This window comes from Argiope bruennichi, chromosome X1 (genome assembly GCF_947563725.1).
Source record: "Argiope bruennichi chromosome X1, qqArgBrue1.1, whole genome shotgun sequence".
Lineage (NCBI taxonomy): Eukaryota > Metazoa > Arthropoda > Arachnida > Araneae > Araneidae > Argiope > Argiope bruennichi.
This window is the reverse complement of record NC_079162.1, coordinates 74,947,228-75,019,316: the sequence shown is the minus strand read 5'-3', so window position 1 is coordinate 75,019,316 and position 72,089 is coordinate 74,947,228. Positions and strand designations below refer to the sequence as shown.

The following is a 72,089-nucleotide window of genomic DNA, read 5'->3' as shown; positions in this document are numbered from 1 at the left end:
TTATAATTTTAGGGAGTAACGACTGTTATGAAAATATGAACAATTGAAAACATCATTGGGAATTAATATAATAAAGTGACAAATACTATTCAAATATTAGCGGAAACTGAATGTTAAAATATAAAAAAAAATTAATAACTTATTTGGTACAGAATCTTGAAAAAAAAAAAAAAAAAAAGGCAAGAGTTTGTCAAAACAAATGGGGAATATCACATTTTCTTGAAAGATTTAAAATATCATAATTAGTTTCTGACAGGCTAATCAAGTTAACATTTGTTGCTTTTTGATTATGTTTGAATCAGCAAGCAGAAATTGTTAAAAAATTTATTGCTAGTTGTTGATGTTTTTCCACTCAATTTATTTGTACAAAAGTGAGTGCTTATGATGTGCAAATTAATCCTTTATTTTATTCAAGGATATCAATTCTAAAATAAGTATGGTTCTCATCAATCTTTATATTATTTTTATACAGATTTGTAATGGCAAGATTGTGAAGTACATGTTGTCAAACTAACAATTAACTCATTCAAATTTAAAGAGTTGTTAAATTCATTGTTTACAAAAAGTTTTAGATATGAGATACAAATGAGCTACTTCACTTCCACAATAATAATATATTATATAAATTCATTGCATGAATATTAATTTTCTCGAAAAAAATTGTTGTTTTTCATATGAATTCTTCAATATTCATATACAATTTTCACTGACTTTTGTTTATAATTTGAATCTTCAGATTTGCAGTATATATTCTGAATGTATATATTCTTCTAATATGTATATATTCTGACATTTATAACTATAAATTTATATCTTTTTTAACAATTATATATATAAAAATTTAATATTTTGATAATTAATAAAAGCACATATTTCCATATTTGCTTTTTGATAGAAATAAAAGCATAGCACAGAATAAGTATTTTTTACTTTTATTCAGCTTTGAGGGAAAAAAATTATCTCGAAAACTACTGAATATGTAGACAGCTAATACATATTTAAATATTGACATCAAAAATAATATTACTATTTTTTTCAAATATAATATATTGTGGAAGTTTAAAACCTATTTGTTTAAAAATAAATGCTGAAAGTCAAATAACAATCTAAAAGAGAAGTTTGTAATATATGCTATAAACTTCATGCAAACAACTATATGGGATTGCCAGAGATATCATTGCTTTTCATTACAATTAAAATAACCTTTGAAAATTGAAATATTTTGTGTAAATGAAAATTATTTACTAATATGAAAGTCATAATACTTGTAAGCAAGATTTAATACACTACAATTCCTCCTCCTTTATTATATTAAAAATACAGGATACTAATACATTGCTCATTAAAATGCACTCTAACAAAATAAACACTTTAAACAAAAATGTTATAAACATTTTGTGAATTCCTTGCCAAAGGCAAGGGAGTTGCTTCGTTTTAACAATTCGTTCGTTTTATAATTCATTACAATATATATTCAAGAACATGGAAAAATCATAAATAAGAACAAAGATCAATATTATAATTTGCTGGTAATACCATTCAACTAATAAAATTTGTATGTTAACAAATAATAAATAATAAATGCCATATTTTGTAAAAAATGCTGAAGTCTGAAAAAAAAAATCTACCAAGTTTCAAATTTTTAACTAGTTTATAATTAATAAATGAAGAAAGTTATGTTTTTTTGTTTGTTTTTTTTACATGTTCAAATATTTGTCACATTTCTCAGAAATATAATTTACAGTTAATGATAGTACTAGAAATTCAAATTTTGTTAAATTCATTGTTTAGAAGAAACTTCAATGAACTCCTCACTTGCAAAATCAGTTTGCAACAGTTTGTTATTTGTATTATTTATGTATATACTCTATAATTATATTAAAAAATGTTTAAATATTTCCATATGTAAATGAACTCATTTAAGGTTAATATGCATCTTTTTCAAAAATTTAATTCAGATAGACCTTTTGCAAAAGTTTAATTCATTGGAAAACTATTCAAAACACAGCTAATATGCATATTCTCAATTCAAAAGACAGCAAATGCTCAAATGTTTAATTACATAATACAGTGGAAATTTAAAATATACTTGGTTAATAATGTATAGTTAGAGAAACAATCCTACGAAAAGCTTAATAATATCATGTAAGCAAATCAATGAGATTATCACTAGGCAATATCACCTTTGTTTTCACGAAACAGCACCACCCATCAGCTGATAATCATGTGATATATATGGACCAATGAAGATCCATTTCCAGTTGAAAAAGCTGCCTTGATGCTTAGTCGTAAAACTAACGTTCGTGTATACCAATGATCATTGGTTGATGATTTGTCACTGATCATGCGTTGAACGATTCATTGTTTAACAACCGGTTTGGTGAAAACGGCCGTTAGATATATATTCAATATTACACCTAATGTTTCTGAGTAATAAATGCATAAACAAATAATTACACAATTCAATATGACACACTTTCAACACTTTTGCTTATTACATTATCTCAATTTAGTATTATTTACAATGACAAAAATAATCTCCATGCTCTTTTACAACAAAGAATTGCAATAGAAAACACTTAAGCAATCATTGAATCATGTGAGCTAAAGTATCAGAACTTAATATTATTTTTTACTATTTTATACTGAGTATACTAATTTTTTTTTTACTGAGTATACAATTCCCTTTTTTGCCTGTGAATTTACTAACCATTGATCATCATGTTTAACTCTATCATTAATAGGAACTTTTACTCCCATTTCATGCTTTTCTTAAATAGTTTTATTGAAATTTGAATTTAATGGAACATTATTTACAACATTAGAAGAATATTTTAAAAACCTATCTGTTTCCACCTTTAAAAGTGTTGAAATTAGCTCATCTATGTGCCTATTGAATTTACGCTCAAAATATACAGTCTTTAACTGATTATGAAATGATTCACAATAATTATTTGTATTGGTATCACCATGTGGAAACTGTCTATAGCAGGTAGCCCATAATGCTTTTCTAGCAGAGTAATTTTTTAGAATATAATCAACAAAATTTTGGCATTCATTTAAATATTTACTAATGAAAATTGAAACTTTATTTTCAAAATCCTCTAGAGACTTTTCATTCATTATATTTAATAATTCATATGACATCTTCATACGGAGACATTTATCATGGACTTTAACAGTCAACTGCCTTTTCCAAGCACAGTATACATGCCACTGACACAATAGATGCTTGATATTGGGACCAAATACAGAATTAAAAGCATTAAAAGTAAAACCATCATCATCAGTCATGACTGTATTATTCACTTTCAAATTAGGAATTCGACAATGTAAACTAGAAAATAAAGCCCCTAATGTGGAAAAATCTAAATCATTTGTAATAAAATCTGCAACAGAATATCCTTGACCATACTCATTTTGCACATGCAATAAAAAAAGAAAAAAATCATAATGGTTTGTGCCATGGGTAGCATCAATGCAAAGGATTTTATAGGAGTGTTTTATAAAGCATGTCTTTTTGAGCTTCAGTTTGAAAACCTAATGCAAAAGAATTTTCACGATTTGGTAAGCTATCCAAATAAGAAGGTCCAAAGATAGTATCCAACTTTTGTAATTTGAAAATTAAAGTGGGATTATATTTTTCATTTTTTAATTTCTCCACAGTACAGAAAACAAACATGGCATCATTAATCGGCTTTACTGTATTACGTAGATGCCTTGAATAAGACTGTATAGTCTTCCGAGAAATAAAAACTTGTTTTGTTGAGCAGAAATTTCTTCTATCCCAACAGCCTGCATCACCACAAATTAAGTTTACTATTTTTGAAACAAGAAATGATAGCAATAAATCAGATTTAATTAAATTACATGTACTTTCTTTAAGTGGGTTTTTATCTTGTATTTTCTTACCCAGTATGAAGATTATGAACTGGATAATATGTTACTGTCACTAAATTTTTATGTTCACACACACAAATTCTAACCAGGCAATTCAAATGGAAAGATATTACTCCTTTTCTATTTTTACGATTAGCATGTCATTCTACTCTTGATTTAATCCTTGACAGATATGAAGGATAAAAAAATTGGCAAACATAATAATGAAATGTTTTATCACCCAAAACTTTTTTGCCTGTTGATTTCTGGAAAAAAGTACAAGTAGAAGAACTTTCAGCTTCTAACCAAATATTAAAATTCTTAAAAGAATCAAAAGAAAATGTTTTGACATTCTGAATTTGAAGTGCAGCACTATGATGTTTATTTAAATGTCATAGATTATAAAAGACTTGATTGCAATCAGATTCTACACACACAAAAAAGAAGAAAAAAAGAAAAAAAAATCATTTTTCTTGGTAAAATTGCAAGTTTTTTCATGAATTTTAAAAGCATTATTCCTGTAAAACTTACCACATTTAAACTTTTTGGGGATTTTTCATAATTATTACTCATAAATTGAGAACTATGTACATCTTGATTTATTCCTACATCTGCAATGGGGTTTATTATTGATTCCTTGTGAGAGTTATTAATGTCCAATACAATACAGTTACTTTTAACTGGTAAACATGATACAGTTTGAACCTCAGATTTACAGCAACGCTTTAAATGATAGTTAAAACAGGATTTAGAAGAGTAAGACTTTAAACATAATTTACAAACTCTAGGATACATATTTTTAACTTGGGAAGGACTTTTAAATTTTTTAATGGAAGGACTTAGGTTTTGCTACCGATTCTATCAGACATGCATTTGTTTCCAAAACCTTACTGTAATTTTTTCCAGATAGGGATAAGAAAACACGAGATTTGATACATTGATTTAAATGGTTTGAAAAAGAAGATTTAGAGGAATAGGACTTCATACATATTTCACATAATTTAGGATAACAGTCTTTAACAGGTTGCGGGCACTTAAATTTCTTCAGGCGATTTGAAAACGAGGACCGTATAGAATAAGTTTTCCCACAATAAACACAGTTTTTAGAATAGGAACAATTTTGAGGGCATCCACCATTTATTTCCTGCAATTAGTTGCCAAAACTGAAAATTTATTTGATGTGGGAATACTACTAAAAACATTTTCACTAAACTGATAGCATGGAATCACAGGAAGTACAAATTGAGTATTACCTTTAGAAGATAGCAGAGAAGAAATATCTTTCGTGACCAGAGCAGCTGACTGTTACATGGGTGCAGAAATTAGCCTTGTAGACTCTTGCTTTGGCCAAGCAGAAGAAACAAATGCTGTGGGAAAAGATGACAATAGAGGAAACTCTGAATCATCAAAAGAGAAACCAGAGTTGGAAGACCGAGTCTTTACAATCTGTGAAAATAAAACAAAAACCAATTATAAATTATCGACTTTAGGCTTGCATGAATTTTTAAACTCATTGTGGGAAAAAAAAAAAAAAATGTATTCATACAGAACTTTTTAGATGCTATATCAGCTGAAATGCATCCTGTTAAGGATTCAAGAAAACAACCTGCAAGCAGCTTATTACCCCATTTATTTAAATGCAAGCCATCTCTTGCAAGATAATTTTTCTAAGATGGCTGGTAAGAACTGCAATAGAGAAACATTTGATAATAACATAGGTTCTTTGAGTGCACAGTTTATGGCTCAAATCTTATAGTTTAGTGTCTGTAAATGATACTCTGATTCCTTACACTCCTTTCTGTGGAAATCAAAATCTCTTGGAGCAATACTCGAGAAAATTATTCTTGCACCTGGGTTATGAAGTAATACCTCAGTGGCCAAAGCTCTATAATTTTTAAGTATTACTTCAATATTATCCAAAGATGCATTATTTGTGCCAACATGCACCAAGACCCAGTTATAATTTTTGTTTACAGAAATATTACTAGCTAATCTTTCAATAGTTGCACCAGGATAGTAAACAATGTCCAAATGAAAGTCAAGCGATTCAATAGATATATACTTATTCAAGTATTTGATCATGGAATCGCCAATAAAGAGAGCCCTCATTGTAAAACAGTGAGATAAAATGGAATTCTTTCAAAAGCTAGTAATAGTAACAAAATTCTGTACAAACTACCAAAAAAGCACAAAGCAAAACAGAAAAAAAATTATAGGATTCAATACACAGAAGATGTTCCAAGATTTTTATTAGATACCACAAATAAATTTAAAACTATCAAGTTCAATATACCACTGAATAATGAGAAAATTGAAATAATATACAAATTAAATGTAAAAAACAAACAAACAATTTCCTAAGTTAGCACTAATCTGGAAATTAAAATTAAAATCTTTCAGATTATAGATAATAATAAGATCTAATTAATCTAAGGAAAAACAAATAGTAAAATTAAATATAAAAGTTTATAATATAAACTACAAGTACAAAGAAACTTTTTTTGTTTCCTAGCGAACCCTAATCAGCATGTTCAGTGATACTAATTCTAAATAAGACCAGTAAAGTTTAAAAAAAAAATTGAATAATGAAAGATAAATAAACAATACAGATTAATAATATATAAAAGAACAAAAAGAATTCTTATCTCCAGAGCAAATAAAAGGTGTAAGAGATTCAATACACACGTCTCACGTACAGAGGAGCAAGAAGAAAAAGGATTAGTCACTAAATATTGCTAGATATAGCCTGCACTAAATGACCAGTATGATGTCAACAATGAGTTACATCATATCCGATGATCTTTGGTTCATATCTGATAGAATCAGAGGTACACATCCGGTGGCAACGACTTACCCCCATAAGTAAAAACCGTTTTTCACAATAAATCAGGTTATATCACAATAATTCAGGTGACTTTTACAACATGTGAGCTAAAGTATCAGAACTTAATATTATTTTCAAAACAAGTATAATTGAGCGAGAACATCGATGGGTTAGGAACTGTTATTGGAAAAATATTCAACATTTATACACAAAATAACAGTTTCAACTCTGAATAATAAATATAATGTGCCTTTACAAGTAAGTTAAATTTTTCATTTTGCACAACAGAATCAGGCTATATTTACAGTTAAAAGGCAAAAATGTTATTGCAATGAGTTAATGGAAAATATTTAAAAATTACAACAATACTTTAAAAACTTATAATATATGCTGTAAAAATTAATAATTCTTATTTTTCGTTACAGATCTATGTAAGGATTTTATCTTATTTGATTTTATCTTTTTTTATTTAAGCAGTTAAACATTTTTACTTTGAACAGAAATCCAGAATTTTATTATCTGTATATTATAAATTATAGTATGATTTTTTTAAAAGTAAGATTGATGCATAAAAATGTTAAAAAGTTTTGCACAATTTTACAAAATTTTGGTATTAGGTTTATTTAAAATTAATTTAATTATCTATCATGAATGTAAAGTTTGATATTTTTTAATTATATAAGTAATTCAGCATAAATTTCAGAGTTATATATCATCATTAAAAATTGATATACATGGAATGTTTATGTTGTAAAGCTGTTATATAAAAACAAATCATGAATTGCTATATATAAATAAAACATGAAGTGATATTTATTTATTCAAAACTTTTTAAAATATCATTTTGTAGTACTGTATACTTCAGCTATACATATTGCTTTCAGTATCATTTTTAATTTATCAATAGCAACTTTTATGAATTTCCATTATTTTGTAAACGTTAAATGAATGGCCTGGTGATGGGTTTACAGGATTTATTTTTGCACTATAAAAACTTTCCTGTATGACTTGTTTCCATGGTTACTTCTAATTATAATTTTTCTAATTATAATACCTCTAATTATATTTTTTTATAACCATTCACAAAATATTTTGATATGTGTTAAAGTAGGAAAAATTTAGTTAAAAACTTTTATGTGATAATAATATGCTTAGTTGTAAATTTTTTAATCAACATGTTCTGCTAAATTTAATTTTAATAAAGCTGAATTACAAACATATTTGTATTTGGATTAAAAAAGTGCAGATAGAAATAGTACTCACATAAACTAAATTTTCATAGCTGTTCTATGAAATCAGGCTATGATCATTTATTGTCTCTAAGAACATAATAATTGGGATCGGAATTTGATTCATAATTTTAAGTGTGCAAATATGTGTTTCAAAGTTTGTCAAAAAATATTAAAAGATAGTTTATCATCATGAAATTTAACAAATACATGTTTTATATATTTTTTTAATTGGATATTACTTTTTTAAAAGGAAGTAATTTCAATAGAGTTTAGTTAAAAAATACAAATACATGAGCAAAAGTTTTCAACAACAGAAAAAATTCCCTAAAATATTAATTAACAGTAACTTAAATTACAAATAAGAAAATAAATATTTCAAACACATTCATGAAGTAACAGGATTTTAAATATAATTGTTTTATCTGTGCAAATGCATTTGAAATAAAACGTCTTCATTTGAAAGAAATATAAATGAAAATGATATTAGAAAATTGATAGGAGAAAAAAAATTGTAATATAGTTTTTGCCAAAACAATTTACTGTCATAAAAGTTGGCTTAATTTACAAACAAGTTTTCTTTTCCTCCAATATTTTAAATGTAGGTATCTAATACATTGTTAAGTGCACAAAACATTCTATTAAAATATTTTCAAAATATTCTAAGAATTTGTTGGTAGAACCAATAGAATCAGTTTTCTTAATAGTTTGGAAGACGTAAAATTTATCATGAAATAATGATTCATGAAAAACGTAGATCTTGAAAATGAACAAATATGAAACATCACTGTTTTAATAATGCTATAAAACAGAAAGTTTTAATGTTAACATATATATAAAATAAGTATGTTGTTCTATATACAAATACTAAAAATTGAACAAAGAAATTTATTTTCTTGATAATTATAGAAATGTTTCAAGCAATCACAATACATATCATTTTCTGTTTAGTTTTAATTATCATAATTCATTACTTATTTAGGAGTATATTTTTATTCTATTCAATCCAAAACAACAAATACCTTCAACAGGGAGTTAAGTAAAAAATAGGTCCAATATATAAAATTTTATACAAGTATTAGGAAAATTTTCATAAAATAAAAATGATTTTTTTTCTAGTACTCTTTGTTATAAAGATATGGTTGTTTACTATTCAGGAATCATGCATATATTTGATATAAAGATATCGACTCTAAAATAACCATAATTAGTATCACTCTTATCAGAACAATATATTTTCAAGTTAACAACTGTTTACTCATTAAAATAAATTTCAAAATTTTACAAAAGTTTTAGATATGAAATACCCTTCTCTTGCACAGTAAAATTCAGCAATATTATAATATTATTTAAATTGACATATTATTATTTGCTTTGTTTAAATAGATACTGGTTCTCATAAAATTTCTCCCATTTTCATGTACAGTTTTGATTGATTTTAAATGATAACTTTTACAGTTGCAATTTCTTATTTGGATATTCTCATAAAAAAGGGGCTCAAATTACTTTAAATTAACAAAATACATTTCTTTCAGAAATTAAATAGTCAGATAAAAATTTAATTTCATTAGGAAACTATTGATATTAATACAAAAAACATAATGTTGCGAAAATTTACAGCCTACCTGCTTACTAAATCAAGTCAGAGACACAATCCCCAAAAAAAATCTGATATAACAAATGCTTGTTGATAACGTACAAGTATTTCTATGGGATTGTCACTAGACATAGTGCAATTAATCCATTATAAATGGAAATTTTATTTCTTGTAAATAGAATCGATGAACGAAAAAAAAAACAGCTAGCGTATAATAACAAAAACATAAGGCGCCAACTTTCAGATGATAATCATGTGACATATTTGGACCAATGATCATCCACAACCGGATCGAAACTGGAGAAGCTGGCTACATCAGCGCCCCCTATTGGCTTGATCGTAAAATTAACGTTTGTGCCTACGGTACTAATACTAATTACTACTACTAATTTTTTGATATTTAGAATTTTCGCATCTCGCTTCTTTTGTAAATTTTCAGAGTATATAGAACATAAAAATTTAATTTATCACTGTGATAATCAGAAAAAGAAGATTTTTCTTTCACATTTTTCTATGAACTTTATGCTTCTGCTAATTTTAAAATGTTAAAATAATAAACGTGAAAAATAAACTATAGTTCTTCTTACACTGTGATTTTTTATGTGAACGGTGATTTTACACATTCATCACGAATCGATTATAGTCTGATAAGTATTCAAATATTTCTGTATCAATAGAAATTATTATTTTTTCATTAGTCATGTACCGAACTCGCTCAATTCTCGGTACCAGAATTGCATCCCGTTTCAAGAATCGAATTCGAAACTCAAATGAAATTATTACCCAAAATTGCTTTAATAATAATGCTTTTATTATTGAACATATAACAATTATTAATTTAATTAATTACTACTAATAATATAATTTTCATAATAATAATTACATTAATATTTCTGTTAATCAATTTCATTTATTAATATCAGAAAAAAAGGGGGATAATTGCTCTTCCCCTGCATTTTATCTGTGAGGTGTGTGAAAGAGCCCCCCCCCGTAAAAAGGGGTTGTGCCAGCAAGTGAGTGTGTGAGTGCTATCTTCATATGAGACAGAAGTCAGACTTCTGCTCTCAGGTGCTCAGGGGCCTTTACCCTCAGAAGTTACTGCACTCCCACCCCCTTCCATGGTAACCCGGACATGACATCATCATCAGAAAAAAAATCAACGTTTAATAAACAATTATGTTGAAGATATTATAATTAATGTTGACTCATCTGGTGAGACTGGAGTGGCGCCAATAAAAACGCGCCGCAAGAAAATGACTTTTAGTTTTTTTTTTCTTTTTTTAATTGCTTCCTCTCTATTTTATTATTATTATTATTCATGTTTCGAGTTGATTTTTGTATTCCATTCAGTTGCTGAAAAGGCCTGATTCTGTATAGCTTATAATTCGTCCCAGTCTTTAATATGTTAAAATCCAAAGCTGTAATTCTTACTCATCATCATTACATTAAATGCTTCAAATAGTTTTTGAGGCCTCCTTCTTTGCGTCCGTTTCAAATTAATGTTTGAAATGAGAGTAAATTTTAATTATTTATTAGTCGTTAGTTCTACAATCAATGTTCTGTACTTCATATTATGAAATTTTATGATACTTACTATAATTTTCAATATTTCGACGAAGACATTCGATACTTTTGGCTCTGAATGCAGCGTTACTATTAATTTGCTGGGTATACTTTATTCACTGAAGCGTACAGTGATGAAATTATGCTTCAAATTTCTTATCAAATTTCCATTTTCTACTAGTTCCATACTCTAAAAGATGTCTTATTCATTTTTAAGCATTTTTTTTAAAAAAAACCTTTAGCAATCATTGGCAATCAAATGTCAACATGCAAAAGTTTTAATCTGTTAATTACTCATTTGATAAAATTTAATTTTATTGATTTGTCTACCAATTCAAGAAGTTGCCATTAAAATTTAATCAAAATATAGAGCTTATCTCACTATGCCTTGTCGGTTCATACCAAAACCCACGTTACAAAACAGTCATCTCTGTAATAAAATGAACTGAATTGTATGGACCTCTATAGAACCCGGGAAGTCTTGCTCTGGTGTTATTCTAATAATAAACAAAATCACATCGTTTTAAAGATGTGTTTATATGTCCCCTTGATGTTAACAATGTGTTTGTGGTAAGTGAAGAATAAAAATGTGTTGAGGATTTTTTTTTTTTTTCAGATTCTAGAGAGTAAATATATTTTTCGATAGTAGTAAAACCATCAGGTAGATGCACCAGATCGCCTGTCGATTCAATTTAAAGATGATTATAACCATAGAGCTGAGATTATAACCTTTTACTTTGATATTTTATCTTTACATTTTGGCGTCCGAAGTGGGGCGAAAATTTTACGGCTGATATACAGGGTGGTTATAATTAAAGTTCCAATTTGAAATGGTCATAAAAGGAAAACTACTAGACCAAATGTTATCAAACTTTGGTCTAGGTATTGGGAATTTCTCTTCCACCCCACAAAAAAAAGTTCAAAAACTCCCTCCCACCAGGAGGGAAATGGCACTGTTTGTAATGTTAAAATAAGACATGAAGATATCGGTTTAAAATATGTTTAATCGTTTCTGAAACAAAACTGTTTGTGGAACTATGTAAAACCGCAATGTCTTGTAATTATCTTACGGCAGGAAGAAGCAAATAATTTATGCAGATGCGTTTTACACGCTATTTGGTTTTCCAGATAAAAGTGAGTCTGTTTGTCAGAATTCTCAATGTTAGGAATCGAAAATGTCTCTGACCATGCAAGACCATTCTTTTCTCGTTAAATGTTATTATGAGTGCGATAGCAATGATCTGTGTGCTTTTTGCAAAGATATTATTCAATAAGAGAAATACACAGAGGCATATGTTAAGAGCTGTTGTTGAGAATGCAGTAAGGCGATTTAGCTTGCTTTCAGAAAATGATGGATGACACATTGAACATGCTTTGTAAGACATTTCAGAAATAATTAAAATTAAAAATAATTCAATAATTAAAAATTTTAAAACAATGTTTTCATGTCCAATTTTGTTTAACAATACTGCATACAGCGCCATTTTCCCCCTGGTGGTGAAGCATTAACATCATTTGAAATATCGAAAGAAGCTATTTTAGTTTTTGCAAAATATTTAGAAATTATTTATTATTGTGAGATAAAATACATTTAAAACTATGTTTGCAATGAGAAATAAATTTCACAAAATTAAAAAAAAAAAAATGTTAACATTTTTTTTTTTTTTTTGCTTGTTTGCTGAGATCGCGAATCACTATCTACGGTTCTACTTGCATTCATGAATAGTAGAACTTTAATTCGATATTTCTAGTTGAACGCTTCATTTATAGACAATTACCGTTCATTAAACGATAATTATTTAAATATGCAATAAAATAATTGAGCTCTTTTTTAAAATATTAGTTTAAACTCTAAAAGTTTTCGATTAGGCGTATACTTGCTACAGGCATTATAGAAATTTTCAGCACCAAGCAAAGCATAGTTTTTTTTAACATTTTGATAAATAGGATGTGAATTATTTTATATCTGTTTTATTTAAGGAATACAAATGAATATTATATTTAGACAATAAATTACCCTTTTTTGGTACAGTTGAAGATAATTTAAATAATAAATACTACATATGCTTAATAAATCTTTTTTTCATAAATTGAAAGTACATTTTTTTACCTATGATACTGTGGTGCATATAAATGTTTATTTGTTCATGTATTTTATACAATTATTAAGTTAGAATTAATTGTATAAACTTTATTTCTCTACCTTTAAGTGCTTTAAATAAAAATCATAAATTTCAGCTTGACTTTTATTTGAAGTGATTTCTAGAAATAAAAATGTAGTCTGAAAATAACTGGTTAATTTAAATTATTATGGTGTCACACTGCATCTACATAAGTCAACTATAAATATAATTAAAAATTATTTCTACTATTAATAATGGCGAATGTATGTTTATACGTATGTTCGCACTCTACAACAGAGTCTATTAGACCTAGAGTTATCAAATTTGTCAAAATGTACTTTGAAGAGCTGAAATATGCATCTTGGAACGATTTTTTTTCTGAAATTTTAATTATTTAAACATTATGCAAATTTTTGGGGTTTTTCCATCATAATTGTCAAAACGTTACAGAACATAAAGGTATTTTACACTATCTGAAATTTCAAATAAATGATCTTTTCTATAATGCCAGTTTTGTTGACATGCCAATTTCGTCTTTTTTAACTCTTTACACTCGGAAAATTGGTGGAATGGAGATTAATGGCGAAAGTCCAGGCTCTCCCAACAAATGCTACTATTTCTAGTCACAATTCGATAAAAAATTATTCACTTAATATAAGGACTTCTTTATTTCTCCGAAAAATAAATATATGTAATTGTTTTAAACTGTATTTCCCAAAAAATAATTTACCTACATCTTCTTACCACTCTGTAGATATTTTTAACAATCAACATTGAAATATAAATAAATAAAACGTCAAAATGATAACCGTCTTGAATGGTGCTTGTGAAGAGACATCCGAGTGCAAAGGGTTAATAAATTTTTAAAAACATTTCATATTATGTTTTATTATTGACGTGAAACTTAAACCGTTTTCATTGTTGCTGCAAATATTTCCTCCTGAATTTTTCAACTATTATTGACAGAAATATGAAGATACAACTTGCTTTTCTATGTTGAATAGGCTTCTGTTTAAAGTATACTTATAACAAAATTTTGAAATTTTATAGTATTTACAAGTAAAGTTTACCATCATAAGTAAGCAATCAAGAAATTTTTTTGAAAAACTTTTTCTTTCACCTGCTTCCTTTTTTTATTCTAATAACTCGGAACTTCTTTTATTATTTATGTATATTGAATTTTTATTAAAGCCGAGAAATTTCCATCGAATAATCTTCTGAGATATAATGCAAATTATGAATAATGCTCTGCCATGCACCCAAAATTTCTGTGCTGCATGTTTCTACTTATTATTCTTAGATTTTTAATGAATAAGTTTATTTTTTGGCAAAAAAGTTATTGCTTTCTCTCTTCTTCAGCAAGAACTTCTACATGGCGATGCAAAAACATTTTTTGCTCGTCATGTCTGTATGTTGTGGTAACGATCTTGGGTTCAGCAGATTTCCAACAAGCTGCATTCTCCGAGCCAATGATTCGTTTTTGGCCTACCATACCTATCAGTGCGTAGGCTCGACGTTAAATTAACTCGGCTCCGCATTGGTCATACTGGCTTCAGCGACAAACACCTTTTATTTGGTGAACCATGTACGACATGCCATACAGTTTTAAGTATACGTCATGTTTTAATTGATTGTCCTGTTTTTAATAATCAACGGTTACGATTTTTTAATTCAGTTTCTATAGACATGCATGAACTAGTGGGTGACAGTCCTCACCCTATAATATTTTTAAATTTTTACACACCATTGATTTGTTTAATTTTATTTAGGTTTCATATACATTTCAAAAAGAATCATATGTCAGTAATTAATGCAATTGTACTAGATTTCATGAAAGTTTTTAAAGTGCCGTTTAAATACATTTGGATTATTTTTATAATTTTACTTTTACCTAATTTAAAGAACCTTTTAATATCATTGAATTTAATTTTTACCATTTGAGTGGCGCAGCATGGCCAGATTTGGTTTTTGTGCCAAAATAACTTAACCAACCAACCAATCGGATAGCAAATCCAAATGAAACATTGAAATAATACACTCTTAATAGAATCACACTTGTAACTGAAGTCATAAACACATATCTCCAAAAGAATCCTTCCTCCTCACATTGAAAATCGCACATGCTTTAATGCGTCCACAAAAGAAGAAAAAAAATATTGCTTCCAGACCTCCTTGAAAACCCTGGACCAATGGGGTCAATTCACGGTCACGTGTCAGGTACCAAACAAACCGCTTCTGTTCAATTTTCAACCGTTCTGCGCATGTCGTGATGTCTGCCGATAACGTTGACACTGTTTACATTGTTGTTGACATTGTTTAGTAAATATTAAGCTAACCGATCAATTATTAAAAACTTCTGATTTTTTTTAAAGATATTATTTTGAATTATTTTCTCCAAATTTTCTTAGTTATATAATTTTATTTCTTATATTAAAATTTTAATTAGTATTTTCAATAGAATTATTGTTTATGCAACATTAACTAACATCGGTTTTTAATACGTTTGGTGCCGCTTTATTCTTTCCTTTCCCATATCCTCCCCCCCCCATTTTTTTATCCGAAGGATACATTTTGACAAATGACTATGGCAGTGTTTTTGAAAAATTACATATGTTCTTTTTTACATATTATTTAAATAGTATTGAATGTTGAATTTTATGAATATAGTTCCCCCAGTTAGTTCTTTTTAAAAATAATTATTACTCTTAGATAAGTTAATATTTTAAAGCTTACTAATGAAATTATTGTATTTTTTTTCTTATGTAATTACTTTTATAAATATTGAGACTTTGATGTTTTCAGTTTGCTTAGAAGAAAGAACATGAAACTCAAATTAGTATATATTGAACAAATTATGTTTACAATTTCAAATTATGAAATATAAAAGGTATGGATACCTTTTTTAAATCTATGCAACTTATGAATAAATAATTTCATTTTAATTTGTAGAAGTCATTAAAGGAAAACAAACAAAATCACGCTTTCATAATTTTTATTTACACATTACAAATATATATATATATATATATATATATATATATATATATATATATATATATATATATATATATAGAGAGAGAGAGAGAGAGAGAGAGAGAGAGAGAGAGAGAGATAAAATATATGTGACAATTATTTGAAAAAATATGATCAAATGTATGTCTCAATGTACTCACTAATACAAAAAACTAAAAAAAAAACTATTAACTATTTATTAACATTTATTTTTCTAGACACTTAGAAATAATATAAACACAGTATGACAAGAATGTCAATGTAAATGATGAAATCAATTTTATTCAACAGAAACAACCTAGATACTAAAGAACAGTTTTTTTTATCACTAATAAAAACATAATGTTGAACAGTATACTTTTAAGGCAGAACATTTATGAAATTTTTTTAAATGCTAAAGATACATTGATAAAAATTATATTGAATGAATAAACAAGAATAAGGTCATGATATATATATATATATATATACAGAGAGAGAGAAGTTAAATAGGATATAAAGAGGAGTTGAAAGAAACACTTTTATGTTTTCACAGAATTTTATAATTCAAAATTGATATGTTAAAGAAATAGAAAAAAAAAAAAAAAAAGTGAAACATGCATGTAGCAATGAAGTTGGGAATAAAAATTATATAATAAATGCTGATATGGAAATTGATTTTCAATGAAAAGACCTTTATTTATTAAAACAGAAATCACTGAAGTGCACAGTGTTATAACAGGATATTATGATAACAGTGAATTTCAGTTTAAATACAATAAAATATTGACATTTCATTTTTAACAAAAGAAAAGATGTTTGATATAAATTTACTCTGAATCCATCACAAATCTGCAAATGTAATTAGAAAACTAGTAATATTCACTTCCACCTAAGTTTAGCATTATAGCAGTTGTTATTTTTGCAATAGGAGTTTGTTTACTTACATTAATTAAATTTAGATAAGATTTTGTAAAAAAATGCAATGTAATACTCATGTAAACATTTTAAAACCTTCTAAGCATATTCAAAATTATCAGAAATTTTATCAAATGTGAATGAAGTAAATTAGAAATGCATTCATGATTTTGTTTGATTGTTTTTGGTGATAAATCGCTTACCGATTTCTTTTTCTTCGAAGAGTTTTTCTAACAAATTACTGGTACAGCTATATTTAATAAATGGACACACACTGAAGGAATTCTTCAAAATGATCGGAGTATATCACCGACTTCGAAGGCTTGAAAAAATCTATACCAAAGCTATCAACCCAAGTCAGGATTGTTGAAAGGAAAATAAAAAAACATTTTATCATGACAGTCACTTTTGTATTTCGCATTAAAGCATGCATCCATCAGCACACCAGTATTTCCTCTGTTAAAACATACATAATAAGAAGAAAGAAAATGACTCAAAAATTATAACTTCAAATGTAAACAAAAAATCCGCTTCATACTTGGCAGAGAACGTTAATGGCAGACTGATCGACGAGAGCGGCGCGGATGAAACTTAAATGCTATGCGCAAGAGGTACATGACATGTGACTTTTACGTCACATGAATTGACCCCATTAGCTATCTGGGAAAAATCCACGAGAAAGTTATATTGAAAAGACTCAAATATCAATGCAAAGATCTCGACATCATCGCTGACAAGCAATATAGCTTATGATCCAAACATTGATGTATTCACCAGCATTTTCGGGTCACAAATAAAGCACGGTTTCTATAATCACTTCTATAGAAGTAGTATTTTTCTTCGTGCAAGAAAGTATTTAATAGAATGTGGCATTTTCTACATAAATAAACTACCGTCCTTCCTCACTGACATTCTAATTAATTAAATTCCACACTAATAGAGCATTCCAAGTGAAAATACATATTACTCCTTCTACAAACGGTGAAATTGGAGTTGGTGCTCATCAAGGGAACATCCTCAGTCCCTTACTTTATACTAGTAACACTATCGCCTAGTCTCCCCCCTCCCCGATCAATTTTATTACTTATTGATATTTTGCTGACGATACTACAATCCTTATCCAGGGAAACCACAAAACTTCTCATCAAAACTCTTCAGCGAGGACTACTGAATATTTAAATCTGGTGTATGCTTGTAACAATATTGAAAAGACCCATGCTATCATGTTAAAAACAAGATAGCCATTACCTACAACTAAAGAATGGGGAGAAGAATTGCAGTATCTTGGACCGATTCTAGATAGTAAACTCACAGTGAAAATTGATAAGCGGTATCCACTATCACAAAGAAATATTCGAGACTAAATTTCATCTCATCCTTCCTCTGATTGGCAAACGCTTCTTCTTTTCCGTAAAGAATAAATTATTTTCATATAAAAAAAGTTTTAATACCTATTTTAACTTACGCTTCTCAAATATGGGGACTTGCGCCTAAAACTAACGTGAACAAAATATTTCGTATTATCATCAATTCTCACTGATTTATTCAGAACACTGAGATCTTAAAATCTATAGGCTTGATGATTTCGTCAAATAACTCTAACGAAAATTCTTTAATCAAATCAAAACCCATGAAGATTAAATAATTAAAGAGCTAATCAATTATGCTCATTGCAATGGCAAAATAAACATTCCCTTATTCTACTGCTAAATGGACATTGCTATTAAAATCATCCTAACATCTTCCAAAATAAATTACTTCAATTCCAACCGTTTCTCTTCTCATTTTAAACGTCAATAAGAAATCTTTTTACTTTTCAATTAGATAAACTTTTGGAACATTTCCTATTATTTTTCCTCTACTACTATCAATCTCAAGACGAGTTAGTGTTAATGCGCTATGGCCCTTCGCATAACTAAGCAAGCAATTTGTTTTAAAATTAGAAGAAGAGAAAAAAAAAAAAATGTAAGAACATAGCATTATTTTATAAGATCATTTTAAGATTCGAGAAATCAAATGATAGAGATAGCATGTTATTAAAAAACTATTTTTCTATAAGAGATCGCTTAAAGAATTGGTTAAGTGTATGTAACATTATTTCTATTTTTGAGATGCTAATTTCAATCTGTCTTTGAGAATTAAAAATCTTTCAAGAGATTCTATTATAAGCATGTCCAACATTACAATTACAAATTATGTTAAAATAACAAAATGCTATAATTTCAAGTTCCAACATGAATGACTTAATATTGTATCACAGAATTGCAAAGCCAGAGGTAATGCAGAATAAAGCAATGGACTTTATGTGTGTAAAGCAATGGCGCTCTTGTCATTTCCTTCTTGTTGGACAAGCGCTGCAGCGCCTCTCGGTCTATAAAGTTCATTTTAATTAATTTCCTGACGATATGTATCGATTAATGCATTATCTCCGGAAGTATATCCTATCAAAATAAACAAACAATACTAAAGCTTCATAATAACTTTACATGGTCTCGAATTCTTGATTAAGTTCCGTCAGAAAAATGGATGGAGTCATATGGATTCGCATTTTATTAGACACAGTTTGCGGTCAATAAATTTGAAGTAACATTTAAGAGAAAATAAAAGCATTTTAATATATAACAACTTTTTAATAAATAAATGTTCCTGGTATAATCATACAAATCAATTACAGTATTCATTCTTTTTATTAATAAAAGGAAGGAAACATGGAAACCGTTAATTTCACTATTTTATAATATTTGAACTAGAAATTCTGTAAATCAAGATATTTTATTAATAATTTTTATTTGCAAATAATCATACCACTATTTTTATAAAAATTTACCTATGATATTTTTCTTCAACCGTAGCATAGGTAACCGCTTCAGAAATAACATTTCTGCTATTTTTCATGAAAGCGCGTGAAAACGCGCTGGGATAAAAGATAAGACTTAATCGATGCTTTTAGTTTTAACAGTACATTTTATTAATACCCTCTAATGTTAAACGGTCGTAAAGGGGCTTATCATTTCTTTGCCCGCTGTCCACAAATGATAATATCGTAAATATATTTGGGTGATCCCCAAATGTAATTAATACATTTGTGAATTCCCATGACACGGCAAATTTAGAGAATAGATTTGATCATTTTATACCTGTATTTAATTTTTTTAGTGGTAAAAAATGTCTCATAAATAAACCTGTTATTTGTTTTGCTACTACATTTCGTAGGTTTTCCAGTTTATTGATGTGAGTTTTGGCGACTGCGCCCCACATTGGGAATGTTGCCACACTCTAAACTTCGGAACGGCTGCTGCTGTATTTATAAAAGTGGTATTTAGGTATACTGAAAGCGACTGCGGTGCCACCTGCTGGAGAACTGTGGAGTATTCCTCTGTCGAAAACAGGACGGGGATACTTCCGAAACTGTAGATGGTCTCCAAGAGGTTATCGTCAAGTAGTAAACAAACCGAGGGATAGCTCACCGACATATGTTGCGTACTCGTTTCTTCTCTGCAAGTGTCATGATCCTATAATCTATTAGGGGTGAAGCTGTTCTTATGGCTCCGCTTTAGCAAATAGTTCTTAATTTATCTAGCTTCGCGATAATGTGGTTTTGTTCTTCGGCTTTGGTATAAAGTTTCATTTAGTAATGATATTATTATAAAAAAAGAATATTAATAAAATTAAATAATAAAAGTTAAGTCATACGCTAATTAATAAATTAATTTCTTATATAATTGAAAATACTTTTTATAAAAATAAATTACTTCAATAATTATTTTATTCAAATATATTTTATTATTTTTAATAATATCAATAATATTTTACTAGATTTTAAATATTTAGTATTGGTTAATTTAGTAGCTTTTTATTCCTTAAGTAATATTGAATAATTTTTTCCGATATAATATTCAAACTTAATTTTTTAAAACAATTAATATTTTCTTTTCCTTTTCAGTTAAAATTTCGGTATTCGACGACAATTTCGAAACCAATGTTGATAAAAGGGTTCCAGATTTAAAAAAAAAATATATTATTTGAATAAAATACTTTAAAAATGACAAAAAGAAAATGCAAAATTATGTTTATATTATCTCTGTTTCAATTACACCTACGTAATTTTTAGGCTCCTTTTCTTCATTATAATAATATTTTTGCGTGTTTCTTTTCAGAAGTTAGACTGAAATATTCGGATAAATGAGGAGGCTAAAATTTGCATAGAATCAGAAGAAGCCATGTCACATTTCTTTCTTATCTCTTGGGTATGCATTTTTATGAAAATAGGGGGAAAAATACATAAAAAATTATTATAAAGATTATTAATCATTATCATTCATTTTATATTCTGCCTATTGCTGAAGTTTTTATACCCATTAAAGAGAAGTATTAAATATGGGATATTTGCAAGATCGCCTACAAATAAAAGTTTGATTAAATCTTTTGATAGAATCTTTTTTGGGCCCAGAAATTGGAGTGAAAAGCATTTATAAATTTTGATTACACAAGATATATAAAAAAAAATTGTTATTTTCTTTTTGCAATTTAAATTTAGAAAATATTGTGAACTATTTTTATTACTATGCAATTATTATTAACAAGCATAAGCTTACTTTTTCAATGGATTTGAACATTTTCTGTTCCACAGTGATGTAAAAATTCAATGAATATCCAAAACTAAATTTTGTACAGGTGAAAAAAATACGAATATAGTTAGAGGATTTCATTTAAATTATCTTCTTATCTGTTACATAATCAAAAAATGAAAATATTCTCTTATAAAAAAAACTTAAAAGATGAGGCCCGCTTCAAAGCGGTACAAATAATTTGCAAGTAATATTGTGTAAGGCTGAGATGCAAAAATAAGTTGGAATAAACAGAAATAGATGTATAAGTTTTAGGTTTTAAATTAACAAAATAAAAAAAAAATCGTCTTGTGGAATTAAAGGAACTTTTCTGCAATTTTTAAAATTTTTGAAAATGTATAGAGATTTCTGATTGAAAGAGATTTTCGAAATAAAATCTGAAACTGAGAAGCTAAGCAGCAATAGTGTTTTGTTCTAAAAAGTTTCAGATAATTTATTAAGTAAATCGAACGATAAGGTGGGGATTCTAGCGAAACGAGATAAATTATAAGGCTAATTCCAGGAAATTCTAATTTTCTAATAAAAAGATATGAAGTTAAATTTTGAATATTTTTTCATTATTTCCAGAAAAGGGTATGACCTAAATTTTACCTAATTTCGCCGTTGTTTGGTTAATTCATTTTAGTTAATGATTAATATATATATTTTTTTAAATTTAACAAAATGAAATATTATCTCCGAATTTTATAATAGATTTTTTGGAGTTGTATAGGTAGAACTTTTAAGTACTTTCTTTTACCCCTTTCAAAGTATCCTTTTAATTATCTTATATAAAACAGAATTCAATCTTTATTTATAAGAAATGTAAAGTAACAGGTTGCATTTGATTGGATCAGTTGATCCACAAAATATTTCAGTTTGAAATTCTTTCAAGAAAATTTTCATAAAATCTACAAATTCCAAATTAGTAATAGTAAATGACAGATAATTTTTATAATAGATAAAAAAAACTTATAAGAAAGAAAAAATAATAAGGATGGTTAGAGACACAATTATGGATTTCTGAATCAAAGAAATTCATCTAGTACTTTTTAATATTTTAAAAATATTAATTCAATCATAAAACTCAAAAAACATTTCTGCTTTATTTTTTTTTTTCTCAAAATATATAGTTACTTTATATTATCAAAATCCTCTGGACCCGAAACGAATGTATTAGAATTTAAAAAAAGCTCCAATTAATGTGATCACAACATCATTTAATGTTAGAAATTTTGAAATAAATCATTGAACGATCCGTCATTTTTAAGAAGAGAGTGGCATTCTTGGCATTCTTTATTCCTCTTGTAAGGAAACGTCTGAACTCGGTGTGACTTTCCTCTTAGAATGGGGGTTTACATTCTTTTGTATGGACAAAAGCGATCTGGATTGCAGAAATCTGTTAAAAAGACATACACTATTTCTTGCGACTGAATTACGAAAGCAAAAGCGAATTAAAAAGAAAGAAAAGGAAAAGAAAACTTATCTGAGTGTTAAAGACAAAACTGAAATTCTTAATATGCATGAAAGTTTACCTAAAATGACTTATGGCGCAGCTGAAATTTTCAAAGCCTATTCTTTTTAAAATTTTGAAAAATCTTGAGATTTTTGAGAGCACGACCAAGCAATAAACGTTGTTGATTCCGATGAGGACAAATGTGTTGAAGAAACCCACCAACAAACACCAAAATGAGTCAAACATTTGATTGTCTTGAAACGCGATGTGCAGCATCAATGAATTAAAAAAAAAATACAAATACGAACTTTATACGAATGAACTATTAAGAAATAATTAATAATAAGTAACAATTAATGAATTCTTTAGCTATTATTTTCAAAATAAATTATCGACAACCTTGAAGCGTAATTTTTCTCTTTTCTTTGAACTGATAAAAATATACTTGATTTTACCCGATAAATTTATTGTTATCAATAGTCTCGAAGTGATCACAATAAAATGTAGCTAATCTTCATCAATATATGCTGAATGTCAAATAAAGCTATCAAAAACTGTTTTTAAATATCTATAATTTTAGAAATTTAATTCTGTAAGAGTGGCATTTTTATTGGCTATCTAACTTTAATTTAATTTAATTAAATGAATAAATATTCAACAAATAATCTATGTATAATTGGTGTATTAAGTTTCATGTTTCATGGAAAAAAAAGTGATAAACAAACTGAATAAGTATTTATCATAAAAATATATTCAGCTTTTCTGCAGGGAAAATTTAGAATAAAGTCAATTGAATGCAAAGGCTTTACTCCGCAATTCCTTTCTATGGTATAAGAAAAAATAAAAAAGAAAGTCCCGAATTTTTTAAATAAAAAAGAAAATTGGCTAAAAAAGGGGGGAGTACAATTTATAGCATAACAGTGAGTGACTTTGAAATGGTAGGGAACTAAACCGTTAAAAAAATAATATTGATAGATGAAATTATTTAGTCTTGAATCGCTGTGCATAAAATAATAATAAATGATTTCATCAATATTATAAGATATATTTTCATGATTTGTACTACTTTGAGATAAATATTTCATTTCAATCGAGAAAAATGGTAGAAAACAAATTAAGGATATGCATTTTTAATTAGATTTTGTTAAATGATATCACTAATGTGGTGTGGATATTTAGAGAGGAGTCCCGACTCAGTTGTCGTCCTCATCACTTGACTACGGTTGAAAATTACAAGGTTTATCTCAAAACAGTCATCATAATGCGCCATTTTTCACTCATCTGTGATTTGCGGGACTTAAAAGTTAACTCGCAGTGAGGTGAATACAACCGTAAAAAATCATTCACGTTCTTCTCGTACTAGCAAAATTCAGCTGTATCAAGCAATTAGATATTTCAGATTAATTACAATTATTCTATGAAAAATTTGTTCGAATTATTAAAAAAACTATTCCAGAGAAAATAATTTTTTAATTTTTTAATAATTTTTTTTATATTAAGGTTGACGTTGCAATTTTGCTTACTTAAAGAAAAAATTTGAACTACAAATTTGACAGTCATAAACTGAAAAAAATATATTAAGTCACTGACTTTCTATTAATTATAATACATTTCAGTAGGTTTAAATTTTAATTATTAATTTTTAAATAGTTAATCCTGATTTGCATCACTTTTGACCAACTTTATACCCGACTTTATACCAGCATTAATTGCTTCTATTTACCAGGTTTGGTCACTGTTATTTTAGTTATTTAGTTAGCTACAGTTATTTTAAAGAAGAGGAGAAATTAATCTCAAAATTTTTTACAAACTCCATAAAATTAAATATCTTTATTTATTCTTACATGCAATATGATATATTACAGATCATGCAATAAATAACAATCAACCCAAATAATATCACTTCATTTTATTGAAGAAGAAAATTATTTTCAATCAATCCACTTAATATATTGCAACGAATATCCAATAATTGAAGAATATTAATAAGTATAGTTTAAACTCATTCAAACTAAGAAATTTGAATTAAAAATAAAGAGTGACTATCATTGTAAATTTAAAATCTATGATAATTAGAGGTTCTTATACTATATGATTGTTAATTTTTCGAGGTTGAAAGAAAACTGCAAACAATTGACTCGAGTCAAATTTTCAGCACACTACTTCAAGTGGCAAATTAAAACGTTTCTGAACTTAAAACAGCAAATTGAAATGATTATTACAAAGAAATTATTAAAAAAAAAAAAAAAAAAAAAAAACTTTAAAACTACACATATAAAATCTTTTCAATTTTTTTCTGCAACTCTGGATTTTTATATCATCATTCATTTTTTCATTATGTTTAATCATCATCCGGTCAAAAGAAGAAATAAAAAAAACTTTGTGCTTCATCTTTGTGTTCTATGTGATCATTAAAGAACTCCATACAAACCTGAATTAAAACAGTTTCGAATTTTTGACTTATACCATCTCTTTGGAGGGAAAACATAAAGGCTAAATTATCAAAAAAAAAAAAATTCATGTAGTTTAGCAACGAATTTTATCAAATATTCTGTCGACCATTTCAATGCCGATTTACACATATCATACTCTTTAAAATACAAAAAAAAAAAATGTTTAAAAAATGTATAATTACCTAAAATTTTATCATGATTTATCAGTAACATTCTTCATTCAACGCATTCACGAGAAGACAATCTTTTGCTAAATAACCTGAAATACATGAAGAAACATTTCAATTTCATAGAATCATATTAGTAGTGTTTGGGAATAAATTGATGCTGTTCTCTTGTGAATAACTGCTATATTTATTAATTTATTTGAAGAATTTCGGGTGGTTTCATTGCAATAGTCATATAAATAAGAGGAATATTTCCTTATCATGAAAAAAGATTTTAATTGCTTTGTCAAAAATTTTCACACCTAAATTTTAATGCTTATCGTATTGAAATGATAATGCAAGTTTAAACATTACTAAAGTTTCAACTATTTTATAAACAGAAAAAAAGGAAATTCTTTATGTCAATGTTTCTGCAATAAAGCTTAAAGATATCTTTATCAAATATGAAATCACAATAAAAAGAATTAAGTAAGGATTCTAGCAAGTTTGTCAGTTGATATCAGTTTGTCTTTCTTCTTTTTTTAAATGACATTTTTGAAATAGACCGACATTACCAAAAAGAATATATATATATATTGTTTTTTTTTTTTTGGCTCCCATATAAATTTTGTTTATTTTGGCCATGCTAACATATGTGTTTGATATCTTTGCTATAAGGAATGAGAGGAATTTATGAAAAAGTTAATCATTTTAAAATGGAACTGGAGCAATATCTTGTGTAAATATTTAAAATAAATTATTGAATCCAAGGGTCAAAAATTCTTTTCATTTAATAAATGTCGGTTTAATGATACTTATAATTTGATGTCAGCTAATTGTGTATTTCATTATTTTTTTATTACATACAAGTTAAGATATCTGAATGTTCATTCCAAAGAGATATTTAAAGAAGATTATAAGGGAAACTGGTAATGCAAAATATCATATATGCATATATATTGTAAATAAAGTAATAAGCATGTAAATTAAAAACAGCAAATATTTATAAATTTAATCCTGAAGTTATGACTAGGATAGTTATGAAAGGATTAAGCTACAGAATTATGTTAAAAAGCTTTTTTTTATGCAAAATAAAATTTCCTATGTATGAAGTTTACGATGGATAAAAAGTAACTTTAATTTACATAATTTTAATAAACATAACTTTAACTTAAAAATTATTTTTCTATATTTTTAAAGCAGGGAACATATAGTAATGGAAATATAAATCAGATTAAAGTATAAAAATAATTATGACTAAGCATACTAAATATCATTAAAACCGGCAAATTTGTAAATTCATATATAAAGCAAATTTATTCAAAGGGTAGATTACAACAAGGAGTTATAGCAACTCAATTTCTCAATTCTAAAATTCAATATACTTTGCAAATCTAAAATAATTTTGAATAATTCAGAATATTTATGCGATTCAAAGATATCTATTTAAAAAATTACTGGATGTTGAGTAATTTACTCACACCAGAAGATTGATTATTTCACTGAACTTGATATTAGCGAAAAGTTTTACATTTTTCAGAACGTAGAGATTTTTTTTTTCTAAAATAAAATACAAGATATTAAACCTCTAAAAAATTCTTGATTCGATAAAAAAAAAAAAGAATACAATCAGTCTAGTACAATAAAAAAATCTCAAGCTATTCTAATATTCCATATACAAATTTAAGAATAACGACAAACAGAAGTATTTGCTATTATTCATTTCACTCAGATTCTATATTAAGGATATTTAACTGACCTTTTTAATAATTTCATTGTATTAGAGTAGTTGGTATTTGAATTAAACCAATCACACAAAAAATATGTGAATTGAAATTTTAATTGTGAAACATGACTCATTATATGTGTACACAAATAAGTTTTTATTGCATGACATGATGGAAATGTTTTAACAATCATCAACATAACATCCCTTTTAAAAAATGAAGAAAATTTATCTTTAAAAAATTCTCAGTATAATGATATATACAAAGTATTTTATCACACAAGTATTTTTTTTCTGATTACATAAAAAATATGTTTGCAGTTCTTTTCTTTTCAGCACATTATGAAATCATAGCTGCTATACAGAAAATTCATACGGAGCATCTTATGAAAACAAATTTCATTCTTAAATATCAATATTACATTAACTTTTCATTCACAATGTAATTTATAAATTTCTAAAAGTTTTCATAAGCTGTTTATGAAATGTATCACAAGAGTTATTTTTTTAAAATGCAAAACAATATTTACAAAGATAAGAAATAGGGATTTCAAAATAGATATTAATAGAGGAAAATTTAAAAATAATTTGTCTCATTAGATAATAAAATTTTTTCAACAACAACAACAAAAAAAATATGATATTCTCATTTACATATAGAAGCAATGACAACACTTTCCCTCGTGCTCAGCGATTCAATTGAGCTGGGAAAAGTGTTATGCTACCACTCAGCATTGAAATGATAACACTTACCAGAGTGCCGTTCTCCCCCAAACATTCATACCAGTGAAAAGTAAAGTTTGCGATGGATTCGCCGATCCCATAGGGATAACTATTGCGATTGAGAGCTAGTACAAAATACAAGCATCAATTGAGCCACTTTTTTTTAACCCAGCGCCTGTAGCCAACCCCAGAGCGCTAGTAAAATTACATTTAACTTTTTTCAAAATCAGTAAATCACTAGCTTTGAAGATGTATCGATAAAAATATGCGTCAGGCAAAATGTACTTTCAAATAATTTCCAAGGTTCACTAATATCAGGAAATTCAGAACCCTGTAAAAACAGCAATGGTAGTGATTGCTGGCGTGATCCGTTCCTAACACGCCAGGACAAGTGTTGTGATACAACTGAACATTTAAAAGACGGTACTATCCCCGGAGCCCTTCTCGATCAAACTCTCCTACTTGTGAAAAGTACCGTTTGCGCTGGATTCGCCCATACCATAGAGATAAATGTTGGATTGAGACTCTAGGATTAAAATGTAATAATCTACAAACAAACAGCTTCTATTAAGCTTCCTTTTTTATAATAGCGTGGATTTCATCGCTTTCAGGATACTAATTTTCTACTTTTTGATATACTAAGTAAATTATAAACAGATGAGAGAAAAATACCATATAGAATCCTTATAAATATAGTGGTGTGTTTGTTTGCAGATAAAAGTTATTAATAAAATATCTGGAAATAAACTGGAAAACCTACGAAATATAGTAGCAAAACATATAACAGGTTTACCACCTATGGTTTATGAGACATTTATTACCACTAAAAACATTAAGTACTGGTATAAAATGATCAAATCTGTTCTTTAAATTTGTAGCGTTACGGGAATCTCCCAAATATATTTACGATGTTGTTCCTTGTGGACAACGGACAAAGAAATGTAGGGCCCCTCTGAGACCATATTTTACCCATCAGACGTTAGTTATAAAATGTTTAACAAAAACTACAACCCTCGATAAAATCTCCTTTTTTCATTCGAGCGCGGCGGTACCACGAGTCCTAGAAAGACGAGTAGCTCTAGATATGGCAGTTGCAGCAACTTCACAGATGAGAAAATTCACATAAATGCACTTCTTATAAAAATAGTGGTATAATTATTTGCAGATAAAAGTTATTAATAAAATATCTTGCTTTACAGAATTTCTAGTTCAAATATATTAAAATAGTGAATTTAACGGTGTGGATGTTTCCCTCCTTTTATTAATAAAAAGAATGAATACTGTAATTGATTTGTATGATTATACCAGAAGCATTTATTTATTAAAAAGTTGTTATTTATTAAAATGCTTTTATTTTCTTTTAAATGTTACTTCAAATTTATTGACCGCAAACTGTGTCTAATAAAATGCGAATCCATATGACTCCATCCATTTTTCTGACGGAACTTAATCAAGAATTCGAGACCATGTAAAGTTATTATGAAGCTTTAGTATTGTTTGTTTATTTTGATAGGATATACTTCTGGAGATAATGTATTAATCAATTTTTGATTGCGTTAACCCGGCAAAAGCTAAGAACTCGTTCAGGAGCATACGCCGGATAACAAACCTCCATTTCTTCCTTCCTATTAATCGATACATATCTTCAGGAAATTAATTAGAATGAACTTTCTAGACCGAGAGGCGCTGCTGCGCCTGTCCAACAAGAAGGAAACGACAAGAGCGCTTCTAAGTCCATTGCTTTATTCTGCATTACTTTAATTTACATAACTTTAATTTAAAAATTATTTTTATATAAGATTTTTAAAGCAGGGAACATATACTAATATAATCATAAATTTGATTAATGTATAAAAATAATTATGAATAAGCATACTAAATATTACTAAAACCTGCAAACCTGCTAAATATATATATATATAAAAAAGAGAGAGTACACAGTACAAATTGGTACAAATTCCGGTAAAGTATTAAACAATTCATAAGTAGCAATTTAAAATAATTGACTGAAATGTATTATAATTAACAGAAAACCAGTGAAAATAAATAAAGAATAACGTGACTTTATTTTCTATTCCAGTCATCTACTATAAAATTTCCATTTCATATTTTCTCTTTCAGTATCCAAAACTGAAGCTGCAATCCTTATTATATTAATTTAAAAAATTATTTCCTGTGACATAGAATTCTTTTAATAATTTTATTGAATTTTTCATAGAACTGTTTTAATGTAGTTTAATTTATCTGAAACTCATTACATGTTGCATCCGAATTTTTTTTAATAGAAACAAATATGAATGAATTTTTTTTGTCTTTTATTTAATTTTGTTACATAAAAAGAAAGAAAAAATTCGGGGTATAAAAATGTTTCAGATGATAAATTATTAGGGAAAATAATCTTGTAATTAAATTTGGTTGAGGTTAGGCCAATTTAATAACTATAGGGTGTTCTGAAATAGACTGATGATTTCAAAAATGTATAACAGGAAATCGGCTAAAGTTAAAAAATAAATAATAATAATAATAAATAAATAAGTAATTCTTTCAGCAAATTAATGTGACAGGGCACAAATTTTTCCTTCACAGTTTTGGTTTTAGTTCAGAACTTTGTCGATTGATGACGCTGCAGACAGTAAACATGCAAATAAAGAAATAAATGAAAATCACAAATCACAATACAATTTTGCGATATCTTCTAATAAATGAAAATCAAAGTACAGTATTTACGAAATGTCCACTATCAGCCGCGGTTACATGTCGTAATCGGAGGACGAATCTAGTAGACATTTTCTGGAAAGAGGCCAATGAAATGGCTCTACATGTCTCACTGATTATTTTTTCAAGTTCTTCAAGTGTTCGGGGATTTGTCTGTTACACCGCATCCTTTTAGTGACCTCAAAGCAAGAAATCGCAAGGATTTAATTCTGGTGAATGAGAAGCATGGGTAATTTAAAGCAATTACACGGTTATCAAATATATTTAAATCTCTACATTGAGGAAAGAAACAAAAGCAGTGAAACCTCATATGAATAGTCGTATGTTCATTTTTCTGTATTTTGCCATGAATAACAATGAAAACTATAAACATTAGCATGATTAGGTGCAAAACGTCAGCGAAACATGTGAGATATTTGGGCAAATGAAAATTTACTTGAATATCTATTGGGCAGTATGAATTGGGTAAAATCCACGCTACCTAGTGGTGGCTTTGGCAAAACGTGAGTCACGTGACTCCGTCTTAGATTAGGAATGACCCTCAAGTAAGAATCAATTCAAAACTGTACTTTAAGTTAAGTAAGTTAATTCGCTTAATTTAAGTTTTAAGTAGTTAACTCGCAGTCGGGTGAATACGACCATAAAAAAATCATTCATGTTCTTTATGTACTAGCAAAATTCAGGTCTATCGTGCAATTAGTATATTTCAGATTAATTACAATTATTCAATGAAAAATTCGTTCGAATTATTAAAAAATCATTCCAGAGGAAATATTTTTTAAAGCTGATATATCAACGTAAATAATGCAATTTTGGGTGCTTAAAGAGAAAATTTGAAATGGAAATTTTACAGTGGTAAAATGGAAAAAATATATTTAGTCATTGGCTTTGTATTATAATACATTTCGTTAAACTTAAATTGCAATTATTAATTTTTAAATACTTTATACGATATGTACCACTTTTGACCAATTTTATACCAAGTTTATACCAACCATTTTTACATGTTGCAACAATCTTCCTTTTTGTTGTTCTTGATATAAATACCACTTTTTTATCCATGCAATTATTTTTTTCCAGAACGAAATGTGAAAATTGTCCTTTGTCACTGCACATAATTTTTTTTAATGTTTCAATGTCTTTGAGTTAACAGAGTCAAATAGTTTGTCAATTTTCTAAATAAATTCTGTAATTTTAATTCCTTTGTTCTCTAAATTATTTGCTGCAACCTGTAAACTCAAAAGCAGCTACAAAAGAATAACTTAGTATCTAAAGAAATGAACAAACATTATAGGAAATAATTCAATCAATTTGTTTCGAAGTAAAAAAAAAATACATTTCCTTTATGAGTTTATATACAAATATACAAAAAATAATATAAAAAAACACATTTCCTATTTATATTAATATTTCCTATTTATGAAGTCTACAATGGATTAAAATCTCAGAAAAAAATATTAATTTAAAAATTATTTTTCTATCCGATTTTTTAAAGAGGGAACATATAGTAATTATTACATATTAATGTAAAAAAATAATCATGACTAAGTATACCAAATATTGCTATAACTTGCAATTTGTAAATTCATATATAAATTAAACTTATTCATTAGATAGATTACAACAAAAGGTTATAGCAACTCCATTTCTCAATTCTAAAATTGAATATGCTTTAAAAATACAAAATAATTTTGATTAATTCAGAATATTTTGGGCAATACAAAGATGTTAATTCAGTCATCTGGAAATCGCAATTGTATGGAAGAAGTTTTCGAGCTTGGAAGCTCCCCGCTATTCTTAGTTGCTATAAAAGCAGAACTATACGATTCAGCTGCGGAAAAGTCTGTCCAAGAATATTGGCGACATCCATTGGTGAGGAATATGTTATATTCCAGGATTTCAAAACAGGAAATGAAAACTCCCGTTAAACTCCATTAGCAGATTTTACTCTCTTCCACAACTGTTTGCTTGAAGTGCGATATGTAATTGAGGAAATATATCTTATCCAGGACTCCCTCTGACTACGACGTCGAGCACGACGAGCAATGGCTCTGGCTCGTTTAAATGCAACAAGATTTTTCATCTTCGGATACCTTCGGAAGATATTCCACAATTTCTTCTGTTGTTTGTGACTGCCGTGACATATTTTATTCAACGAAGGTCTTCGAAATTTTCGCGAACCTGGTGAACTTTTAGGAATGGATTTATTAGTGGCGTTTATCAAGGCATCATTGATATGTTGCACTGCTTCCGAAATGTCTGTGGTACTGACCACTGCCTGAGTAATATCTGCCAATTGTGTATATACTGACCAGTCTGCTTTCTGGAAAAGGAAATGTTGTGAAGGGCGAGTTCCACGGTTTCTATCAACATGGGGAAATTATTAAAGGGAAATTATCACTACCATAAAGGGAAATTATCACTACCATAATTATCATTACCATACCAAGTAGATGCAGCAGACTGTAAGCAGTGTTCGAATATGTACTTTCACAGCCACAGCCTGCAAGGAAGTATGTAAGTTAAGTGGTGTGCTCGGATACAGATTTGATATTAAAATACATGCTCCTCCTGAACTATGAGATCCAGAATCTGCATCTTTCCGAATACAGTTATAGCCAAACAATTTTAATGGTATATTTGGCTTCAAGAAAGTTTCTTGGAAACCAAAACAAAAGGGATGAAAAGTGTTAATGATTGACTTGATATCTTGTAACTTAGAACGAAGGCCACGACAATTCCATGAAAGGAAGGTACCCATTAAGTCAACGGTTTTTCTGGAGAGTTTATAGAAACATGCTGATGAGTTGGAGAGATTTCACAACTGATGTATAGGTCTTCATCCTCATCTGACGGATGGAGAGAAAGATGGTCAGGACTATTAGGCGTGTCTCCAAAGATAGACAATAAGTCTTTGTGGACAACAACTTGCGTTGCTAGCCCCAAAGCGACTGAATTTTTAGAGGTTGATTTCTTCATTTTTTAAAGCAGATCTTTATGTGTAAGACCACGTTTAGCAAGGTTTAAAGTCAGAGAAGTTTGCGATTTCGTCTTTGATTTTCGTTTTACGGCTTTACGAGTCTCAGTTGCAAAATAAGTGGAATGAGTGGAGTCAGAATCAGATGCTTTAGGAGAAGCGTTATGGGTTTTGGAATATTTAACACAACTGTAACAAATACAGTTTTTGAAAAATGTTTGTTTAATAACTAATGCATAGCTGACACCAGGAATGGGTGTTTGAGCCTGGACCCGACGTCTGGCTTCAGGGTAAGATATATTTTCTTTTACTTTAATAGATATAATTTGTTTTTCAAGCATCCAGCATGGGCAGGATCGAGAGTATGAAGAATGATCGCCGCTGCAATTTATGCACTTTTCTTTAGCAGAACACTGTTGGATCTCATGCCCTCTTTGAGCACAGCGGCCACAAGTGTGAGACCTGCGACAATTTAATTTTGCGTGTCCAAAGCCCTGGCACTGATAACACCTCAATGGATTAGGGATGTATGTTTTCACAGGCAACTTTATATAACCGGCGTAAACTGATTCGGGTATTGTTGGCGTCTGAAATGTAAGGATATGGTGCTTCGTATCAATGAGTTGTCCGTCCTGCCGAATAGTTATGCGGCGTACGTGTATAACTCCTTGAGATTTCATTTCGGCAGTTATTACGTCTACGGGAACATCTAACAATTCACCGCAGGTTATTACACCTTTCGAGCTATTCAGTGATTGGTGAGGTGTTACTGTAACTGCTATTGTAGCCAAATATTTCAGTTTTAGTATCTGCTGCTCTTGCTTTCGAGATGAGACCTCTACCAGCAAGTCGCCAGATCTCATCTTTCGAATACATGAAACTTCACCGACTGTTGCTTGCATGACCTTCTGGACAAGGAAAAGAAAAACAGTTTCAAAAGTTTCCTTCTGTTCCGAAACACGTTTAACAATAAAAAAAGCATCGAAATGTTCATTAAGATTAAAAGACGAAGGTTGTTTACGGTGTCCACTGAAGGGACCCTTAGAAGAAGCGCCCATACGATATGATTAATGATTCGGGCCCGACGGCACCGTCCACCACGGAGCCCAACAAGGGATGGCAGCCACCGGCTCTAGATATTCCCAGCCTCGGCGCTTACCATAGTGCTAATCGGTACCTATATGCTGGGATTCACCCACAGGGACAGTGACCACCCTTAACGCCAAGCCCAAGAAGTGACCCCTTCGCTTCATCAATAGCAGACTAACTACTCCGGTGGTTAGCGACCAGCCAATTGATACACCGGGGACCACAGTGCACCACCCATCTAGTGGGTTGCCACGTACGGCAAACACATGGGGGTATTTGCTGTCCATGAGAAGCAGGAAGCAAACAGAGCGGCGACAGCTTCTCATGGGGAGCTCCCTCGCCTACCCTCGAGGGAAAGGAGAAAAAAGGAGACAGCAGAAGGCGCAGTGGAGAGTAAACATAAAGGGAGTAGAGATTCCTGGGTACCTCGGGATTGGGACACCCGTACTTCCCTATAGTAGGTGAGCCCTGAGGCGGCAAGTGTAAAGTGTATGGCTTGAGGTATTGAGAAATGTCTTAGGTATCATTGCTTTTAGAAGTTATTCTTGATCAGATATTTTCTCCGCATTTTTTTCATCAGCGCTTATTTTCCCTTCATTTCATTTGTAACCGTTTTAAGATAAATGGGTCATTTAGACGTACATTTCGCTAATTCATAAAGCATAAATTAATAACATAATCTAACAGATGATTTCTTATTATTTGAAATTAAATATATCCAAAGCTTTAGGATTTTCGGTAATCAAATAATTCATATATATACAAAATCAATCACTTTATAACCCTAATATGTTTATAAAAATACACCAAATCTCATAATTAAAAATCTAGTATTCCCGTTTATATTTATATATGAAAACTTTATGTTTTCATATATAAATATAAATGGAAGATCTTAACTATAAAACGCATTTGATATCTGAGACCTATATGTATATATTTTAACAGTATAAAGACACATCCTAAAGACTGATTTAAGTTGCGTGTTTAATTTAATTAATTAAAAAAATTAATTAAATTTTTCTAAAATGTATAATAATTTACATTTGACATTATTTTTGTGCGTTATTATTTTTTGATTGCATTCATGACACACTTTTTCTTCCTAAATATATTTATTCTAAATTTAGTAACTCTACGTACAATGGTCTATCTTGTAAAATGGACCATCAAAATCAATGAAGTTTCTGTGAAAAACAGAATTAGTTAAATTTTTTCATATATGCCTGTTTCTAATATTTTTGTGGTTGATAGAAACAAACTTGTAAAGGTCTTAGCATAGTTAAAATAATATACACCTAAATACAATTTAAAAAAATTTCTAAAATATATATTATGCAAATCAAAATGTATTTGCTCATGATCAATCAACATTAAATAAAAGATTATTCTATATTAAAAGAAAAGCATTAAATACTAAATAATCTCTACGCATAATTCCTTTTACAAGCACTATAAACAGGGTTTATTTTTATTTGCTTCATTTTGTATCATCATACAAAAATAAAAGAAGAGGAAAAACACTTCTCTACACAAATGATGATTAGTAATAATAGTAATTTATTAATTACTATAATTACTAATTATTATTACTATTATTACATTAGTAACAATAGTAATTTATTAATTTCAAAATAAATGAATGATGAACAATGATAATCGAATTTTTATACTTTAATAGTGTTAAACATTCTTTGTGATAGGTTATTAATATAGTAATTTTAAAATATAAATGTTATGCAAAAATAATTCAAATTATTTTTTATGGGTAATAGCATTCAAACGTTAATGTTTTGTTAAATATTCCTTCAAATTTAATGCCAAATAAAAGAAAATTTTAGCCTATGTTGAGAAAAAAATTACAGCTGTTACATAAGTATTACAATACATTTTTTTTATTTAACAATATATTAATAGGAAATTATTCATTTCATGTTAATAACACGATGACAAATATCTATTACGAAAATATACTAGAGATTTAATCAAGGTTTCATGTACTGCGATTGAAAATAAATTACACAAAAAGAAAGGAATGTCGTTCTCATAATTGTGAGGAGAGAAAATATTTTGTTAAAACATTTTTAATGTTAAAGCAACAATTTATCCTGAAATGACTGATTGAGTAACAGATTAAAAATTTACAAATCATCATAACAGTGATAACTTTATTCGGCAAAAGGTATTCACCTGGGAGGCCTTAGCGGTAGTATTTTGGGGGAAGGGATTATTTTTTTTTGTTGTTTTCTTGTTATACATATTTTATTCTTTTTTATTTTTTTTTTATTTTTATACATTACATCCATTGCCGTTCCAATGATGAACGGTCAACACTATATTGCCGCTCAGCGGTCAACACAACTTGCCACTCAATGGAAAGATCTCTCGAAGGAGTCACGTCAAAGAGCGGTCTAAACACTACATTGCAATCACCTCCCAGGCTGATACCTTACTTGCTATCAGCTTCAATCTTTATAAATAGCATTGAAAGAGACATTTACTAAAGTAGTGGTAGTAACACTATTTAATTACATCTTTCTGTGTTAGAAAGATGTAATTGGCGGAATCTTACTGATTGTAATATCAATTGCCCTTAAACTATTATTATTGGAAAAAGATGCATACGTAAATTATTTAACTCGGAAATATTATTACTTACTAAATTTAAAAAAGAATTTTTATTCAAACATAATTGAGGTACCATATCCATTATCTCTTTTTAATTTTTAATGAAAGATTGCTTATTGATTTATGGCGGCGCTACAAACTGATTTCTTGCACGACCCCTGACAGCGCCATTTATCGGCACATTTTGGAACTTTTTTTCCTTCTCCAAACAAAATTCCATTACCTCACGATTGTTGTGCTAAAATACCAAATCATTCTGACAAGTAACTTTAAAACTATCCATTTTTGAAATCGCAACTTTTATTCCAATCACAATGATGATCATGTCGTTACCGCTGAAAGGGGGATGCAGTAGCTTCTGAGAGTGAAGAAAGACCTCTGAGACCCGAGAGCAGAAGTCAGACTTCCAGCTCATATGATGGTAGCACTCACACGCTCGCTTTCACAGCCTCTTTTTACATTGGGCGGGGGGGGGGCTCTTTCACACACCTCACAGAAAGAACACAGGGTGAATAATAACCATGTCCGAACCAGGACTCAAACCCGGAACGCCCAGATCACAGGGAAGACACGCTACTCCTAGGCCAGGAAGCCGGCAAACGCAACGTAAAATATTAGTAATTTATTAATTTCATAATAAATGAATGTTGAACAATGATAACGGTATTTTTGAACATTCTTTCTGAGAATTTTATAGTAATTTTAAAAATAAATGTTTTGAAAAAATAATTTAAACTTTTTTTTATGGAGAGTCGCATTAAAACAGTAACGTTTTGTTAATATTTCTTTCAATTTAATGCAAAATTACCAAAATTTTAGCCTATGTTGAGAAAAAAAATTACAGACGTTGCATAAGTGTTACAATACATTTTTTTTATTTTTTTATTTAGCAATATTTTAAAAGGAAATTATTCATTTCATGTTAATAACACGATGACAAATAATGTAATAATCAAATATACTGAAAATTTAATCAAGGTTTCATGTATTATGATTGAAAATAAATTACATAAAAAGAAGTGAAGGTTCATTCAAATAATTATGAGAAGAGGAAATATCATTTTAAAAATTTCTTTAATGCTACAGCAACAGTTTTTTCTGCAATTCAATAGCATAAATTTGATTTTATTACTTTTAATAAAGAAACTAATGCTCTAAATTCAATTGCACTTCTTCAAATTTTATATTGATCCGGATTGGAGTTCTGCGACCTGTGAGTTCATTGTGTAGCCAACTGGCCTTTTACCATAGCAAAATATCTACAACATGCACGTAGTTTTCACAAAAAGGAATTGCTAAAGAACATACAAATGAACGGGAACATCTGAATGAAATGTATCCGTAAAGCCGTTCCTAATAAATATAATTAAATTCCCAAGAATTTTAAAATTACAATACGGTAGCTTTTATGTCAATACATTACAGAAATTATTTAAATAATTCTAATGAAGAGGAGAGAAAAAAAAGCCGATTTATTAAATAGGCGAAGTTGGCAATTGATCAGAGGCTCCTGAACTCTCAAAAATTTTTAGCGTTATTTTGAAAGTTATATAATTTTATACTTTCATTTAATTATAGAGGCCATGTAACTAAACTCTTCAAATCAAAATCAAATATTGCATTAATTAACTTTGGGACACTATTCTAGTAATATTCCTAATTGCCATTTGCAAGTTATTTATTACGCTATTTTATAACTCTAAAATTTAGGCGCTTTTTAATTTAAAAATATATCCCCTACTTTTATAATATTATTTAGAATATGCTAAAAAAAGTTGTATTTTTTTACTATTTTGTTTAAAGTTACTTTCAAATTTTAGCTGCGTCCTTTTTTTTATAAGTGAAAATTGAGATCGACTTTTTAGAAAGAGATTTGAGATTGCATTTTGTCAAAATTTGCTACTTAAAACTGCTGAATAATAATTAACTTAAGATCAATAAAACATACTAGGTTTTAAAAAATTGTAGGGAAAAGAGGGCCTAGAGATTTGCATTGCGTCACGGCCCCTGAAAGGGTTAATTCAGTCCTGAATTCTTCAGAAATTGGAAATACTCACATGGTTTGAAATATGGAAAGCGAGTGATTAAATTCAGTGTAAATTCATTAGGTCTCTTGTTTTATAAGCCTTGTGGAAAAAAAGCATAGATTATGAGCGAAAACTTATAGTAAAAGTGTAGATCTACATTGTTGAAAAGTGCATTACAAAAGCTTCATTCATCACGAGTTTTAATAACTCATCTTATATATAAGAACGATCTTTAAAAAAAAAATTAAATTCCTGAATAATATAGACTGCATATATTAATGTGTAAATCAAATTTTTTATTCTGTTTTATTTTTTAGCAGTAGATGCCGATTATTGTTTTATAGTGCATCCAGAAGAAATGTAAATTTGAATTCAGCTAATATCTCATAGATTTTTACAGCAGCAAATGATCAGTTAGTGAAATATTAATATATTTCGGTGTCATTAAGCTCTCTTTTTATGCACTCTGTACTTGCAGTATTTCATATACAAAGTGAAAAGTCATATAACGGACAAATAATTTATCCTTATCAGATTATATATTAAAAAAAAAAAAAAAGAAATGTCAGATTTTTGAAATTAAACCTATGATGATAGCCAGACAGATTTAAATTTGTAATAGCACTTCTACTCTGGAAATTGAATTTTTGAAACTCATATAACACGCCAACTCATGGACACTTAACATCCGTACTTGGATATTTTCTTACTACTTATGACATTTCAAGAATTGCTTTTGTAACCATTCCCTCTTTACAAATCATTCCAATACCCCTAACCTCATTTAAATGCACTGCAAACTTAAGAAACATTATTTAAGTGTCTACATTTAAATAACATATATTTCTGTGTTCGAACTTATTGAATCAAATAATCGAATCAAGAAGAAATAAAGCAAAAACTGATGAAACTAAACTCATTTAGTTTGATGCAAATTGTATTATTTATGTAAAGTAAATTACTTTCTAAAATATAGAAGAAATGGTTATTGTTTCGAAGTGGATAACTTTATTTATATGAGAAGAATAGACCAATCGTCCTAGATTTTGATCATACATTTTTGAATAAATTTATGGAAAAGCAATTCATCTTTCATAAAAGACAACAGAAAAAGTATTCAGACTGTATTAAAACGCATGAAATTGTATTAACCCTTTCTAAGGCCGTGGGAAGTATGCTTCCCACCAAATTTATCAATCTTTGTATGAAACTATGTAGGTTGGCATAAGTTCTGACAATTTTTTTTAGTAAGTCAGAAACTTAGATGCTTCAGTTTTTTATCTCAGACAAAATGATGTGTCTTGATTTGTTACTTAATTATTAATTAATGAAATTAATTAATTAATCAAATTAAATTTATCTAATAAGCTAAATGAATCCTTTTTCTTATTCTAATTTCAAGCCTAAAAATATTTTGACATAATATGACTAGAAAAAAATGGCCCTTTAAAGGGTTAAAGAACTTGTCATTAAGTATTCAAAATTGCGTTAGACATCATCTTAAATTTCGCGAAATCTGACACTTTCAAATAACGTTTAAAATGCTGTAATCTTTGTGGAACTGATTCTTATCAGTAACTCAACCGGCTTGTGGACAAGGCCATTGATTGACAGTTTTATGATCGGTACGGAAATGTCTCGTACGGAAAAGTCATACAACCGATTTATAGTACATGTAAAAGCAATCATAGATAAAGATTATTTAGTATTTAATATTATATAAAATATTTCAAAAAATTCACTAAATATATAAAGAAAAATTATATGGTAAAAAATTTTGTATCATCAATAAGATATACTTTTTTAAATTTTATGATGCTGTAAAAGCGTTTTTCTGTTATAAAATTTTAGAAAGTTATCGCGAAAAAATGCAAACATCTCTCTTAATTTTTGATTAATTATAATTATAATTAAAAATTTTAAAAATCGCTCTGAAAAGCACATTTCTACTTCCCAAAATGTATATCTGCGAAATTTGGTAAATATGCATTCGATACAAGCCAAACTGGGACACCATAGAAAAAAAAAGTTGTACTGCCAAATTATTTTAACTAAAATAAATTTTAAAAAAAACCCCTCGAAAAGTTTGTTTTTTTTGGCAGTGAATTTATTGCACATCTAAAAACAAAAACAAATAGACAAATAGTGCCAATTCCTAGATTATTATTAATGATTTAGACATAAAATTAAAATTTGTCTAAATGTGCACGTAAGCCAAACTCAGTCATCTCACAATTAAACATCAAATAATTGCGACACTTGGTAAAAATTACTGCCAATTTTATGATCAACGTTGTAATTATTCAGGGGAATCTCCCAAATGTGTTGTTTTTATTTACTGTGGTAGTAAATATTAATTTAATTAAAATGTCAAGGCAAAAGGGCCAAACGAACAATAAGTTAAGAAAATTGGTTAATGAGCATGCTGAAGATGAAAAGGCTGTCCAGAAATATCAGAAATTATCCACAGAAGTCATTCAACGGTTCATGACATTATAAACCGCTCCAAAACCAATACTCAGGGGGAAAATAAGCCTAAGACAGCTCACAATAAGATTTTCAACGATGTAGATGAGCGATATTTAATAAGGAAAGTGAAAGTAAATCCGTACCTTAGTACACAAAAGCTAGCTAATATTGCCGAAAAGGAACCAAGAAAAGAAGTCAGACCATTAACAATAAGAAATGTGCTCCATAAAGCGGATCTCTATGGAAGAAACACCAGAAAAACGCTTTTCATAACTAAGCGAAATCAGACCGTAAAACTTCAATTCATAAAACAAGGACTTAAATTCGCAAGGAGCATGAAAGCAAGATTTTTTTCTTATTAGAAAAATATCTTATCTACACATTAGAGCAAATTTGACATTTTTGGATCTGATTACAAGCCTAATGCCTGGAGAAAATCGAACGAGGAATTGTGCACAAAAAAATTTGAAAGCAACTGTGAAGAATGGTGGAGGATCAGTAATAGTCTGGGGCTCGTTTTCAAGTGCTGTCCCAGGAGCCCTACATTGAAAGGAGAATGGATAAAAATGTATACCTCGGCATTTTGAAGAAAAATGTACTGCAATGTATGCAGAAGTTTTCCCTTGGCAGCAACCGGCAATTTTATCAGGATAACGATCCGAAACATAAATCTTATCAAGTGCGTTCCTGTATTCTATATAATTGTCCTCACATAATCAACACTCCATCCCAAAGCCCCGATATAAATCCCATTAAAGTATCGGAATACCTTAAGTAAAACGTCATTAAGACACGTCATTTCTAGTAAAGATCAATTAAAAAGAGTATTGTTACACGAAAGGGAAAATATTGAACCTAATTTTTGTGAAATATTGGTGCAATCTATGCCTAAATGTCTTAAAATGATTATAAAAAAACAAGGACTTAAATACAAAATACTAATTCATTTGAAATATTAACTATTTTTAAAATCTTCTTATCTGTCTGAATTTGGATTCTGCATTATTTTTTTTTTGCCATATTTTATGGTTAACGAAAATTATAAATTAATTTATTTTATTTGTTTTCATAATTACAATAAATATACTATTGAAAATTCATGTAACTATGTTTCATATCATTTTTAGTTTAAAAATTTTGACAGTATTAGTATCATTTCTTTGATGTTCTAGTTTGGCTTGGAGTAATTGAAGTTAAACGGCCTGTTTTGTACAGCCCCAGCACATACACACAAAAAGAGATAAAAGATTTTTCCTTATGTTTAAGCACCAAAATTTAGCTGAAATACCAATACATTTTCTCCCCAAACACTCTTGCCAACAGCTAATACGTTTTTAGCAATCCTAGACTACTCACTTCCTAGGCCCTCTTTTCAATGAGCTACGAATGATTTATTTTACGTTTATGAATCGTAAGGAAATATCCGGTACGGAAAAATCCATCACCATTGCACACATCCTTAAAGTGCTTTCTTTTTAAAACAAAAATCTGAGTGGTGAAAGCAGATACTAATACTTCACTCATACGGCATCCCTTTAATGACGTCTTCATTTGGACAATCAGTTGTCCTTGATCACAGCGTCTGGAATGGTATGGGACTTTTCTACATATGGACATTTACATCCAATCGCCTTTGCGTACAGAGTTATAAACTTACAATTAATCATTGGTTAAACAAACAAACAAACAAAAGCATTGGTTTTGAATTAAATGGGAATGCTTAAAGAAAATGTGGATAAAATTATTGGTAATATTGGATTAAGTTGTTGGTAGCTACTAAACACTAATAACTTTAATTCATTTTCATGAAAATGTACTGAAGGAATAACTTTGCTCCTTATGAATATTAGCTGCTTAGCGTACAGCAAATTCATCATTATTTGATCTAAATTGTGATGGATAATGATAAGGAAAATCGTTGAGTTTTCCTTGTAATAAAGTTTTAAAAAAAGTTAACAAAACGGAATATTGGTAATTAAACACATACAGGAATAAAATTAATTGTTGTAAATATTCTGAAGCTAATATTAGCAAATATTTCTATTTTTTAAAATACATCATTAAATACGTCAAAAAACATTCAAGTCATAGCAACCATCTGAATCATTCACCAATATCCAATACAAATTGTAGGCCAACGATAAATTTAAACTGAAACCTATCATTTGCTCATAGTAACATGCATGAGAAAAAAAAATTCGATATCAATGAACTGTGGAAAAGAATGCTTCAAATAATAAAATTTTATGCTAAAAAATACATTGAATTTTACTATTACAGTCACGGATAACTATAATATTTATTATAGAAATTGAATCACCCAGCTTATAGAAGAGTGCACATTTCGGCTAATGAATAAAGTATAAATGACTGACGTATTCAGTAGCTAAAATATTCTAAACTTAGAATAAAGAAATTACAGTTGTTTTTAATCACAAGGATAATTAAATACTTCCATAGTTTTATAATTTCTGGTTACCATATCAGAAATTCATACACACATCAACACACACCACTTAACGAATTTAATACAGAAACAAAAATATGCCAAATCTCATACCTAAAGATCCAGCATTCACATGCTATGGAAAAATTATTTTTTCACATTTAAAAATAAACGGAAAATGATAACTGGAAAACGTATGTGAGATCAAAGATTTTTTTTTACATGATAAAAAATGAAATGCAGCAAAAAAAAAAAAAAATAATTAAGTTAATTTTATTATAAATACACTTCACAGCTAACAATTATATCTGAAATTTTATGTGGAAATTTTTCCGATGGAAAAAAAATTATATCCATATATTTTCTAATTTAGACAGGCCATAATGAGTATACTTAAATTTTCTATATGCAGTGTATTGTTTCTTAACTTCAGCGTTATAGAAAGCTACGAAATCACTAAAAGTTTTAAGTTATATTAAACTGTTGAAATTTCCATGAAAAACTATTAAGGAAGAATCAGTTAAACTTTTTCCCATAGATGGTATGGATTATTTTTATATAAATATGGATATATATTTTATAAAATTATATGGTCTATTTTAAATATTTATATTATTAGTTTTATATAAATTTATATCTTAATTAAAATATACATTTGTATGGAAATTAAAATGATTTCTCAAGTGTATAGTATTCAAAGCTTCTGGTACGTTATATATTTCATGAACAATGAAAATTAAATATAAAGATATTTTTATATTAAAAGAAATACATAGCATGCTAAAGAAATCATATGGGTATCATTAAATGAGTTTACTTTAATTGACCTTCTTTTTTTTTTTATTTCATTTTGCATCACACAGCATGGACAATTACATTGGTTTTCTTCCAGCGCAGAATATTCTCATAATTTTATAAAGTTCTGTTTTCCACCTTGAAAGATTTCTATTACTGAGTAATGCACTTGACTGCTTGATACATTTTATTTCATACTAAATATCATAAATAATTTTCTTCAGTTTTGAATTGAGTCTGTCATATATGTTTCAAGTTCTCTTACATTTTTCTGCAAAATGGGGTAATTTTGTTTTCAGTGACTTATTTACGATAGGAATTATTGCTTAGTGCATAGTTTCCTTTTAAATTATTCTTTTTAATGCAATATATCTTTGAAAATAAAATTAATTTTATTCTCTGTCAAATAAATGATATTCTGGAAAAGTATTCTTGCCACATTTTTTCATCTAAATTGAAATTTTTAATTGAAATTAAGCTTTCTTCTATATTTTCGCATGAATCATATCTCATCCAAAAAAAATTCTTCTATTTTTATAATTCTATATATTTTTAATATTCCACTGAACCACATTTTGAGCAAAAATGAATAATTTACAACAACACAATACATTCAAAATTTTCTGTATGCCTTAATTATATTTTTTGCGAAATTAAACTCAGATTTTCAAAATTTATGATTCTGCAGATTGCGTTATCAGACCCAACAAGAAAATTTTGTGCAAATTACACTTCAGCATAATTTTAAATATAATATGCCTTTTTGTGAAACAGTGGCATTTACTGTACATTAGATGGCTAGACATATTATTTTTTTTTATTTTAAATTAAGTTTACTTTTTTTAATGACATTTCTTTGTTTGCGACATATATAGTTTATCTAAATTAAGAGTAATATGATTTTGAATTGACATTGAATATCTATATGCTTTTTAACCTGTCGCTAAATTATGTTGTGAAATTTTTTATATACATTCAAAAGTGCTTTAATTGTTGGAATATTGTAAACAATATTTTTGCATATTTATTTCGTGAACAATATAATGTGTTTTATTCTTTTGTTACATTATAAATAAATTTTTGTTACATTATAAAAGTTGTTTTTTCTTTAGTTTTCTAGATATTTGAGAGATTTTTCTTTTTGAATAATTAATTTGATATATGCGCTTTTGTTACATTTTATTCCAACCATCTGAAATTCTTTATCTGAAACATAATTGTATCTGTTATCTAAATCTGTCTTCTTTTTTTGCTCGGATTTTTATTTACCTGAAAAGGGAAAATTTTCTTTCCGTTGGATTTTTTTGTGATAATATTTTATATTCCATTTCCATGCAATCTGTGTAATTTAAAAACTCTACCAATAAAATCAATATGAATCATTATGGAAACTAACCTGCAATCGCAAGTTTTTTTATTGATTTCCCAGAAAATTTATTTAAAATTTTTAATTGAAATTAAACATTATGTTACGTTTTGCTTGCCTGAAACGTTCTCCAAATAGAATGACTACTTTGATTTTTCTCTTACTTTTCATTTTTAAATATCTTTTTAATCAAATTTTCGAAGAGAAAAAAGAAGCACTTTGTAGTGATTGGATTTTGAAGCGTTAGGAAATAAATGTTCATAGATGGCGCTAGGCAACTAGCGCGAGTGTAATTCAAAGAGTGATGTCATTCGAGTGTTTGCTCTTGGAGGAGAAGGAGTTACTGAGCATAGTAACTCGAACGAATCTGCAATAAATTTGTTAAGTTTTCTATTTGCCTAATATTTATTGAAAGCACTCACGAACCAGCCACGACATTTGGCGCAGTCGAAAGGATTGAGAATCGAGTGCTATTTTTGACGAACTTTATTCGATAAAGGTGTGTGCTTTCGGTATCGATATGGCCTTCCTAGGCAGTGCGAAAAAGGAAGATTTGAAGTTGTTGGCGGAAGAGCTGGGTGAAACTGTTTCATTAGAGATGAAAATTGTGGACTTAAAAAAATTAATTATTGGAAGTGAAAATTACGAGGAAGAGTTTGTGAAGAAACAAATGATAGTTATCATAGAGGATAGAAAAGAGAGAGAAGATCAAAAACGAAAGCAAGAAGAACGAGAATTGGAAGAAAGAAAAATTAAAGAAGAACGAGAATTGGAAGAAAGAAAAATTAAAGAAGAACGAGAATTTGAAGAAAGAAAAATTAAAGAAGAGTGGGAATTGCAGGAGAAAAAGGCATAAGAAGAACGAGAATTCGAACTTGAGAAACTGAAGCTGCAATATTCCAGTGTACCCGTGGATGTCGAATTACCAACTCCCAAGATAGAACTCAGGCACGTGATGCAAAAATTCGATGAAAAGAACAGTGATATCAGTTTATATTTGCTGTTGTTCGAGAGGCAAGCCGAGTGGGCTCAAATAAAACGAGAAGATTACGTGCCGCATCTATTAGGATTATTGCCAACGGATATAACCCAACTCATCGCTCGAGAGCCAATCGAGAAAGTTAAGGACTATGACCACATCAAGAGTTTATTAGTGAAACGATTTAAACTCAGCCCGGAAAAATTCAGCCAAAAGTTTATGACTCATTTTAAAAGACCGGAGACTACCTGGTGCGATTTTACTTACGAACTTAAAAATTATTTTGAGCAATGGATTCAAGGATTGGAAATAACTAATTTTGAAAGTTTGTCGGATTTAATCATAACAGAACAGATAAAGCGAAAAGTACCTACGGATATTAAAGAACATTTTATTGATGTTTGGTCACAATTCACAAATCCAAACGAAACTGCAAGCAAATTAGATGATTATGAAAATGTGCGATCAAACAATATGAGGAAAAAGAAAGAACTATATCAAGAGAATAACTTTTCTAAACATCAAACCTACGACGAAAGAGAAGAGAGACATTTTTCGGAACGGAAGTATGTACCCCCGCATCAACGAGAATTCAGAAACAAAAACTTTCATAAAAGACATTTTAACCGCGGGAAGACATTTTAACCGCGGAAATTCAGTCGGAATTAATTAATGGTGAAAAAAGCTTAAATATCAACCCTTTACAATACGTTGATATTTGTGTGGACAATAGAGAACTGAAAACCCTAGTTGACTCAGGTGCTATGATACCAGTTTTAAATTCTAAGTATGTGTCGAGTGAACAAAAAGAAAAAGGAAAAATCATTTTAAAAAGTGCATTTGGAGAAAGGATTAACGCTACTCTTTCGAGTTTCCAAATATCATTAAAAGATAAAAACAACGAAGGATTTTCCAGACCTATTGAGATAGTTGCAGCTGTCATGGATAGAATTCAAGAGCAATTCATCATCCCCCCCTCTGTATTAAACTTATTGGGAGAAAGCATAAACCACAGCCGCAGCCAAAACACGTCTGGATTAGAGGGGCCGATGGAAGAGAGCTTTGATGAATTTATGATTTGTTGTGGAATTAGTCAGAGCGAAGAACCACCGAGCGGAAATGAAAGCGATTCTTTGGATAAGAAAAACAAAATTAATGCGTTGAAAGAAGAACAAAGAAAATGTGATACTTTGCTGTTAGTAAGAAAAAATTTTTCCCTTGGAAAAGGAAACTTTTTTATAAATGATGAATTAATATTCCACCGGGATAAAATATTAGGCGAAAAAGTGAATCCGTTGGTTTTGCCCAGAAATAAGAGACAGCAAGTTCTTAAATTAGCACATGAATCAATTTTCGGATGCCATATAGGATTACAAAAGACTAGTGAAAGAATTAAATACAGTTTTTATTGGCCAAATATGACAGATGATATCAAAAACTTTTGTAAATCCTGTAAAGAATGCCAGTTGAGGAGTCCGGAAAAAATGATTGATAAAATTCCTATTACTCCTGTTCTCCGTCCGGAATTGCCATTTGAGATAGTAAATATAGACCTAATAGGACCCATTGAACCCCCTTCTGCTCGTCGGCATAAGTATGTATTATGTCTAATGGACCAGCATTCTCGATGGCCTGAGGCTATCCCTCTTCGTTCGTTAACGGCTAAAGCTACGTGTGATGCTTTATTGGAGATATTCATGCGGACTGGAATACCCAATGTTATTGCAAGTGATAATGGAACGAACTTTATTTCTAAGTTAACCCAGGAATTCATGAAAAGATTAGGTTGTGCTCCCAGATTTACTACGCCTAACCATCCAGCTGGGAATGGCCTTATAGAAAGATATAATAGGGTGTTCAAAAATTCACTCCATCACATTATCAGAACTGATCCGAGTAATTAGGATAAATACATCCCATATATGTTTTTTGCGTACAGGGAAGTTCCTAACTGTACGACGGGTGTTTCACCATTCAAGTTGATGTATGGACGTGAAGCACGAGGACCTCTCAGTGTTCTAAAATCGAGCTGGTGTGGTGATATTGCCATTCCTTTAAACATGGAGAAATCAGTTGTGGATTATTTACAGGAGCAAAAAATAAACTTAGAAAGAGCTGCAGAGGAAGCATCTCTCATCGCTTCTGGTAAACAACAGGCATATGCAGAATATTTTAACCGCCGAACCGCTTCTAAGGAATTTAAGCCAGGTGACCAAGTTTATTTATTAATACCTGATTCATCGAACAAATTGTATGCCCGTTGGACTGGTCCTGGAGAAATTATCGAGCATTGCCCTCCACATTCATATAAAGTAAAACTTAGCGATGGAAAAATTCGGCATTGTCATGCAAATAAAATTCGGAAATACTATCCAAGAATTAATGCTGTAGGCATGATCTTTGAAGATGATGCAGACTTTGGAGAAGTTTATTCATCCCCCAGTTATAAAAATGTATGTTACTGGAAAGAGATATTTGATCAAGTGGATTTGCGACATCTTTCTGAGGAAGTGAAATGTCAAATCCTGAACTTATTGCGGAATCATCATTCAATATTTACCGGACAAGTTAGAGTTGCAAAGGTTGGTCATCACAAGATAAAATTAGAGGACGATAAAGAAAGAAAAAAACCCTACGTGTACAGGATTCCTGAAGCGTTGAAACCTCAAATAGACTCCCAAATCGAAGAACTCCTAAAACTAGATCTAATCGAAGAGAGCTCAGCTGACATTGCTTATCCTATAGTCTGTGTAAACAAGAAGGATGGATCTATCAGGATGTGCATGGATTATCGAGCTTTGAATGCAGTGACTAAAACCGACGATTTCCCCATGGAAGACGCAACGGAATTAATATATTCCATAGGACAGGCAAATGTGATTAGTGTGTTAGATCTTTTGAAGGGGTACTATTCGCTTCCCATAGAAGAAGATTCGCGGGATTATACATCTTTTAAGACACATAGAGCACAATATCGTTTTAAGGTAATGCCTTTTGGGCTGAAAAATGCAGCTGCGACTTTTCAAAGGGAAATGAACAAAGCATTGTCGCCATACAGAGAATTTTGCCGTGCTTATATTGATGACATTGCTATATTCTCCAATGATATTTCCTCTCACTTGAAACATCTTCATTTGGTGCTGGATAGATTGGAAGAGCTGGAATTCACTGTTAATCTTTCAAAGTGTGCTTTCGCGAAATCTGAAATTTCATACCTGGGACATATAATTGGCTCAGGAAAGCATCAAGCTGATCCAGCTAAGTTAGAAACGATCTCTCGTTTGCCCGTACCTGAAACCAAGAAACAACTACGTAGTGCTCTTGGCCTGTTCAACTATTATCGTGATTATATTGCGAATTTCGCCGAGATTGCCTTTCCATTAACGGAACTAACAAAGAAAAGAAGCCCTGATGTATTACCGTGGTGTGAAATGCATAGTGTTGCTTTTGAAAAATTAAAATCAGCATTGTTACACGCTCCTACTCTACACACTCCGAATATGAGCAAACCCTTTGTGATTCATTGTGATGCCTCGTCAATCGGGATTGGCTCGTGTTTATCACAGACTGTTGATGGAAAAATGTGCCCTATCGCTTATGCAAGTCAAAAATTAAACAAAAGCCAACAATCTTGGTCGACAATCGAACGGGAAGCATTTGCTATAGTTTGGAGCTTGAAAAAGTTTGAAACCCTTGTGTTTGGATCCGAGATCCACATTTTTACCGATCATAACCCCCTTCCTTATCTGACCAAGTGCGCTCCTCAGTCATCTCGACTACAAAGGTGGGTATTTGCCTTGCAGAGATTCAACATAACATTAAAACATTGCCCTGGTTCTAAAATGCCGCATGCTGATGCTCTGTCACGTTTATTACCAAAATAGACTGAAAAACATTTTTTTAGTACTAATATCATCTTTCTGTTTTATATATCAATATGGGATTAGTGACTATAAAATAATAATAATTTATGCTTGATATTATATATATTTGTTTTAATGTTTTTTTATTATCATTTTCTTAATATGTTGAATAATTGGTATTCGCAAGTTTAAGAGTATAATGTGCAAAACTGTTTGAAATAGGATTGGTTAAAGGAATATAACTTTTTCTAGTGTTTGTTATAAATTTTCATTCAGCAGTTTTGGTTATATTTGAAATATTATTTGAGTAATGTTTATCAAGTGAAATCCTTTCTTAGTTATGTATTAATGTTTACTAAGTGATTATATTCATTATGGATTTGTGTTTATTAGTTGATAAGTGATTATATAGTTATTGAGTACATATTAATGTATATTAACAGATAATTGAGTTTCTTATTATCAAGATGGTATTTATATTCAATTGTGCATTTCTTATTTTACCTCGTTGCTTTCTTAAATGAAATAGGAATATAACTTTTTCTAGGGTTTGTTATAAATTTTCATTCAGCAGTTTTGGTTGTATTTGAAATATCATTTGAGTAATGTTATCAAGTGAAATCCTTTCTTAATTATGTATTAATGTTTACTAAGTGATTATATTCATTATAAACTTGTGTTTATTAGTTGATAAGTGATTATATACATTATTAAGTATATATTAATGTATATTAACTGATAAGTGAGTTTCTTATTATCAAGATGGTATTTATATTCAATTGCGCATTTCTTATTTTACCTCATTGCTTTCTTAAATGTTTGTTAGTAATTATTTATTCATTCGAATTAACTTTGCATTTGTGTTTATTTTTTATTTGGATAATTTGATGTTATTAGATACGTTTTAAAATCCAATTCATAATTTTAATTCAGAGGTATGTTTATGTTTTCATATAAACACTACTCTTACGTTGGGGGTGTAGTGATTGGATTTTGAAGCGTTAAGAAAATAAACGTTCATAGATGGCGCTAGGCAACTAGCGCGAGTGTAATTCAAAGAGTGATGTCATTCGAATGTTTGCTCTTGGAGGAGAAGGAGTTACTGAGCATAGTAACTCGAACGAATCTGCAATAAATTTGTTAAGTTTTCTATTTGCCTAATATTTATTGAAAACACTCACGAACCAGCCACGACACACTTATTATTTTTTATTAAACACAACAAAAACTTTTGTGTATATGTCACTTCAATGTAATTGGAAATCTAATGTGTGTTTGCATCAAACAATGTCGTTTGTATTTTTTTTCTTCTTTTTACTGGTCGAATTAAATTTTTATTTAGATTTATGTTCACCTGTATTTTAATGGAATATTAATTTTTCTCTCTATAAAGCATATAGTAAATAGTTCATCTTGATTTGCGTTAATTTGGCTTTAGAGTGGTCTGAGAACAATCAGACTGTTTTTCCTGTCTTTGAATTAATTTTTGCATTTTCCTTTGCAAATTTTTTTTTTTTTCAGTTATAAATATTCGATGTGTGACTCTCTTTTTACAGGGTATACGTCCAATCTGTAATCCAGTTCGTTCCAAACATTTTGTAGCATTCCTCTGTCAATGGTTCTGAATGCTGAACAAACGCGTTCTTTAAATTCTGAATTTTCTTTTGTGGGATTACGTCAAAGACATTGTTTATGCACTACCAATGCCGAAAACACTGTCAGAATTTAAAGAACACATTTGTGCAGCATTCAGAACAACTGACAGAGGGATGCTACAAAATGTTTGGAACGAACTGGATTACAGATTGAACGTATACCCTGTAACAAGAGTCACACATCGAACATTTATAACTGAAAAAAAAACCTTGGAATATTTCTCTTTAAATTCATGTATCACTTATTATATAATATGTGCAGTAGTTTCAAAAATATGATTATTTAAAATCGGGTGCATCATTTGTGCTCACCCTGTATTTCTATGTACCTTCCATTCAATTCTGTTTGTTTCAAATCAAGGAAAACAGGATAATTTTTTAAAATGTTGCTTTTATTTATTTAAAAATTTTAATAATTAATATGTGTGATCCCTTTGTGTTTGTATAATTAGTATATGTTTATCGGTAGTATGTGTTTATATATTTTGTATATGTCATTAAAACAAAGACATTATTATTTTGCAATTTTTGTCATCCATTCTAATTTGTATTTTTCAGTTTGGGTATTTAGTATTTTTTTTTTTCATTTTCTTGTGCTTTGTAGAATTTACTTAAAATCTTATGTCTTTTTATGATACAATTTTACCTATCTACCTGTCTTTCAAGGCAACATGAAAATAAAAATGAAACCAAAATGAGTTGGATGAGAAAGCGAGACAGTTAAACCAAACCTTTTATGTAAATAAGGAGGTAGGAATAAGAAAATCATTTTTTTGTTTTTTCTCTTTGCTTGATGTGTCACTTATTTGTGCACATTGCAGTGGTGGATTTAAGTACTTTGCGAATCTAGGCAATGCACATTATGAGGCACCTCTTTTCTCGACAATTTAGTTTCACGTTTCAACATATTTTTAACATGTTAATGATTTTTTTGAGGTGGATGGTTTTTAAAAAAATTTATTAACTTTGTGAAAATGTATTTGTTTTTATTTATCTATTATGATTCTAAACTGTCCACTATGTCCAAATGTGCACACACTATTATTGAAATAGAGGTTCTGTACTCATAAATATTCTAATAACTAAGTGGATGTAATAAGACATAAATAGCCAGTTATACTGATTAAATCTTCGAGTACACGGTTATTTGATTTTTTTTGTTTTCAGTTGGAGCACATTTAATGTTCTGTGCCTGTAGATTTTTGAAAGAATTCATTTATTTCATACTATTTATGGTATGTATGCCTGCATGATATGGAGATAAATTAACGCAATTAGCATAGAAAAAAATTAAAAGATAAATCGAAAGAAATGTATGACTTTCCGATACTTCAAATGTATCACAACCTTCAAATCGAGTATAATTACCCAAAGGGTTTTCGTACTCGATAAATTGTACTTAATAAAGTATTAATATCATCCTAATATTTTATAATTCATAGAATTTGTATTTTTTACAAACTTATTTACTTGGCAATCAGGAAGATTAAGTATTTTTTTTGTACAACTCATACTACGTCTCTCTTACTAGTCGATTTTTTTTCTTGGATATCGAATATGTTATTAAAAATTCTAATTAAATTATATTCATTTTCTTACAACTGTCTCTACTTTTAGTTCGAGACGTCACAATAAGAGTCCCGAATTGGAAACAACAGCAATATCGCCATCTTGGAGAAGAGATCAATCAGTGACAAGATTAGAGGCAAAATTGTGCTTGCACCGCCATCTGTCGTGGCTGAAGATAACTCGCCGGTAGAATGCAGAGAGAAGAGAAAGCGCAGCTCTCTTCCTGAACTAGAAAGGGTGAAACGGTGTAGAGGTTGAGGTAGAAATGAAGACCAATGAATGAGCTTCAAGATGCTCTCAGAAATCGATAAGAGGAGCAGTCCTGAACCTTTTTCCATGCTGTCAAAATTTGGAAAGATATTTTAAAATGAAATTTTATATGTGAAGTCAGTAATTTTTTTCCGAATATTTGCTGACATTCAGTTGAAGAAATTAAATTATTGAAGAAAAAACTTGTTTCTAAGGAATCAGCAAAATTATTGCTCGACTGTGGCGTTTTTTAACTATTCAGCTGCCTAAGGTAGCATAGCTAATTAAAATTTAACTAAAGTTTATTTTGATGAATTCTAGTCATTTATTTCACGTAAAATTATTTTCATGTATATTTAAATGTGTTTTAGATTTTAAGAAAACTGTACTAAAATGTAGTTAGAATTTCTAAAAATATTTTTAAATTCATACCTTTTTCAGATGATGATTTTTTTTCACTTATAGCACAAGAAAATTTTTTGAGTAAATATTTATCGCCATAGAAATCTTTAATATTCAATTAATATATTCAAAACAAATTTAGTCATCAAAAATGCAATTTCCTTATCATTTACTGTATTTGAAAACGGTGTGATAAATGTCTCTCTGGTCTTTATAAAGTTGTCAGCCAGTAAGAGATAGCACTTAAATTTATGCATTAGTTGCTTATGCTTTGAATTGGATGTTATATTAATAGTAAATTGAGATTAGTTCTTAAATTTTAAAACTGATTTCATATAAATTGGTATTCACTAGTATTTTAAAATGAAGGTATTTACAGTGAAAATAATATATTTATTTCAAAGCGTAGCAAAATAAAGGATTATCATGAGAAAAAAATTAATTCTTTACAAATACAAGCACGTTTAAAAAAAATGTTTTACCGGAATTTATTTTCAGCAGAAGCAGAACTGCTAAAATAAAGATATTCCTGTTTTAGTTTTTTTTTTTTTACAACTCAAGGAAAACTAAATTATTAGCTTCCATTCATTCTTTCCCCCCCCCCCAATGAAATGTACTGGGGTTTTTTTGGAATGTCCCAGTGTCTCTTTTAGTTTACCAACGGGCTTTCGTGTTCAGTTTCTTCATCGGAACAAAATAATTGGAAATATTCACTTAAAACGAATTTCTAGTGATTCCCAATAGAAGGATAAAATTCTATTGGTACCAAAATTCAACCAAGATAGCCGAAGTTCTGATTATTCTGAATCCATTAAAAGGGACAATACTATAAAACAATGCCCGATTTGAGAGCAGTGCTGATTATGGGAATTTTTTTATTACAATTTGCAGATATACAAACGCTCCAGGCATTTGAAGAAAATGGCCTCAGTAACGAAGTTCATGCCCCCAATGTGAAATGGAAATAATAAACGGAAGATATGAGTCTCCAGGAATATTCAAGCCCTATGAAGCAAAAAGACACGAGTAGTTCCACCTCATTGTGAGATGAAAAAAATGGCAGAAAAATTACTTAGATATAAAATATTTTATTTTACAGGTATAGAACTCCAACCATGCAATTTTCAAAGATGAAAAGAAAAGTTTTGTAATCTAGACCCTCTCAAAATAAATGCAATTGTTCAAGAATTAAATTTTTTAAGAAAGAATGATGCTAAGAAAAATTACTTTTCTTCTGTTGTTTAATTTATTTTAAGAAAAACTTCATTAGCATTTAATTCATCATTCTTTCATTATGAACTTCTCTTAGCTGCTTTTAACCTTTTCAGACCAGAAATCAATCTTCCCTAAAACAAATTTCGTTATATTTTCCTCTCTACATTTATTTATTGTAATTAGTTACAAAAAGACCCAAAACGTATAAACAAAATGCTGAAAAAATATTTCTATTTTCTGAAAAAGTTAATAATTCTAATGAAGACATTTGGTCTTATGTTGTATTAAATAGCAAATTTAAATTTTATATTTTAATAATTATTTTAAAACCTTAAGGCATCTCAATGCACCAAACATTTCATAAAGCCTTTTTTCTTTTATGCCTACCACAGGCAATGTTAGCAGGGTGGAGGTTAAAGATTGTGTCTAAATGGATGTATGCACATACATACATAAATTATTTGCATTTTTAAAAATTAATTATTTTCTAGCAATTTAAATTAAACATTGAAAAACACTTTAATTTTTAATTGCACAAGTTTCCCAAACTTCTTGGGATATAAGAGCTGTAACTTTTTCTTAAACTGCTGTCTCAGCCATTCATTAGTTTAAGTCCAAGTTAATTTCATAACAGGGAATATTCTTTTCTGAGATGTTAAAAATTGTGTACTTATTTCATTTTCTTTTTTGCTTTGATATTCTTTTTTGGTGAAGTTTCATAGTGTTTCTCTCCAATAGTCATGGTTAGCTGACAATAATATGTAAAAACAACATCCAAGATTCCTCTTTAATTCTTCAAATTTAAAATAAACTAATTTGAGGCTTTTTTTTTTTTTTTTTCATGGCCGCATTTTCTCTAAGACTTTACAGAAAAGCACTGTTTATCTTATATTAAACACATACGTATAAAATTATTGCATAAGACTTACAGTCTACAAAATTTCCCATACATTTATGTTACTAATTAAAAATAAAATAATGAAACATACATGCATATGAAATAAAAAATGAGCCAGATTCTAATAACATTTATTTATATTAATCTGTTAGTATTGCAAAATTGTTATTAAAATAATTAACAAAAATTAATTTCTTTTACAAAAATTAATATCTTTCCTTTAAAATTTATTTCCAGGGGGAAAAAATGCAATCCGTCATTATGTACTGACATGAAACATCGCAAATAAATGGAGTATTTTCTTTTATATAAATATTATTCAGCATCAGTATGAATTTACATTATACTATATACTCCAGTTTAAAATCGAATAATAAGTTACCTATACTGATGTAAAGTTATGCTGAAGAAGAATATAAGAAATCCTTCAAATATCAGAATAAATATTTCAACATATATCTTTCTAGAAAGGAATACTGAATACTTTATACATTGAAATATAAATTAGCTTCAGAGGGAAGTGAAATTAATTTTTTCACTAATTTTCCTAATATATTCATATGACTTAGTGAATAAAGCTTAGTGACAAAACAATATAATCAGGCTGACAATAAAATATTATTTAAAATAAAAATAAAAAAGTTGTCCAAGTCAAATTTTTTGAACATATCTTGTGATTTTTCAGAGAAGGCAAGGATCCTTTGTCTAAAAGTGTGATGAGCTAAATAATTTTTTAATGGTATAAGTCATGAAAGGCATTCAGCAAATCTCTTAAAAAAATACTGCTTATAATTAAGAAGTAAAATATGCTGGAATAAAAATACCAATCTGTATTCTGATAGTAAAACCATTGAAAGATATTTTTAAAAGTCCTAATGTTACACAAAATTAATAAAAGAATTCACACTAATGATGTATGACTATTTATTGAGAAATGCCACACACATCAATAATACAAAATAAAAAATTTAAATAGTAAGTCAGGAAATATGATATCATTCATTTACAAATATGTAAGCTTTGTTTACATTATGTTTACTTATAACTGAGTATAAATATATAATAAATAAAATATGAAAGACTGAAGGACAGTATCCCACAATTATATGAAAAAAGAAGCCACCTTGTGGAATCTAATTCGAAAAATGGTTCTAAAGAAATCTAAACTCAGCATAAATTAAGCAATATGAAAAATAAAGATTCAATAAATGATATGCAAAAAAAATTATGAAAAAATTCAGTATTTTCTCAGAAATTTATTTTAAATCCATAAATTATAACAAAAAGTTATCAAGCAAAATAGAATAAATTGTTATTGATGTGAATAGTATTAACTTCCAAAAATTAGAATAGAGTAGAAATATTGCCTGTTTTTTCTGAAGTAGAATTATTGCATATTTTACATGTTTAAATACTCAAAAATAATTCCATGACAGAAAGATACTGAGCAATTTCTACAAGTAAATTACATTATTTAAACAAAACTTGTGATACAAAATTTTCATTCCTTTATTCTTTAAAAATAGGATTGTTTCTAATATATAATTTCAACCCACATTGAAGTGAAAGTTTATATGAATTATGCAAAATTTATGTTTTATCCACCAATAAAGAATATAATATATATAAATACGTAGTAGTATTAAAATTTTCTGATGCCTTAAATTTCTGATCCACACTTTAAATCTGACAACATGCATTCTCGAACAAAAACTGAATATTTTTGTATTACCATTACAAATTTTTCCTATCTCGTTATGATATTGCTGAAGGATACAAGCTCTCAAAATAGAATTTAAATAAAATGTGTAAAGTAGACATTTTATACTGTTAAATAATCATTTGTAATCTTGTAATTAGGACATATATACCCACAAAGAAAATACTTGACACATGGAATGCCTCAAACAACACGCAGACATAGTGAAATAAGTGAATTGTATCAATTTTGAGATATCAAGCAAAATATTATTTATTACTTACCATTAATAAGTGTTCAAAAGATAAAGGAAACACACTCAGTCAAGTCCAAATGCATATCTGAAATCAAAGAAAACACATTTCAAATATGTATTTATTTGAACTAATACTAAATAATATGATTATTATATGCTTTTTTAGGAGCAATAAAGAAAATAAAATTAGAACATGTTCATACAGTCAGGAAAAAATCATTTTTCGAGAAAATTGTGTTGCACCCAAGAACTAGATATATGAAATTGATTATATGGCCAATAAGACACTCAAATATGTAACAAGAATAACAGTAATTATTAATCTGTAACTAAAATAAATGTTTGGAATAGACACATAAAATATGAGAATAGAAGCAAACCAACTACACTTGTATGACCCTAGAAAAGTAGAAAATATGTCTTCAGAAGAGGGGACAAAAGAACACGTCGAAGCATCAATTTTATCCACACATGGATAGTAAAACAGGTTATTAATTTACTTTGAAAGAAACAGCAAATTAATACACCAAATATCTACTCAGTCACTAATCATAAAATAAATATAAATCACTTCATACGCTGAATCCATAAAGCATGCAATTTTTGACTACGCTCCTCATGAAAATACAATCAATTTACACATTTATTAAAATAATGTTGTAAATATAGAAATCTAACAGAAATTTTTGAGAATAAATGACAAAACAGAATGCAACAATGTTGTTCATCATACTGCAAGTGAATGTATAAATAGATTATAAAAAAAATACGAAAGACTGAAGAGCAGTATCCCACAATTATATGAAAAAAGAAGCCACCTTGTGGAATCTAATTCGAAAAATGGTTCTAAAGAAATCTAAACTCAGTATAAATTAAGCAATATGAAAAATAAAGATTCAATAAATGATATACAAAAAAAATCATGAAAAAATTCAGTATTTTCTCAGAAATTTATTTTAAATCCATAAATTATAACAAAAAGTTATCAAGCAAAATAGAATAAATTGTTATTGATGAGAATAGTATTAACTTCTAAAAATTAGAATAGAGTAGAAATATTGCCTGTTTTTTCTGAAGTAGAATTATTGCATATTTTACATGTTTAAATTTTTAAATACTCAATAATAATAATTCCATGACAGAAAGATACTGAGCAATTTCTACAAGTAAATTACATTATTTAAACAAAACTTGTGATACAAAATTTTCATTCATTTATTTATTCTTTAAAAATAGGATTGTTTTTAATATATAATTTCCACCCACATTGAAGTGAAAGTTTATATGAATTATGCAAAATTTATGTTTTATCCACCAATAAAGAATATAATATATATAAATGCGTAGTAGTATTAAAATTTTCTGATGCCTTAAATTTCTGATCCACACTTTAAATCTGACAACATGCATTCTCGAACAAAAACTGAATATTTTTGTATTACCATTACAAATTTTTCCTATCTCGTTATGATATTGCTGAAGGATACAAGCTCTCAAAATAGAATTGAAATAAAATGTGTAAAGTAGACATTTTAAACTGTTAAATAATCATTTGTAATCTTGTAATTAGGACATATATACCCACAAAGAAAATACTTGATACATGGAATGCCTCAAACAACACGCAGACATAGTGAAATAAGTGAATTGTATCAATTTTGAGATATCAAGCAAAATATTATTTATTACTTACCATTAATAAGTGTTCAAAAGATAAAGGAAACACACTCAGTCAAGTCCAAATGCATATCTGAAATCAAAGAAAACACATTTCAAATATGTATTTATTTGAACTAATACTAAATAATATGATTATTATATGCTTTTTTAGGAGCAATAAAGAAAATAAAATTAGAACATGTTCATACAGCCAGGAAAAAATCATTTTTCGAGAAAATTGTGTTGCACCCAAGAACTAGATATATGAAATTGATTATATGGTCAATAAGACACTCAAATATGTAACAAGAATAACAGTAATTATTAATCTGTAACTAAAATAAATGTTTGGAATAGACACATAAAATATGAGAATAGAAGCAAACCAACTACACTTGTATGACCCTAGAAAAGTAGAAAATATGTCTTCAGAAGAGGGGACAAAAGAACACGTCGAAGCATCAATTTTATCCACACATGGATAGTAAAACAGGTTATTAATTTACTTTGAAAGAAACAGCAAATTAATACACCAAATATCTACTCAGTCACTAATCATAAAATAAATATAAATCACTTCATACGCTGAATCCATAAAGCATGCAATTTTTGACTACGCTCCTCATGAAAATACAATCAATTTACACATTTATTAAAATAATGTTGTAAATATAGAAATCTAACAGAAATTTTTGAGAATAAATGACAAAACAGAATGCAACAATGTTGTTCATCATACTGCAAGTGAATGTATAAATAGATTATAAAAAAAATACGAAAGACTGAAGAGCAGTATCCCACAATTATATGAAAAAAGAAGCCACCTTGTGGAATCTAATTCGAAAAATGGTTCTAAAGAAATCTAAACTCAGTATAAATTAAGCAATATGAAAAATAAAGATTCAATAAATGATATACAAAAAAAATCATGAAAAAATTCAGTATTTTCTCAGAAATTTATTTTAAATCCATAAATTATAACAAAAAGTTATCAAGCAAAATAGAATAAATTGTTATTGATGAGAATAGTATTAACTTCTAAAAATTAGAATAGAGTAGAAATATTGCCTGTTTTTTCTGAAGTAGAATTATTGCATATTTTACATGTTTAAATTTTTAAATACTCAATAATAATAATTCCATGACAGAAAGATACTGAGCAATTTCTACAAGTAAATTACATTATTTAAACAAAACTTGTGATACAAAATTTTCATTCATTTATTTATTCTTTAAAAATAGGATTGTTTTTAATATATAATTTCCACCCACATTGAAGTGAAAGTTTATATGAATTATGCAAAATTTATGTTTTATCCACCAATAAAGAATATAATATATATAAATGCTTAGTAGTATTAAAATTTTCTGATGCCTTAAATTTCTGATCCACACTTTAAATCTGACAACATGCATTCTCGAACAAAAACTGAATATTTTTGTATTACCATTACAAATTTTTCCTATCTCGTTATGATATTGCTGAAGGATACAAGCTCTCAAAATAGAATTGAAATAAAATGTGTAAAGTAGACATTTTAAACTGTTAAATAATCATTTGTAATCTTGTAATTAGGACATATATACCCACAAAGAAAATACTTGATACATGGAATGCCTCAAACAACACGCAGACATAGTGAAATAAGTGAACTGTATCAATTTTGAGATATCAAGCAAAATATTATTTATTACTTACCATTAATAAGTGTTCAAAAGATAAAGGAAACACACTCAGTCAAGTCCAAATGCATATCTGAAATCAAAGAAAACACATTTCAAATATGTATTTATTTGAACTAATACTAAATAATATGATTATTATATGCTTTTTTAGGAGCAATAAAGAAAATAAAATTAGAACATGTTCATACAGTCAGGAAAAAATCATTTTTCGAGAAAATTGTGTTGCACCCAAGAACTAGATATATGAAATTGATTATATGGTCAATAAGACACTCAAATATGTAAATAGAATAACAGTAATTATTAATCTGTAACTAAAATAAATGTTTGGAATAGACACATAAAATATGAGAATAGAAGCAAACCAACTACACTTGTATGACCCTAGAAAAGTAGAAAATATGTCTTCAGAAGAGGGGACAAAAGAACACATCGAAGCATCAATTTTATCCACACATGGATAGTAAAACAGGTTATTAATTTACTTTGAAAGAAACAGCAAATTAATACACCAAATATCTACTCAGTCACTAATCATAAAATAAATATAAATCACTTCATACGCTGAATCCATAAAGCATGCAATTTTTGACTACGCTCCTCATGAAAATACAATCAATTTACACATTTATTAAAATAATGTTGTAAATATAGAAATCTAACAGAAATTTTTGAGAATAAATGACAAAACAGAATGCAACAATGTTGTTCATCATACTGCAAGTGAATGTATAAATAGATTATAAAAAAAATACGAAAGACTGAAGAGCACTATCCCACAATTATATGAAAAAAGAAGCCACCTTGTGGAATCTAATTCGAAAAATGGTTCTAAAGAAATCTAAACTCAGTATAAATTAAGCAATATGAAAAATAAAGATTCAATAAATGATATACAAAAAAAATTATGAAAAAATTCAGTATTTTCTCAGAAATTTATTTTAAATCCATAAATTATAACAAAAAGTTATCAAGCAAAATAGAATAAATTGTTATTGATGAGAATAGTATTAACTTCTAAAAATTAGAATAGAGTAGAAATATTGCCTGTTTTTTCTGAAGTAGAATTATTGCATATTTTACATGTTTAAATTTTTAAATACTCAATAATAATAATTCCATGACAGAAAGATACTGAGCAATTTCTACAAGTAAATTACATTATTTAAACAAAACTTGTGATACAAAATTTTCATTCATTTATTCTTTAAAAATAGGATTGTTTTTAATATATAATTTCCACCCACATTGAAGTGAAAGTTTATATGAATTATGCAAAATTTATGTTTTATCCACCAATAAAGAATATAATATATATAAATGCGTAGTAGTATTAAAATTTTCTGATGCCTTAAATTTCTGATCCACACTTTAAATCTGACAACATGCATTCTCGAACAAAAACTGAATATTTTTGTATTACCATTACAAATTTTTCCTATCTCGTTATGATATTGCTGAAGGATACAAGCTCTCAAAATAGAATTGAAATAAAATGTGTAAAGTAGACATTTTAAACTGTTAAATAATCATTTGTAATCTTGTAATTAGGACATATATACCCACAAAGAAAATACTTGATACATGGAATGCCTCAAACAACACGCAGACATAGTGAAATAAGTGAATTGTATCAATTTTGAGATATCAAGCAAAATATTATTTATTACTTACCATTAATAAGTGTTCAAAAGATAAAGGAAACACACTCAGTCAAGTCCAAATGCATATCTGAAATCAAAGAAAACACATTTCAAATATGTATTTATTTGAACTAATACTAAATAATATGATTATTATATGCTTTTTTAGGAGCAATAAAGAAAATAAAATTAGAACATGTTCATACAGTCAGGAAAAAATCATTTTTCGAGAAAATTGTGTTGCACCCAAGAACTAGATATATGAAATTGATTATATGGTCAATAAGAAACTCAAATATGTAACAAGAATAACAGTAATTATTAATCTGTAACTAAAATAAATGTTTGGAATAGACACATAAAATATGAGAATAGAAGCAAACCAACTACACTTGTATGACCCTAGAAAAGTAGAAAATATGTCTTCAGAAGAGGGGACAAAAGAACACTTCGAAGCATCAATTTTATCCACACATGGATAGTAAAACAGGTTATTAATTTACTTTGAAAGAAACAGCAAATTAATACACCAAATATCTACTCAGTCACTAATCATAAAATAAATATAAATCACTTCATACGCTGAATCCATAAAGCATGCAATTTTTGACTACGCTCCTCATGAAAATACAATCAATTTACACATTTATTAAAATAATGTTGTAAATATAGAAATCTAACAGAAATTTTTGAGAATAAATGACAAAACAGAATGCAACAATGTTGTTCATCATACTGCAAGTGAATGTATAAATAGATTATAAATCCATAAATTATAACAAAAAGTTATCAAGCAAAATAGAATAAATTGTTATTGATGAGAATAGTATTAACTTCTAAAAATTAGAATAGAGTAGAAATATTGCCTGTTTTTTCTGAAGTAGAATTATTGCATATTTTACATGTTTAAATTTTTAAATACTCAATAATAATAATTCCATTACAGAAAGATACTGAGCAATTTCTACAAGTAAATTACATTATTTAAACAAAACTTGTGATACAAAATTTTCATTCATTTATTCTTTAAAAATAGGATTGTTTTTAATATATAATTTCCACCCACATTGAAGTGAAAGTTTATATGAATTATGCAAAATTTATGTTTTATCCACCAATAAAGAATATAATATATATAAATGCGTAGTAGTATTAAAATTTTCTGATGCCTTAAATTTCTGATCCACACTTTAAATCTGACAACATGCATTCTCGAACAAAAACTGAATATTTTTGTATTACCATTACAAATTTTTCCTATCTCGTTATGATATTGCTGAAGGATACAAGCTCTCAAAATAGAATTGAAATAAAATGTGTAAAGTAGACATTTTAAACTGTTAAATAATCATTTGTAATCTTGTAATTAGGACATATATACCCACAAAGAAAATACTTGATACATGGAATGCCTCAAACAACACGCAGACATAGTGAAATAAGTGAATTGTATCAATTTTGAGATATCAAGCAAAATATTATTTATTACTTACCATTAATAAGTGTTCAAAAGATAAAGGAAACACACTCAGTCAAGTCCAAATGCATATCTGAAATCAAAGAAAACACATTTCAAATATGTATTTATTTGAACTAATACTAAATAATATGATTATTATATGCTTTTTTAGGAGCAATAAAGAAAATAAAATTAGAACATGTTCATACAGTCAGGAAAAAATCATTTTTCGAGAAAATTGTGTTGCACCCAAGAACTAGATATATGAAATTGATTATATGGTCAATAAGACACTCAAATATGTAACAAGAATAACAGTAATTATTAATCTGTAACTAAAATAAATGTTTGGAATAGACACATAAAATATGAGAATAGAAGCAAACCAACTACACTTGCATGACCCTAGAAAAGTAGAAAATATGTCTTCAGAAGAGGGGACAAAAGAACACTTCGAAGCATCAATTTTATCCACACATGGATAGTAAAACAGGTTATTAATTTACTTTGAAAGAAACAGCAAATTAATACACCAAATATCTACTCAGTCACTAATCATAAAATAAATATAAATCACTTCATACGCTGAATCCATAAAGCATGCAATTTTTGACTACGCTCCTCATGAAAATACAATCAATTTACACATTTATTAAAATAATGTTGTAAATATAGAAATCTAACAGAAATTTTTGAGAATAAATGACAAAACAGAATGCAACAATGTTGTTCATCATACTGCAAGTGAATGTATAAATAGATTATAAAAAAAATACGAAAGACTGAAGAGCAGTATCCCACAATTATATGAAAAAAGAAGCCACCTTGTGGAATCTAATTCGAAAAATGGTTCTAAAGAAATCTAAACTCAGTATAAATTAAGCAATATGAAAAATAAAGATTCAATAAATGATATACAAAAAAAATCATGAAAAAATTCAGTATTTTCTCAGAAATTTATTTTAAATCCATAAATTATAACAAAAAGTTATCAAGCAAAATAGAATAAATTGTTATTGATGAGAATAGTATTAACTTCTAAAAATTAGAATAGAGTAGAAATATTGCCTGTTTTTTCTGAAGTAGAATTATTGCATATTTTACATGTTTAAATTTTTAAATACTCAATAATAATAATTCCATGACAGAAAGATACTGAGCAATTTCTACAAGTAAATTACATTATTTAAACAAAACTTGTGATACAAAATTTTCATTCATTTATTCTTTAAAAATAGGATTGTTTTTTATTTATAATTTCCACCCACATTGAAGTGAAAGTTTATATGAATTATGCAAAATTTATGTTTTATCCACCAATAAAGAATATAATATATATAAATGCGTAGTAGTATTAAAATTTTCTGATGCCTTAAATTTCTGATCCACACTTTAAATCTGACAACATGCATTCTCGAACAAAAACTGAATATTTTTGTATTACCATTACAAATTTTTCCTATCTCGTTATGATATTGCTGAAGGATACAAGCTCTCAAAATAGAATTGAAATAAAATGTGTAAAGTAGACATTTTAAACTGTTAAATAATCATTTGTAATCTTGTAATTAGGACATATATACCCACAAAGAAAATACTTGATACATGGAATGCCTCAAACAACACGCAGACATAGTGAAATAAGTGAATTGTATCAATTTTGAGATATCAAGCAAAATATTATTTATTACTTACCATTAATAAGTGTTCAAAAGATAAAGGAAACACACTCAGTCAAGTCCAAATGCATATCTGAAATCAAAGAAAACACATTTCAAATATGTATTTATTTGAACTAATACTAAATAATATGATTATTATATGCTTTTTTAGGAGCAATAAAGAAAATAAAATTAGAACATGTTCATACAGTCAGGAAAAAATCATTTTTCGAGAAAATTGTGTTGCACCCAAGAACTAGATATATGAAATTGATTATATGGTCAATAAGACACTCAAATATGTAACAAGAATAACAGTAATTATTAATCTGTAACTAAAATAAATGTTTGGAATAGACACATAAAATATGAGAATAGAAGCAAACCAACTACACTTGCATGACCCTAGAAAAGTAGAAAATATGTCTTCAGAAGAGGGGACAAAAGAACACGTCGAAGCATCAATTTTATCCACACATGGATAGTAAAACAGGTTATTAATTTACTTTGAAAGAAACAGCAAATTAATACACCAAATATCTACTCAGTCACTAATCATAAAATAAATATAAATCACTTCATACGCTGAATCCATAAAGCATGCAATTTTTGACTACGCTCCTCATGAAAATACAATCAATTTACACATTTATTAAAATAATGTTGTAAATATAGAAATCTAACAGAAATTTTTGAGAATAAATGACAAAACAGAATGCAACAATGTTGTTCATCATACTGCAAGTGAATGTATAAATAGATTATAAATCCATAAATTATAACAAAAAGTTATCAAGCAAAATAGAATAAATTGTTATTGATGAGAATAGTATTAACTTCTAAAAATTAGAATAGAGTAGAAATATTGCCTGTTTTTTCTGAAGTAGAATTATTGCATATTTTACATGTTTAAATTTTTAAATACTCAATAATAATAATTCCATTACAGAAAGATACTGAGCAATTTCTACAAGTAAATTACATTATTTAAACAAAACTTGTGATACAAAATTTTCATTCATTTATTCTTTAAAAATAGGATTGTTTTTAATATATAATTTCCACCCACATTGAAGTGAAAGTTTATATGAATTATGCAAAATTTATGTTTTATCCACCAATAAAGAATATAATATATATAAATGCGTAGTAGTATTAAAATTTTCTGATGCCTTAAATTTCTGATCCACACTTTAAATCTGACAACATGCATTCTCGAACAAAAACTGAATATTTTTGTATTACCATTACAAATTTTTCCTATCTCGTTATGATATTGCTGAAGGATACAAGCTCTCAAAATAGAATTGAAATAAAATGTGTAAAGTAGACATTTTAAACTGTTAAATAATCATTTGTAATCTTGTAATTAGGACATATATACCCACAAAGAAAATACTTGATACATGGAATGCCTCAAACAACACGCAGACATAGTGAAATAAGTGAATTGTATCAATTTTGAGATATCAAGCAAAATATTATTTATTACTTACCATTAATAAGTGTTCAAAAGATAAAGGAAACACACTCAGTCAAGTCCAAATGCATATCTGAAATCAAAGAAAACACATTTCAAATATGTATTTATTTGAACTAATACTAAATAATATGATTATTATATGCTTTTTTAGGAGCAATAAAGAAAATAAAATTAGAACATGTTCATACAGTCAGGAAAAAATCATTTTTCGAGAAAATTGTGTTGCACCCAAGAACTAGATATATGAAATTGATTATATGGTCAATAAGACACTCAAATATGTAACAAGAATAACAGTAATTATTAATCTGTAACTAAAATAAATGTTTGGAATAGACACATAAAATATGAGAATAGAAGCAAACCAACTACACTTGCATGACCCTAGAAAAGTAGAAAATATGTCTTCAGAAGAGGGGACAAAAGAACACTTCGAAGCATCAATTTTATCCACACATGGATAGTAAAACAGGTTATTAATTTACTTTGAAAGAAACAGCAAATTAATACACCAAATATCTACTCAGTCACTAATCATAAAATAAATATAAATCACTTCATACGCTGAATCCATAAAGCATGCAATTTTTGACTACGCTCCTCATGAAAATACAATCAATTTACACATTTATTAAAATAATGTTGTAAATATAGAAATCTAACAGAAATTTTTGAGAATAAATGACAAAACAGAATGCAACAATGTTGTTCATCATACTGCAAGTGAATGTATAAATAGATTATAAAAAAAATACGAAAGACTGAAGAGCAGTATCCCACAATTATATGAAAAAAGAAGCCACCTTGTGGAATCTAATTCGAAAAATGGTTCTAAAGAAATCTAAACTCAGTATAAATTAAGCAATATGAAAAATAAAGATTCAATAAATGATATACAAAAAAAATCATGAAAAAATTCAGTATTTTCTCAGAAATTTATTTTAAATCCATAAATTATAACAAAAAGTTATCAAGCAAAATAGAATAAATTGTTATTGATGAGAATAGTATTAACTTCTAAAAATTAGAATAGAGTAGAAATATTGCCTGTTTTTTCTGAAGTAGAATTATTGCATATTTTACATGTTTAAATTTTTAAATACTCAATAATAATAATTCCATGACAGAAAGATACTGAGCAATTTCTACAAGTAAATTACATTATTTAAACAAAACTTGTGATACAAAATTTTCATTCATTTATTCTTTAAAAATAGGATTGTTTTTTATTTATAATTTCCACCCACATTGAAGTGAAAGTTTATATGAATTATGCAAAATTTATGTTTTATCCACCAATAAAGAATATAATATATATAAATGCGTAGTAGTATTAAAATTTTCTGATGCCTTAAATTTCTGATCCACACTTTAAATCTGACAACATGCATTCTCGAACAAAAACTGAATATTTTTGTATTACCATTACAAATTTTTCCTATCTCGTTATGATATTGCTGAAGGATACAAGCTCTCAAAATAGAATTGAAATAAAATGTGTAAAGTAGACATTTTAAACTGTTAAATAATCATTTGTAATCTTGTAATTAGGACATATATACCCACAAAGAAAATACTTGATACATGGAATGCCTCAAACAACACGCAGACATAGTGAAATAAGTGAATTGTATCAATTTTGAGATATCAAGCAAAATATTATTTATTACTTACCATTAATAAGTGTTCAAAAGATAAAGGAAACACACTCAGTCAAGTCCAAATGCATATCTGAAATCAAAGAAAACACATTTCAAATATGTATTTATTTGAACTAATACTAAATAATATGATTATTATATGCTTTTTTAGGAGCAATAAAGAAAATAAAATTAGAACATGTTCATACAGTCAGGAAAAAATCATTTTTCGAGAAAATTGTGTTGCACCCAAGAACTAGATATATGAAATTGATTATATGGTCAATAAGACACTCAAATATGTAACAAGAATAACAGTAATTATTAATCTGTAACTAAAATAAATGTTTGGAATAGACACATAAAATATGAGAATAGAAGCAAACCAACTACACTTGCATGACCCTAGAAAAGTAGAAAATATGTCTTCAGAAGAGGGGACAAAAGAACACGTCGAAGCATCAATTTTATCCACACATGGATAGTAAAACAGGTTATTAATTTACTTTGAAAGAAACAGCAAATTAATACACCAAATATCTACTCAGTCACTAATCATAAAATAAATATAAATCACTTCATACGCTGAATCCATAAAGCATGCAATTTTTGACTACGCTCCTCATGAAAATACAATCAATTTACACATTTATTAAAATAATGTTGTAAATATAGAAATCTAACAGAAATTTTTGAGAATAAATGACAAAACAGAATGCAACAATGTTGTTCATCATACTGCAAGTGAATGTATAAATAGATTATAAAAAAAATACGAAAGACTGAAGAGCAGTATCCCACAATTATATGAAAAAAGAAGCCACCTTGTGGAATCTAATTCGAAAAATGGTTCTAAAGAAATCTAAACTCAGTATAAATTAAGCAATATGAAAAATAAAGATTCAATAAATGATATACAAAAAAAATCATGAAAAAATTCAGTATTTTCTCAGAAATTTATTTTAAATCCATAAATTATAACAAAAAGTTATCAAGCAAAATAGAATAAATTGTTATTGATGAGAATAGTATTAACTTCTAAAAATTAGAATAGAGTAGAAATATTGCCTGTTTTTTCTGAAGTAGAATTATTGCATATTTTACATGTTTAAATTTTTAAATACTCAATAATAATAATTCCATGACAGAAAGATACTGAGCAATTTCTACAAGTAAATTACATTATTTAAACAAAACTTGTGATACAAAATTTTCATTCATTTATTTATTCTTTAAAAATAGGATTGTTTTTAATATATAATTTCCACCCACATTGAAGTGAAAGTTTATATGAATTATGCAAAATTTATGTTTTATCCACCAATA

The 72,089-nt window shown here is 28.3% G+C and overlaps 1 protein-coding gene and 1 long non-coding RNA gene across 2 annotated transcripts; one reads left to right on the top strand and one right to left on the bottom strand.

The window, feature by feature from the left end:
• Positions 1-33,932: 33,932 nt before the first annotated feature.
• On the bottom strand, positions 33,933-34,985 carry LOC129959285 (uncharacterized). Its single transcript, XM_056072107.1, has one exon. The coding sequence runs from the start codon at positions 34,983-34,985 to the stop codon at positions 33,933-33,935; it is 1,053 nt and encodes a 350-aa protein (XP_055928082.1).
• Positions 34,986-52,686: 17,701 nt separating this feature from the next.
• On the top strand, positions 52,687-56,614 carry LOC129958950 (uncharacterized). Its single transcript, XR_008783352.1, has 4 exons — positions 52,687-52,881; positions 53,911-53,994; positions 54,862-55,333; positions 56,356-56,614. It is a non-coding gene; the product is annotated as an uncharacterized LOC129958950 (long non-coding RNA).
• The last annotated feature ends 15,475 nt before the right edge of the window (positions 56,615-72,089 follow it).

Coding starts and splice junctions, on each gene's coding strand:
- LOC129959285 (XM_056072107.1), bottom strand. CDS start 34,985: ATGGGCGCTTCTTCTAAGGGTCCCTTCAGTGGACACCGTAAACAACCT.